The sequence below is a fragment of the Callorhinus ursinus genome, unplaced genomic scaffold (assembly GCF_003265705.2).
Source record: "Callorhinus ursinus isolate GAN/ISIS: 27379988/994484 unplaced genomic scaffold, GSC_fseal_2.0 scaffold32, whole genome shotgun sequence".
Classification (NCBI taxonomy): domain Eukaryota; kingdom Metazoa; phylum Chordata; class Mammalia; order Carnivora; family Otariidae; genus Callorhinus; species Callorhinus ursinus.
In genome coordinates, this window is record NW_027397094.1 from 6,736,021 (window position 1) to 6,808,109 (window position 72,089).

Sequence of the window (72,089 nt, forward strand, 5' to 3'; positions counted from 1 at the left end):
CGCATCAGGCTCCCTGCTCTGCGGGAAGCCTGCTTCTCCCTTTCCCACTCCCCCTGCTTGTGTTCCCTCTCTCGCTGTCTCTGTCAAATAAATAAATAAAAAATCTTAAAAAAAAAAAAGAAATAAACTTCATGGAATAGATGCTGAGTGAGCTGGGAATTTTTAAGAGTTGGATAGAGGGAGAGGTGCATGGAATAGTAGAAGGTGAGAATCTAGTGGGGCTTAAATCCTGCAAGAATAGAAGTTTAGAACCAGGAACAAAAGTTTTGAGCCAGGACTTCTTGGCCTCTCCATTTTTTGTTTGTTTGTTTCTTCTTAATTCTAAAGGATTTGTATTTTAGAACTTGCCTTGGCTAAATTTTCTTAATCTTATGTTTTAAACTGTCTCATTTAATCAATAACAAGTACTCCACCATCTTTCAAATATCCATTTGAGGCATTTCATTCACTGAATACCAACTCCTTCCCTTCCAGAATATTTAACTGTGCCAACTGCAATATTTCTTTGAGTCATTAGGATCTCTGATTCACTCATCCTATAATGTGTTGACTGTTTATCACCCTATCATTTATCTTTCTTAGAACCAAAAAAACTTTCTCAGAAATTGCTAAGTAGACTGCCCCTCCTATCTCAGTGACTAGAATTTAGTTACATGCTCTTTCCTAAACCAAAACTGGCAAGAAAAATATAGTTACCAGGATTGGTTTAAACTAATCAGGACTTTTTCCTTAAGTGGGGACAGAGTGACCTTCCTGAGAGGTGAATACATACACACTGATTCCAAGAAAAAAGGGAGAATAAATGTTGAGTGGGTTAACTAATATAACTGCTATAGTATTATGTGCAATATTTATCCTTTTAGCCCCATCTACAAATGATACTTTTTGAGGTCACTGTTAATTTGTCAGGAATAGGTAGGTATCAGGAAAAGAAACACAAAGATAGCTCTCTTTCCACTTATATTCTAGAACTGGTTCTACTAAGTACTTGTTAGATGAGATGATTTTGGCAAGGCATCTAACCTCTCTTTGTTTTGATTTCCACATCCACAACATGATATAAATAGTGTTCTTCATAGGTCATAGGATAACTGGAAAGGTAAAATAATTATGTTGCATAAATACACAGCAATATTATTTCCACATTTTATCTTCCCACACTGTTTGTTCTATCTCATTTATTCATTCATACATACACCCTTTTAACAAGTAATTGCTGACAGTCTACTTGATGTAAGGGATGGATATTTAAGCATCAAAAAAGTTTTCACCACAGCTCTTGCATCTAAGGTATTAACTAAGAATGAGTTAGCAGCAACTGCTTTATCTCTTGGAATGCAGAATCAGACAAGGTAGTGCAGGATATAAGACAGGAAAGGTGGGGTAATGAAGGGTGTCGTTTATGGAACGATAATGATTGCTTCAATTGGAGTGTGAACTGTCCTGTTTACTAAAGTTGCTACAACCAAGTGTGTGAGTCCACAGATGCCAACACTGCTTTTCTAGCTTAGGTAATGTTGGATTTTAATACTTACTGATATACAATATAGGCAAGTAACTCAACCCAAGAAAGACGGATTTATGTTACAAGAAAATAGTAAACAGGGGCACCTGGGTGGCTCAGTCGGTTAATTGCCTTTGGCCCAGGTCATGATCCCGGGGTCCTGGGAGGAAGCCCCATGTTGGGGCTCTCTGATCAGCAGGGGGCCTGCTTCTCCCTCTCCCTCTGCCTGCTGCTCCCCCTGCTTGTCCTTTCTTTCTCCCTCTCTCTCTCTCTCTCTCTCTCTCTCTCTCTCTGTCAAATAAATAAATAAATAAATAAATACATTTAAAAAATAGTGAACAAAAACTGAAAGACTGTTTCATGCATGGGCTATGGAGACAACATGAAATTGACATTAATGTACTAAGTAAAAAACGTTCTTCCTGATAAAGAGCTAATGAATAACTAACTTTTCTCTGAAAGTTCTCTCTTCTTGGGAATAAGGAAATACTGATGGCTTTAAAGTCAGCTAACCCATTGTCTTAAAGGTCAAATTGCTCAAGGAGATTTTCCAATTTTGGAAAACATTTCAGAAAAAATAATATGTTTAAACAATTGCTATTGTCTATGCTTGTTCTTGAAAAATACAGGGAAGAAGAGAAATTTTTTTCCCAAGATTTAGAACCCATTATTCATCTTTGTGATGGGATAACAAGATCTTTTGGAGGGGACTTCTGCAGGAAACTATGTCCCTGAGCAACAGTACTGGCATGTACAGGAAAATCATTACAGAACAGGAGGAGAAAGTGAAAAGCTACAGTTTCCTCCTATTAAATGGAAGTAGCAAAACACAGAAAGAATACTGGCAATTTAAACATTGTATCTGGTTTCCAAAATAGTTCAATGGATTTAGAACCAACATTTGATGGGAGGGAAGAATTCACATCAAAGTCCTAGGATGTGTCGAGACACTAGAAGAGAATCTTTGTCACTGCAAAATAACTTCCTTAGCAAGGCAAAACAGAGAATGTAAAAAAGCAAGTCACCTCCATCATTATGCACAGTTCGGTGAAGTTCTACTCATCAACTGAAACACAACGTTAAACAATTCAGCTTGGCTTTTATGTGCTGGGGAACAATGTAGTGGTTAGCTACCAGTGATGCTGATATTGTTCCTTTTGAACAAAGGTATCTTCTCTGTGGAGTCTGGTGATCTATGCAACCTCTACATTCAAGCGAGGGTTGAAGGGACTGATGTTGAAGCATGGATCACTCCAGCCCTGTCCATACACATGGACCCTTCTTCTGGTGGCTGTTTCTACTACAATAAAAAACAAATAAGCACTAAATCAATAACAAGGAAAGGAAAGATGAAACAGCAGGGCAGTAAGATACTAGAGTTAAAACTTTCTTGGCATAGGCACAAAGTTAGTTGCTTAATGTAGTTGTAAGATAACAAATATCTATGACAAACTGGCCATTGTCGGTTTACTTGGTTAAAGGAAAAGCGATAACAAGAAACATTTTAATTATGTTCAGTAAAAGTTACAAATTGATTTGGGGCCAGGAACTATATAAAGTCTTTACGTAAACTGCCTCATTTAATCTTATCAACAACTGCACAACATAGGTATTATCCCCAATTTATAGATGAAAACAAATTGAGGCAACAGTTTAACTTGCTCAAGATCTCACAGATATTAAGTGATGAAGCTGGAATTTGAGAACCAGAAAGTCTAACTTCAAAACTATGTTTTTAATCAATATGTTCTATGCTTACATAGACAGCCTACCCTATCCCCTAAAGCATTTAGCCTTTTCTTTCTTTATTGTTTCTTCACCAGAAAGCCTCTTCTTTAGTAACATCTTTTAAAAAATATTATATATGTCTGTAACTTAAAAATACTGTATTTGACACCATGCAATCTTAAGAATGGAACAACTATTTTAGAAGTCCTATGAATAAATAATCAGCAAAAATACTGTATTCTTTAATATAGTGGATTAGAAAAGTTCTACTTAAGACAAATTAGAATAATGTAGAATAGAACTCAACTTTTTTCTTTTCCACTCTAAAGGACACAACAGATAATGTTCACTTCTGGATAAAATCACACAACCACTAGCAATTCAAGTCTTTCATTCTCTATTGGATCCTCAGAGCTGGCCAACCAACTTTTTACTTGTTCCCCATTCCTCTCAGTTGCAAATCCTTTCCTATTTCTCTCAGTTCTAAATCCAATCCATTTCTACATTCCAAAGACCTAAATCCTATTCTCCCATCTCTTCAGACAATCTTGTCTATGTCACTGAGGAACCTGAGGCCATCAGGCTGGAAATCCACGAATTCCCTTCTGCTAGACCAACAAATGTATCTACATGTGCATCCATCCTTCCAATCTTCTCTCAGAAAAATAAGGTCTCCTCTTGTTGGCCCAAATCAAATTCTCTGTGCTCTTGGTTCCATGCTCTCATCTCTTCAAGGAATCTGAACCACTAATTTTCCATTCTACCTCTCATGTTGTCTCAGATTTGTCACATACATTTGCTATCATGCTCACAACCTCACATGAGGAAAAGCGATCCATCCATGGTCTTTACCAAGACACAACCATGTTTTATACCATGCAAACTCCTGGGTACTAGCTGACTGGACAAGGTGGGCAACTACCTAAAAGGGCAGCCAACTTACAGACTGGCCAGAGAATTAAGACTGGCCTGACATGAAAAGATGAGCAGGGCCTATTGCCTATTTAAAACTTCTCAAAGCTACTCACTGCTTTAAGAATGAGAAACCCATTTTAAGGAAGATGAGTGGATTTTTATTATTAGGAAAGTTAAGAAATGATCTTTGATGCATGTCTTGCTTGTGGAAGTAATTTTAATGTTCAGTGGAAGTTTATAAAGTGTAGTTGCTAGAGAGCTATGCATCTTAGCACAGGAATAACATATAATATTACTGAAACATTATTGATAAAAGTACCACTCCTAGCAGCCTATTATGTGAATTTTAAATGTCGTCTGTGATTCTCACAATAATTTCACAATGTAGGTTCTAATAGTCCTAGTTTTCAAATAAGGAAACTAAGGCACAGAGAACTTGAGTTACTTCCTAAGGTCACTCAGTTAATGACTGGCCTGGCAATGGCAGAGCTTGGCATCTGGATCCAAGGCTTATATACTCTTTATATCCTCTTTATACTACCTCTGGATTTTTCCTAGTGAAAAACATGAAGGCATTGCTTAACTTTATCATTTGTCATCTTGGCCATAACAACAAAATGACTGGAGCTGGTTTAATAAATATACAAAACAGCATAACATTAACAGATGAGGAATGAGAGGAAGGGAAAAAATCAAGCTAAGGGCAAATTTAGTGTATAGGAATGTGCGTCATTGATTATGTATGTAGGTAGACAGGGTCTCTAAAGGTTACTTCATTAGGAAGGATGGTGCCTTTGGGAAGACTTAGTACCTCCTGAGTATACAAAAGATCAGGCATGAGAGGTGATCATTATTAGGCACATATATTAAGCAAAATATAATGACGTGCAACTGGCACAAATGCTTGCTGAATGCACTTCGAAATATCAGGCATTTCAGCCTGTAAAATGTAAGGGTTAGGAAAGTCCATAAAGAAAAGGTAGATGTTCACCAAATATTAATTTGAGCAAAGTTGTGTGAAAATATCACCGAACCGTGGATATTCTACAAAGTGGCATCTCGAAAAAAGAACATCTGTCAATGGAAAGATGGCTTCCTGCTACAGAATGTCTTAAAATTTGCAGCGTCCAAGTTGGAATCTATTCTTGATTTTACACCATTTTGTTCAGTGGTTAACATTTAGAGGTACACCTCTCTGAACCAGAGACATCTCAACAAGGTGAAAGGTAGTTAAGATAGAGATGGGCTTACCAAGAGCAATTTAGTAGTGTCTCTGAAGGAAAAGCTCCATTACAAAAACAGATGACTTCTTTAATCTTTAGTCTTTTCCCAACTAGTGTACAAATTGGTGGTCAAGTGGAGAAACCAAGGTATTGTTCAGATTTATGATTTTTTTCCTTGGATCAGACAAAGATTCTGAGCGCTAACCTATGACAACACGTAGCTGCTGACGAGTATGTAATTACACCGGAGCAGAGTTTCAGCTTGGAGTGGCGGTAAATAGAGAGCATGTTTGCTCCATATAGTAGATTAGCTCATACTTAATAATGCAGCCAATCACGGGCTATGATTCATCACAAGTGGTCATGGTTGTGCTGAAAGCCTCTGATGCCAACACGCACAATCCTTCTAAAATGCCGTGTCGCTGGGCTCAGTCAGCTCCGCTAGCCCAGGTCCAGACACCACCAAAGGCTCGGGAATTGGATTTCCTGGAGAACAGAGCCTCTCTCCGGTTCTGGTGCGCCTGGCTGCACGCTATTTTCCAAACTCCAACCAGAGAACACGTTTGGACTTCGGGAGGCAAGCTGGGGCAGGGCCCAGGGATCTACTCTCTGAACAGCCTCAGGCGCTCTGGTGGTTCAGAGAGCACGTTTTCAACACCGCAGGTGAACGGGGCGGGGGCGCACGAGTCAGCCACTGTAAGGTGTCCTGTGTGGCCGGTCTCCGAGACGCGGGCTCTTTCCCGCCCCAGAGCATTCGAAAGAGCAGAGCAGTGGTTGAGTCAGCCCCGGAGACGCCTGCCCCAAGGAAGCTCGCCCCAGCTCCAGCCCTGCCACAGGTCTCCGAAGCTCCCCGGCGTTTCGTGCCGGCGCCCCCCGAGCCGGAGGCGGGGGTCTCCAGGAGCTCCCCTCCCGAGGGCCCGTCCGGTGCCGCGCCGCGCCACGCCGCGCCGCGCAGCGAATCCTGGGGGCCCAGAGCCAGGCCGGAAGCGCCGTCCGGGCCCGCCCCCTGCCCGCCGGAGACGGAAGTCGCGACCCCGGCTGGACGACGCCCTCCGCGGGCTGCGCCGCACCATGCTCCGCGGCCCGCGCCGCATCATGCTCGGCGGCCCCGAGCGCCTCGTCAAGGTCTCCGTGGCACCGGTCGCGGCCCTGGCTGTGGCGCTGCTCTCGTCGCTCTCGCGCTGCTCCCTCCTGGAGCCGGAAGACCGCGCGGTCTCGGCGCTCAGCCCCTACTTCGGCACCAAGACCCGCTACGAGGATGCCAACCCCGGGCTGCTGCCGGACCCCGAGGCGCCGCGGAGGGACCCTGAGCTGCTGGAGGACACCTGCACCCCGGTGCAGCTGGTCGCCCTCATCCGCCACGGCACCCGCTACCCTACGGCCAAGCAGATCCGCAAACTGCGGCAGCTGCACGGCCTGCTGCAGGCCCGCCGGCCCGGCGACGGGCGCGCTGGCCCCGCAGGCGGCCGCGACTTGGGCGCCGCGCTGGCCGACTGGCCGCTGGGATACGCGGACTGGATGGACGGGCAGCTGGTGGAGAAGGGGCGGCAGGACATGCGACAGCTGGCGCTGCGCCTGGCCTCCCTCTTCCCGGCTCTCTTCAGCGTCGAGAACTACGGCCGCCTGCAGCTGGTCACCAGCTCCAAACACCGCTGCGTGGACAGCGGCGCCGCCTTCCTGCAGGGGCTGTGGCAGTACTACCACCCGGGCCTGCCGCCGCCCGACGTCGCAGGTGCCGGCCCGGGGCCGCCGTGGGCGGGGTCCCCTGGCTCGGTCCCCTCTCACTCCTCCGTCCCCCGGGTGGCCATCCCGCGGCGCGTGTTCGGGGCTGGGCGGCCTGTCTCCCTTGTCCGCATGCACATTCATCTGTCGGTCCGTCAGGGATGCAGTGGACCCCTTCCAGGGGCTGGACGCGGTAGCGGGCGTTGGGGGACCCGACAGGAGAGGAGACCTACTTTTACTTTTTTTAAATGACGTATGGGTTCTGGGCCCACATCCTGTTTCAGGAAGCGACTCAAACTTTCTTTACTGCTGTGCTTTTTTCTCTGTTGTGATGTTGTGTATACTGTAGACTTACCCTCCCTGTCGCTGTGGGTCCCGGTCACACTCAGTACTTGCCTAATTTATTCCATTACTTTTGCAGAACTGGAGAGATCATCTAGTGGGGCCCTTGTACTCCACAGGTGAAGAAGCTGAGCCCAAGGATGTGCCTTGTTGATTGTCCTTGGTTAGTCTGAGGACCAGAGTCAGGCCTGGAATCCATGTCCCCCCCCTCAGAAAATGTTTAATAGTCACAGATTCTAAGAATAACAGACACCTAACGCCTGCTATATGGTTTTGTGCCAGGCATGCCTGACATTTATTTCACTAAATCCTTACAAAAGCCCTCTGAGGTTGGTAGTATTTTCCCCCTACCTAACAGATGAGGAAATTGAGCGACAGGAACACTAACTAATCTGCCTAATTTCGTATGGCTAGGTATGGACCCAGGAAATCTGATTTAGAGCTTGGTCTCTCAACCCTTAGACTCTACAGTGTCCGTTCACTCTGTAACTTCGGAGTAAGGGTGGAAATAATATAACATGTTTGTGTCCGAGAGATGAGCAAGTGTTAATATTTTCTTGGCCAGTTTTCAGATCAGAGATGAGGTGAGACATTGTTTAGCTTTAAACCCAAGTGAAAAATAAATTAGAAGTAGACTGGTTTGTCATTTTTCCAGTAGCATCCTCTCTTAACACAGTTCAGCCATCTCCAAGAGGTGGTTCTGTTGATTGTGTGTCATGTTACTGCTATGTGGGTGGTTCTCTTGGCTGACTTGTTTACTCACTTGTTGAATTGTGCTTTTTAGTGATTAAGTGAAAATTCCCCACAAATCTGTTAAATTAAGTGAACATGCAAAGCAGAATATACTTCGCTATGGCCCAGTGTTTATAGTGTATACCAAAAAGGGGCTACTGGCCCTCCTGGGATGAGGTCTTAGAGATTGAACTCTTTGCCTAGCTATTTCATTATCTCTCTCTCTTTTTCTATATATATGTATATATAATTGTAAATGCTTGTTGTGTACACCTGGGCTTTCAAGGGACTCCACTGAATCAGATTTTGTATTAGCAGCAAAAGGACAATACCTTTGTTTCTGTTTACAGAGTAGCGGTAATGAGTTAATAGCAAGGACAAAGAATCCGGATCCACTTGGGAAATTGTATTTTGAGGCCACAGTGAGAGGACAAAGGTCACCTATTTTCCGAGTCAAGCTGTTTTACTATAATCCAGTTGGCAGTGACATTGGGCACAATTACACATTTCAGGAGGTCCTGAAACGGACACGCACACATACATATAAATACGTTTTTTCACACCCACATCCAAAGCAAAACACTATGACCGATTTGATTTTCTCATTTTGTATACAGCAGTAGTATTTTTGGTGTGCTTTTTGTGGTAAATTATTGGGGAAATGATTGAAATCGATGTGTTTTGAATGACTGAAAAAACTTAAAAGGCACCCCAGTAGTTGAGGCATGATTGCAGATGCTTTTATAATACATATTTGCTGCCAAATTGGGAAAATAATGGAACTTAGTGATTCTAAATGGAAAGCATCTGGGAGCTTTAGTTATAAAATAAACCAAAAGCAGAAGCACCAAGCACCATGAAATACAGAAGACCTGAAATGTTGATGTTTTGTGCTGTTGTCAGTAGTTTTTGTCCAAAGCAGTCTTTTGTAAAGTAACATAGCGTTGGGAAAGTTAATAGAGAAAATAAAATACACTATGTCGGCTTTGGCTTAGAGGAGAAAAACAGATTTGATCTGCTGAATCAGTCTCTCAACATTGTAGTTAGGAACTTTGCTAGTTTTCAGTTTGCTTTCTCAAGTTTTCTGTGCCCGACAGAAACGGTACTTAACACATTTCTGCACTTCTTAGGATTTTCATGTCTAATTATTTTTGTTTTCTTTCAGAAAACACTTATTTCAGCCACCTTTTTTTTTCACTGTGTAGTAATGCCATAACATCTCATCTCTGATTCTGTGTTTCTTTAGTCTTTTCTAGCATATACTCTCATGAGTTACCGTCATTACAAATGGGGAGTAGTTTTGCCCTGTCTTTCTTGATTAGTTTGTGCTTATTTCAGACATGCCAATAAATAAGCAGGTTTTTAGTGTTCTTTTTCACACTTGAAACAAAATTTTCAGTAATCTGAGATTATCATTCATGTTGGTGGTGTGTATATAAATATGTATAAACAATTTTTTTTTCTGTTTCAGACATGGAGTGTGGACCTCCAAGAATTAATGATAAACTAATGAGGTTCTTTGATCATTGTGAGAAGTTTTTAACTGAAGTGGAAAAGAATGCTACGGCTCTTTACCATGTAGAAGCCTTCAAAACTGGACCAGAAATGCAGAACATTTTAAAAAAGGTTGCAGCTACTTTGCAAGTGCCAGTCAGCAATTTAAATGCGGGTAATGTGCCCATTATCTTTCATTCGAACTCTGAAATAATTTAAATGATTATCAACTCTGAAAATGAGAAGATATGGAAGCATAAAGTAATTCCTTTTAAAGGCCCACAATTGATTTTACATTAAGAAAATAATACGTTCTAGGTCAAGAAAATTGTATATCTCATGCTTACTGTTTTTTTTTTAAAGATCTTTAAAATTTTTTTATTAGAGAGTACAAACGGGGAGCGGCAGGCAGAGGGAGAAGGAGAAGCAGGCTCCCTGCTGAGCATGGAGCCTGATGTGGGGCTCGATCCCAGGACCCCAGGATCCCGACCCGAAGGCAGACGCTTAACCGTCTGAGCCGCCCAGGCGCCCTCATGCTTAATGTTTTGAGATTCATATACTTCTTTGAGCTTTATGTAAATTAATGTACAGGATTCTTGCTATATCCTGGAATCTTTTTTTTTTTTTTGAGAGCAGTGGTATATAAAGCTTCAACTCTAAGCATTATTTATATAAATTATATTTTTTAATTATTTTCTCATAAAATGATAAAAGTAGAAAATTATATAAAATTCCTTAGCTTTTGAAGCCATTCAGAAGTGTGTATGTGTTAATGTTTTGAGGAGGGGTATTAGAAAGTGAAAAAAGCAAAGTAGTTTGGGTATTTTCTTTGAGGCTTTTAAGCCTAGAGATGCTAAAAAGAATGAGCACTTGTGTCTGTCAAAAGGTATTGCGGTGGACAGGCTGCCTGTTGCACTTTGTCATGCAGCCTGGTACACCAGGTGGTGAAAGGGGCACTATTAATAACTGCTGGGAAAGCAGGTGGGAAGGCAGGGCACATGCTCACCTACCAACAGGAAACGTAGAAAAAATAATGGGATTTTTCTCTGATTTCTAAGAATTCATAATTCATACAGCAAATGTTGACATACATACAAAGATTGTGGGTTTCTTATATTGTGAATAAATTTCCAAAAAGCTAGAAGTAGGAGATGTTGGGAAAATAATAGACTAGAATCACAGAGCTTGAATGCTTTATAAGCCATCAAAAAAGTGAAGATGCCTGGACTAGAATTTAAAATTGAATTTTTTCTCTTTCCCCAAAGTGGCTAAACATTGTGGCCATCTACAGGGCTTTAAAAATTATTTATTTTAGGGACGCCTGGCTAGTTCAGTTGATAGAGCAGGTGACTCTTGATCTCAAGGCCGTGAGTCCACATTGGGTGTGGAGATTACTTAAAAATAAAATCTTTAAAAAAAATTATTTTAGGGGAAGTAATTTAAGCCTGTAGATAATAATAAAGGCTGATATAAAGAATGAATGTCCATATACCCACAACTCAGTTTTATCAAATTTTAACATGCTGCAATTAGTTGCTTTAAATGAATTGTCCCTCGGTGCCTCTCCAGGATTTTATTTCTCCTTTTCTTCCCAGCTGTAGTCATTGTCATGAATTGAACATTTAAATCATCCTATGTCAGTTTTTATATTTGTTTCTATACATAAATGGGATATTGTTTTGCAGGTTTTAAAACTTTTATGATCTCAGTCTGAAATTTGATAATACGCACGTGTGCAAGCAGGGGGAAGGGCAGAGGGAGAAGCAGAGCAGGGAGCCTGACGCACGGGACTAGATCCCAGGCTCATGACCGTGAACAGACACTTAGCCCACTGAGCCACCCAGGGGCTCCTCAACTTTTTATTTTTTATTTAATGTGTGTGATTTTAGTCCTACATTTTAAACTTTATGTACCAAATTCCTTTATATAACTATACCAGTATCTAGCTATTACTTGGTTAGTGGGGGGTTAGATTGTTGAAGATTTTTTTTTTTTAAGATTTTATTTATTTATTTGACAGAGAGACACAATGAGAGTGGGAACACAAGCAGGGGGAGTGGGAGAGGGAGAAGCAGGCTTCCCACGGAGCAGGGAGCCGGTTGCGGGGCTTGATCCCAGGACCCCAGGATCATGACCTGAGCCGAAGGCAGACGCTTAACGACTGAGCCACCCAGGTGCCCCTGTTGAAGATTTTTTAAAAAACGATTTTTAGTCTCGGATTATTTGTGTTTTACTGATGGGGTAACTGAGAGCAACTTCTTTTGGGGGGCAATATAAGTATGGTGGTGAAAATCATGGGTTCTGGAATTGGACTGTTTGTATTTGAATCTTGACTCTGTTATACTGTTGATTACCTCTGTGGTCTTTACAAGTTAATTAATAGTTCTAGGCCATAGTCTTTCTCTATAAAATGGGTATAGGAATTGTACCTTTCTTTTAGGATTATTGCAAGGATTATATGAAATTAATTCATGCAGAGCATTAGTACAATGCCTGGCAGAGTAAAAGCTCAAAACTACTGTAGCTATTTAAATCCTTTTGTTTTTAACATAGAGGGATGAAGATGTATGTATTACTGTAACTCATTTTTACTTAGCAGTATATCTGTCTCATGTAAATCTGTCTCATTTTATTGAATTCCATGTGATTTCATAGGATATCTGATTCAGGTTCTAGGTCAGTGATAGTTAAAAACTTACTTAACCCATCAGATTTTACTGGTGGAGGGGACTGGAGCTAATACACTGCAAATTTTTTTTGTAGGAGATCATTTTCCTATTGAGGTTTTTCTTAGTTTTTCACCCTTTCAAATGATGCTGCGGTGAACATTTTTATAATCTGGTTTTTGCCCTTGAGAATTTATAAGGTGAATAACTGTCGGTGGAACTGTTGGGTTAAGGACAATGAATATTTTACACCTTGACATATACTTCCAAATTGTTCTCTGAAAGTGTAGAAATTTATATCAACAATATATGAGAATGCTCATTTTTCCCTGTCTTATCCAGCAGTGGCTATTATTAGTCATTTTGATTTTTTGCCAATTTGATTAATGAAAAATAGTATCCAGCTTTAATTTGCATTTCTTGAATCACTTGTGAAGATGAGCATGTCTTCCTGTGTCTGCTAGCTACTTGCATTCCTTCTGGGGTTTGCCTCTTCCTTATCTTGTCCATTTCTGTCAGATTATTTTTGTTTTTCTTGCTCTTTATGTGTTATAGATATATTAATTACATATCCTTTAACTTTGCTTGACAAAGGATAAATCCTTTGCTTATTGTATATTGCTGACATTTTCTCTTGATTAGTTGCTCACTTTTTAGGTTTAGATGTCTCTGGTACCCATTATGTCTTTCATATAGCCGCGTCTGTATTCATCCTGGCATTTCAGTGTTGTCTTTTGCCTAGGAATCCTCTCTCTCTCCAAGATTATTCTATTTTCTAGTGTCTTCCTTTATCTTGTTTTTTTAATGTTCATTTTTTTTTTTAAGATTTTATTTATTTATTTGACAGAGACAGTGGGAGAGGGAACACAAGCAGGGGGAGTGGGAGCGGGAGAAGCAGGCTTCCCGCGGAGCAGGGAGCCCGATGCGGGGCTCGATCCCAGGACCCCGGGACCATGACCTGAGCCGAAGGCAGACACTTAACGACTGAGCCACCCAGGCGCCCAGTTTTTTAATGTTTAAATCTCTGATCTATCTGAAATATTTTTGAGGTTCCAAAAGACTGGCCAAGAAGTCAGCATGGTTGTAACAGCCGGGTCAGGGCTGTAACGCCTCATGAGAGTTCCACCTGTTTTGCGGGCGGGAAGATTGAGACCCGAGAGGCTGGAGCCCCCTGCTCCGGATGGTTAGTGGCACAGTTGGGTCTCAAAGCCTGTCGTCCTCTGGAGTGTTTCTTGGTGAAACTTATCTGTCAGCTGCCTTCCAGTTAAAGAATAGACCACTAGGATTGACTTTCATTGTTTCAGAACTAGAACTTTGAGTGTGAATGAGCCAGGTTCTTTTCATCAAACATCCATGGTACTTAGAAGTCACTATATTATGTTAGGTATTAGGATTATCAACCCTTTCATTTATCCAAGCAAAGTTTTTATTATTTTATTTTATTTTTTTTTTTTTTAAAAATTTTATTTTTTTCCAGAGAGATACACGGCGAGAGGGAACACAAGCAGGGGGAGTGGGAGAGGGAGAAGCAGGCTTCCTGTGGAGCAGGGAGCCTGATGCGGGGCTGAGCCCGATGTGGGGCTCGATCCCAGGACCCTGGGATCATGACCTGAGCTGAAGGCAGACGCTTAACCATCTGAGCCACCCAGGTGCCCCTCAGGCAAAGTTTTTAAATGGCTTTTATGTGTGTTCTCAATTAAATATTCTTTTTATACTATATACGGCCTTAGGGAAGTTCTTTAAACTCCAGCCTGGTTCCTTGGGAATGAGGAAAGACACTGAAGGTAAAAAGCCCTGCAGTGGCTTCCTTTTTCTCTGTAGCATTGAGTAGCAGCCACATGCCTGTGACCGAATAGCACAGCCAGCTCTCCTAGCCAGGGACTTGGTGCCCTACCCTTCTCTTCAAAACCCAGGGGTATGTAAAGGTAATACAATCAGCTCATTTGCAATGTAAAAATCCCAGGTAACTTAATCTGAAATCTGCTGCCTGCCTGAGCAACTCAGTCTGAACAAACGGATGCTGTAAGCACGCTCTGTCTCTGCAGTCTGTGATTTTTCCCTCTTTGTTTCTCTCCTTCTTGACCCTTGGTTCCCCTCCCTCCTGACCCCCGGTTTACTCTGCCGCCCTCCACCTTCTGCAGTCTTCGCTCCGTTTTGTACCCTTCTCTCTGTAATCCTGCCCAATAGTTAGAACATGAAGTGTCGTGTCCTTAAGAGAACTGTTCAGTAAATGTACTTTGTTATTCCTCATTTTCAGATGGGGACTAAAAGCTTTTAGAACTTTAGCTTCCCTCCTCCAGCCCTCTAAAATGAACAAAATCAAGTTACATTTAGTGAGTTCTTGGGTTAGACTCTGTTGGATTTGGTAGGCAAACATGCTCTTAACAAGCACATTACTTTTAAAACCAGAAAAAATTGTAACTTTTAGTTACCAGTTAAATGTCTTCATTTCATTGGACTGAAATTTCTACCTCCTCATGGTTTCTTCCTGACAGCTCCAGGCCCACCTGTTTGGATTGTACAGAGTGGGTCTTAATTCTCTGATAGGAAAAAGCCGAATCACCTTTTCTCTGTGCTGAACCCACCCAGATCCTTGGACCATACTGCATGTGGCATTCTGTAGCTGTTTAGCCTTTGGAAGATGATGGAGAACAGTGACTCACGAATTTTACTTTTCTTTTTCCCCCCCAGATTTAATTCAGGTAGCTTTTTTTACCTGTTCATTTGACCTGGCAATTAAAGGTGTTAAATCTCCTTGGTGTGATGTTTTTGACATAGATGACGCAAAGGTAAGTATTACTTTTGCGGTTTCTTTGCCTTTTTTTTTTGCATTATTTTTGTTGTTGTTGTTGTTGTTACTTGAAGCGGCTTTTCAAAAAACAAGCAGGCAGGGAACATGAACTGTCTTTGACTAACTTACAATTTTCCTTGCAGAGGGGATGAATTGTTCAGATGGGGTCTACATATAGTTTGGGTTCAGAAAACTTTAGAAAACATTCTTCCATGGTGATTTGATTAAATTAAATTCCCGTTTTACCCATCATAAGATTTTTGTTGCTGGAAAGGATTGTAGAGCTATTAAAATACAAATTCCTTTTAAAGGAAGCCAGATCTCAGAGAGGAGGAATGGTTTTTCAAATACCTAACTTTTCTTTTTTAATAGTTTTCTTCAGGGTAAATTGAGCTCAGTGTTCTACCCGGTGATGGCAGTAAGTTCTCCACAGTATCTGTCTGCCTGCTTCATATTTCCTCTCTTTCCTCTTCATTCAGATTGCTTCTTTTAGACTCTAGAAAGAAGGCCAGACAGGGCTCAGCTGACTTTAAGGGAGGCAGATTCTGGTCATTTCTGGGATGTTGGGAGCCAGAGAGGTAGGGTGGGAGAGTGTTAGTTGTTTTTGTGAGCATTGAGGATAGCAGCATTGGATAGAATTCTGGTGTTTCTATGGATCATTCAGGAATGTGGACTTTTGAAACTTCAGTCATCTCTTGCACACGTATAAAACGTTCAGTATGCCGTGTGAAAATCAATGATTCAAAACTTAACATCAAATTTTGAAAAGAAGCGTACTGTTTACCAGATACCAGCAGACTTTTAAGCCAAGAGCTAATGTACATTTGAGGATAAACAAGTAACATTTGTTACTCAAAGACCAGAGTGACCACAGTCAGATTAAAGGTAGTTCTATGTGTTTCTGGGCTCATGTGGGAATGGGGCTTAGCCCCTGAGTTGGAAGCAGAGGAGAGGACCCTCAGTGGATGACTGCTCTCAGACGCTGAGCACCAGCGGTAATGGGTGCCGTCTCTTCCCCCTCTGCTCCTGTCCTCTCACTGCCCAAAACTCATCTCTTAGAATCTTCCTGACCATAAAATTAATAATTATGCCAGTATAGGTATAAACTGAAACTTACAGTCACCATTTACATGGGTCAAAATACTTCCCTCCTTGTTCTGCCTGCCCAGATTGCTCCAGGGAAAAAAGTTGATAAACAGAAGTAACTTTGAGTACTGTGTAAATGGTTGTTGGGCGTCGGCTAAGGGAAAGTCACCTCTTAGCAGAAGAACAATTTCATTTGCCCAGGTTACTGCCCTTGGTGGGATGCTTGGCATGTGCTCACCGGGCCCTGCTCTCTGCACTGCTCCTGTCGCGTGCACCTCAGTCCCTGTGGTGTCTTACAAGTACCGGCGGCTTCTGGTTTAAATGCAAGCTGCTTTCCCCGTGCTGAGGATGCGCACCTCACATCCTAGCCAGCCTCCACCTCTTCGTCCTTGGGACACCTGCTGCTTTCCCTCCCTGTTCCTTATTTGAATCCTTCTCCTTTGAAACATTTTACTCTTGCTTTTTGTGCATCTGTCTCTTCTGGGAGGTAGTTTGACATACTCCGAAAACCCTGGAAGTCATGATCTGGGTTCAAGTTGCACTTGGGCTTCCTGTACCTTGATTCCCACATCTGTTAGAAGATGGAACTATTGGGTTACTCAGGTACACCCCCTATAATTCTAAGATTCTATACTACTTGACTTTTTCTCTCCCCTGCCCTTTTTGGGGATTATCCTTTTGTCTCTTTATTATTGCTTATGAAGAGTTTCTCTCCTTTTTTTTTTTTCCTGCAACTTACTTTGAAAAATTTCAAACTGACAGAAATTGAAAGAATGATACAATAAACACATTCTTCACCTATATTCACCAGTTGTTAACGTTTCTTTGCCACATTTGTTTTTCACATTCATTTTCAAGGAGTTTCTCATTGCTGCCATAATGAATTACCACAGATTTGGTGGTCTAAAACAGTAACAATTTATTATCTTACAGTTCTGGAAGTCAGATATTCACAATGAATCTTACCACGCTAAAAGCAAGATGCGAATAGTGTGTTCTTTGTGGAGCTCAAGAGGAAAGTCTGTTCCTTGCCTTTTCCAGTCTCTAGAATCACTTTTTTTTTTTTTTTAAATCACTCTGACCTCTGCTTCTATGGTTATATGCCCTACTCTTGACTGTCCTTCCTAACTACTTACAAGGATTTTTGTGATTACCTTGGCACATGTAGGTAGCCCAGAATAATTTTCTCATTTTAAGATCCTTAATCACACCTGCAAATTCCCTTTTATCACGTAAGAGAGCAGAGTCATAGGTTCTAGGGATTAGGAGGTAGGCATCTTTGGGGGCATTTATTCTGTCTACCACGTATATATAATCTTTTTTCTTTGCAGACATCAAAAGCACTTCACCCTTAAATACTTGGGTATGTATCTAAAAAAAAAGAACATTCTGCTACATAGACAAAATATAATTTTTTGACACATATATGTAATAGTGCAATATTAGCTAGTATATAGCCAATATTGAAGTTTTCACATTTGTCTTAATAAGGTTCTGTATTTAGAGCTTTTTTTTTTTCTTTAAATACAGGGTCTAATGAAGGATCACTCATTGCGTTTACTTGTCATGACTTTTCAGTTTCCTTTAATCTAGAGAAGTACTCCAGCCTTTTGTCTTTCATGCATTGGCATTTTTACAGGCACCTAAGCCTTTTTTTTTTTTTGGCAGAATGCCTTTGTGTCTGATTTTGAACTTTTGATTAGATTAAGGTTTAAGCATTTTTGACAAGAATACTGTGTAAGTGATGTGTCCTCAGTGCATGTCTTTTTGTCACATTATTGATGATGACATGTTTGATCATTTGATTAAAGTGATGCCTGGCAGACTTCTCCATTGCGGAGGTACTTTTTTACCTTTGTAAATAAAGAACTTCTTTATTTAACTGACTGTGATCTGAAAATTTGAAATACATGTTTATTAAATTAATTGATTAAAACCTTCCTTTTTATATATTAAAAAGCAAGTAAGTTTCATTTAAAAATACACAGTTCTCTTTTGATTTATGTTTCCTATGATTATTTTCTTTTTCAGTGATTTGATAGAAAATAATTTATCTCTGCTTAGAACTTTTCACTGTGAAATAGGTTTATATACTGAAGTATTTACAGATGAAATAAAGTGATGTCTGAGATTTGCTTCAGAATAACCCAGTGGTGGGGCGCCTGAGTGGCTCAGCATCTTCCTTAATGCTCAGCCAGCTGAGCCACACATGGGCCCCTCAGATAAATAAATAGAATCTTAAAAAAAAAAAGAAAGAAAGACTAATCCAGTGGTGCTAGTGGGAGATAAATAGAACAGGATTGGGCAAATGTTGATTTTATTGAAGTGGGATGATGGGTACACTGGGGTTCATTATATTACTGTTCACTGTTTTTCACATGTTTGAAATTGTTTGTTAAAATATTTTTAAAAATTAAAAGTGAACAGACATTTATGAAATTCTGAGAATTACAGAGATCATTAGATATCCAGAACCTTGTCAAATGCTGGACCATGTGTGCCTTCATTAAGCAGGTCTTGTTCGGGTGCCTGCTCTGTGCTAGGCACATGGTTGGAATGGAAGATTCTAACATAACAGGCATTGTCCCTCTTTAAGGAGTGAAAGACACAAACCATTGTAAGGCAATGGGATGGCTATAATAGAGGTATACATAAGGCACAGGGGTACATAAAGGAGAAAGTTGCTGTAATGGCAGTCATTCTTTGTAAAAGAAATGACACATGAGCTAGGTACTTTTATGTGGCATGGCTTTTTGCAACTTTGTGTATATCTTATACTGTAATGAGGGTACCTTGATTTTCTGTCTCTTCTGGAGTCGGTTTGGGTATTTTAATATTTTCTCATAAAAATCATTCCGGTTTGGGGCTCCTGGATGGCTCAGTGGGAAGTCTGACACTTGATTTTGGCTCAGGTCATGATCTCAGGGTTGTGAGATCAAGCACTGCCGTGGGACTCTGAACTGGTGTGGAGCCTGCTTAAGATTTTCTCTCCCCTCCCTTCCCCCCCAAGTTGCATGTGCACTTGCTCTCTCTCTCTCTCTCTCTCTCTCAAAAAAAAAATCCTCCAGGTTTTCAGATTTATTTGTAGAGTTTGGCAAATTTATCTCACAGTGTTTTTAAGGTTTATTTATTAATTTTGGAGAAAGCACGTGCACGAGCTGGGGGGAGAGGGAGAGGAGAATCTCAGGGCTCGATCCCAGGACCCTGAGATCGTGACCTGAGCCAAAATCAAGAGTTGGACACTTAACCGACTGAGCCACCCTTGCGCCCTTCTCTTGCAGTTTTTTAAACAAAATATATTTCCCCTCTGTATCTGAGATTATTTCCATACTATTATTACTTGTGTATTTATTTGTTTTTTCATGGTTTTCTTCATTATACTAATTTAGTGTTTACTGTTTTTTTTTTTTTTACAAGTAATGGTTTACCTTAAATCGCCCACCTCTTTCTTTTTGTATCTAGTTTTTATTCAACATTGTTTTTATTCTAAGATTTTATTTACTCATTTGAGAGCAGAGAGAGAGCACAAGCTGTGGGGGAGGGGAAGAGGGAGTAGCAGACTCCCCGCTGAGCAGGGAGCCCAGTGTGGGCTGGATCCCAGGACCCTGAGATCATGACCTGAGCGGAAGGCAGGCCCTTAACCAACTGAGACACCCAGACGCCCCTGTTCAACATTGTTCTTAATATTTACCTATGATGCTGCTATATAGTTCACTTATTTTCATTGCTATATGGTATTCCATTATATGAATTATCACGGGTTTTTTTTTCCCCCCAATCCATTTTCTTGTTGGTAGACATTTGGGCTGTTTTCGGTTTGGGGCTATTAAGAACATTATCATGTAGGTCTGTGGGGTATATACAGACATACGTCTGAAGGTCTAGGTCTGTGGTAGAATTGCTGGATCACAATTCTGGTTCTATAATTATGTAGAAGTTCGAATTTACTAGATAGTAATGTCAAACTATTTGTGATGTTGCCCCAGCTTATGTTTCTGTCTTCTTTTCATAACCTTTTTTTTTTTTTTTTCCTGCTTTTGACTTTTATTTTCTTAAGTCTTTGGAATTCATGGTAGTATGGTTCATTTGTTACTCAGGAGTTTTCATCTGGCTGGCTGTTTTAGGGTTATAGCAGTTCTGTTTTTCTTTTGCGTGTTTGTATAGATGCTGTGCTGGTCCCCTAAATTTTTAGTTATTACTCATCTTTGCAGCAAGTTCAGCTTTTGTTCCTCCCTAGCTGGCCAGTGGGGATGAGTGGCTATTCAGAAATGAGCAGTGTTCCTTCCGGTTTAGAGTTGCTCTCCTCTGGATCCTTTGTAGATGCTTCCTGCCATCATTGAATACCAGTCTCTCTCCTGGTAGTGGTATTAGGGACTGTTCCGGGAGGCTCCCCGCAGGCTTCATTCTGTTGGCCTCAAGGTTTCAAGCTAAGAGTTGTTGCTTGTGCTCCATCAAGTGTTCCCTGTGCTTTGAGGTTTTGTGAGATGTTTTGTTTGATTCCCACTGCGCTTGGCAGCCCTCCCTTGTTTATGGTTATGGTCAGGGGGATAAAGGTCTCCTAATCTCTTTGACGAAGGCATTTACATTTCTCTTTTTCATTCATTTTTTTTAGGGTGATTTTGAGAGGACAGAGATGATCTAGCCTGATTCCATTATATTAAAACCTGAAGTTTTGTTTTTATTTTCTAATGAAGAACACTTGTAATGCTTTGTCATAAAAGGTGATGTTTGGCGTAGTCTCAGCTGTAGGTATTGATGTAGTTTTTGAATGTCGGTGTGTTGGTTGGTGTGTTGGTGTGTGAGGTCTGGAACCGATGGCCAAGAAAATTCTTGGGACATCTTTGGTGCAAAAAGGTGGTTCTATTAAAGCTTGCGGACAGGACCCAGGGCAGAAAGAGCTGCTGCCCCAGGATTGTGAGGAGCAACTGATTCTGTACTTTGGGGTTGGGAAGTAAAGATCAGGGAAGTTTCAGAAGGATTTTCATATGTTAAGACTCACAGGATACTGGAGGCCCTGCTCTTGTCAAACCGAGTTTTTTGTTCCCTCTAGCAAGGCATTAACATGAATACCGTTGGGAGCTTCCCGGAGGAATGTTATACCCTGCCTGCCTCAAGTATTTGTCAATGGGCTGCAGGTTATAAGGACATTTTATTTTAACTATTTCCTTCTGCCTTTCTTTCCCACATCAGTTATCATTACCAATTAAGGAAATTTATTTCTTGCTTACTGAAACCTTCTATTTGTTTACTGTTTTAAAAATCAGGAATGTGTGCTGAATTTTTGTCATCCAGGAAGATGATTGTGGTTTTTATCTTCTTTAATCTTCTAACATAGTAAATTACATTAGTACATTTTCTAGGATTGAATCCTTCTTGCATTCCTTCTTTCTTAAGATAAATTCCCTTACAGACTGCTTTTTCTCCTAGTTAGAGCTCACATTTCTTTTTTCTTCATGTATTTCTAGCAATTTTTTTTTTGTTAACTACTGGACATTGTAGAGTATTATGTTGTTGAATGCCTAAATTTTGTCGCCTTTACAGAGTTTTAAATTGTTTTATTTTGCAGTTAGGTTACTTGTGGGTCAGCTTGATCCTTTTGAGGTTTATTTCTGAGTTTCATACTCTACATTTGACCTGCTAAACTCAGGAACAAACCTTTATTTGTAAATACGCCTTTACTGTTAAAGTGCGACCCTTCTGCTCTGTATTGGGCGTCTGGGTGTCCCCTGAAATTCTCCTACTTAGGCTGCTTGGAACTTGAGTATCTCCCAGCCTTGTGATAGCTCTGGAATTCAGCTTATAACTCCCACAGCATTGAACAGCAGAATCCAGAGGACCCCCAGATTTCTGGAGTGGTTTTTCTGTGTAGCTTCCTTCTTTCTGATACTCTCCCCTGCTAATTCGGGCCCCTTAACACTCTGCGTTCGGACTGCTCTCCTCAGCAGGACTGCGGGATTTGGCCCGACATCCCTTCCCCCCCTCCCCCCCCCCCCCCCTCCGCTTGCCACAGTTTCAAAATGCCTCCAGGCAGAAACCTGGGCCATTGTAGGGTTTGTTTTGTTTCTCTCCTCTCGGTGATCACGGTTCAGTGCTCATCACTCAATGACTGAAAACATTTATTTTACATATTTTGTCCTGTTTTCTACTTGTGTCCGGAGGGCGTGCCTGGTATCAGTTACTCCATCATGGCAGATGGTACATTCTTTCAGTAGACTGCTGAATTTTTTTTGGTAATGTTTTATTTCACATTCATTACGTCATGTTTATAGGGAGGTTGGTGTATGGCCGTGGCTCTCGTCTGTGAGTGGTACTACTAGCCTGGCCCTATTCCTCTTCCTGGGTGGGGGGTTAGAATGCAAGGGGGGATTTCTGTGTGCACCAGTGAGTAGGAGCCACCGTCGAGAGCACAGGAATTGTAGTGCAGTGGGCTGGAGTTTTCCTCCCTTCTTCGTCTGGGCTTGCTTCCTTCACTTTTGGGGATGGGCTTCCATTATTCTCCTGAAATGAGTTAAGAAGCTTTCTGATGTAGGCAAGAGCGTTAAGGTTCAAAGCCAACGGTCTTTGGTGTGAAAAAGTGGTTGTATTAAAGCCCAGGGACAGGCCCCGGGGTAGAAAGAGCTGCACCGGGGTCCTGAGGAGCGGCCCATTATATACTTTCAAGTTGGGAGGGGGTCAGGGAGAGCGTAAGTCTCTAAGGAATTTTGGAAGCAAGGTTTCCAGGACCTTGAGGGGCTAGCTATTGTTGGGAAAAGGTCATTTTTTACCGTCTAATAAAACCTTAGTCCTGAGACCCTTCAGATGTATATCGGTGGGTCATATGCTTAGGGGGTGATCGCCAACATGTATCTTGGGGGTTTAGAGATAAAGGAAGTTTCCAAAAGAATTTTTATATGTTAGAGTAGACTTACAGGATCCCGGAGGAGGGGGGGGGGGGCTCAGGCTAAGCTTGCCTTTTGCCCTTAGCCAGGTATTAACATCGAGGCGGTTGAGTCCCTAGAGGAAGGTCACTCTGCCTGCTTCAAGGACTTGTTGGTGGGCTATAGATAGTAAGGAAATTTAATAATTTTTCTTCTGCCTTTGTTTCCCACATCACTTTCCATCCTTTCCTGTACCCTGGAATAAATTATTAGGAACTAACTCTTGAAGTTTGGTAGAACTCCTACTTAAAACCAAATATGCTTGGTCTCTTTCAGGTAGACCTTTGTCTCTAGTTATTTTGTATAGTCAGATTTTTCTGTGTCAATTCAGGTAATTTATATTTTCCTAGAAAAACTGCTTATTTCATTTACATTTTCAAATCCTTTAGAGATGAAGTTTCAATAGCGTGCAAATATGATTTTTAAAAAGTCTTCAGGCATGTCTCCTTTTTCATTTCTGTTACTGTTTTTGTTTTATTTCTTGAATGGATTTGGCAGAACTTTAATTCTTTCATTTAAAAAATGTTTACTCCTTTTGCTAACTTCTTGATTTAGTTGCCTTTTTAATGTATGTTTAGTTTTGTTTTTGGTTTATGGCAATGGCTTACCCTTGCTCTTAAACTTATGGCTTGCACTTAGTTTCTCTAGGGGCTTTTTTGGGGAAGAAAACTCATAATTACTGCAGTCTTCTCTTGTACCCATTTTTATTTTTATTTTTATGTAAGCTCTACACCCAGCGTGGGGCTTGAACTCTCACCCCCAAGATCAAGAGTCACATGCTCTACCAACTGAGCCAGCCAGGCACCCCACTTGTACCTCTTTCCATTGCATGTTTCAGCCCCCTAGTTTTGGTGTTTATCTGATCAAGTGATACATGAGTACAAAGTTTAACATTCAAAGAAAGTCTTCCTTAATCACCAATTCCAATTCAAGACTTCTCCACACAGATCAGTCCCTGCTGTCAGTTCAATGTGTACCTTTTAACCGTTAACCCTTTTCTGTGCTGTTTATAGTCTGTATCATTCTTAAAAAACAGTATAATGTGTGTTTGTAGGTATACAATAAATACATAAAGGGTATTATACTGTGTTTATTATTCTTAACCTTCCCTTCTCATTCAGTATGTCTTTGAGAGATCTTTCCACATCAGTACATGTAGATCTACAATATAGAAATTTTAAATAACTGCCCAGTATTCCGTAGTATGTGTATACCATAGTTTAGTCAGCCATCTACCTATTAATGAAATTTCGGTATTTCCAGGAATCTCTTCTTCCTGCTCTGTAAGCAGTGCTGCTGTAAGACATTCTTAGACATTCCGTCTTGTGTGCATCTGTGACTATGACTTCATAAGAAATGGAATTAAATGGGCCATAGAAATGTATGCTTTTATGGATTTTGCCAGTATGCCCTTTAGAACATGTATTCCAATATACATTCCTTTTCTGTATCCTTGGTCTACTTTTATTACTATTTTTGCAAAACTGATACATGAACCAAAGTAACTTGTTTTCTATCTGGTTTCTAGCTTCGTAAAATTCTTAGAAGTTCCTGATCCGTTGTTAGCGTCTTTCTGTGCTATAATGAATATTCTTCTTTTTGTATCTTTTTTTCTGTATATGTTTCTACTATCACTTGAATATAATTTTAGCAGAAAGGGGACGTGAGCACATGTCTTTAGCCCTCTGTCCTGAGCTCTCATGGATGCTCGATTATTGGCTATGAGTACTACTGACTTGCTCTTGCATGCCAGCTCCTGCATTCCCACAATTCAGATTTGTGTTTCATCGTAAATATCTGTGTGTCATGGTCTTTTGGGGCAACTCGTAAAAGCTTGAAATGGCAAGTATAAACTCAGTGAATGCTAAGGTTCTATTATACTTTGTGTAGAATGGTAATTAAACAATGTAACCTTTTCTGAGAATCATTATTAAATCAGGGAATTTGTTAACATTAAAACATGTAATAGTAATGATTTTTGAAATTTTTATTTTTAGGTATTAGAATATTTAAATGATCTGAAACAGTATTGGAAAAGAGGGTATGGATATACTATTAATAGTCGATCCAGCTGCACCCTGTTTCAGGATATCTTCCAGCACTTGGACAAAGCAATTGAACAGAAACAAAGGTAAAACTTAAAAAAATTTTTCTGATGTGTATTCTCTTGAGTGCCCAATTAAGCTTCTGGAAAATGTTCTGTGATGGGTGAATTTTTAAAAATCGGTTTTGCTTGTGTTTTAAAAAAAATATTTTAGTATAATATTTAGGCTTACGAAAAAATTAGATGACATGATGTGAGTTATAAGACGTTTAAAGCCTTCGTTCAGCCCAAGAACTTGAGCATTACTAATGACTGGCATGTGCAGTGGTTCGCTTGTCCCGCTGCCTTCTGCCCTCTCTACTCCTTAACCCCTGTGACTGCTGCTCGCACGTTGGTGGATCTCATTGCTTTGCCTCTTTAAAAATAGTCTTTATTATAAATGTATGTGTGCAAACAATATGTTTAGTTTTGCTCAGAGTCATATGCTCATTGTCTTCTGGGACTTGCTTTTTTTTCCCTTCAGCATTTTACATTTATAATTTTCATCATGATGTTACATATACTATAAAATCAAAAAATAAACATTTTTACTATAGTGTAATATTCGGTAATGTATGATATTCGGTAAAGAAGTGCCACAGTTTATAGCATCTTTTCTTGTCAGTGGACATTTGGGTAGTTTCTGTTTTTGCTTCTATAAATAGTGTAATTGTACATGGCTTCTGGTAGGAATTGCAAAATGTTTTTATTTTGAATGAGAGTTTCTCATGGAAAAGCCTTTGTTAACATTCATACTTTTCGGGGCGCCTGGGTGGCTCAGTCTGTAAGCATCTGCCTTCGGCTCAGGTCATGATCCCAGGGTCCTGGGATCGAGTCCCGCATCGGGCTCCCCGCTCTGCGGGAAGCCAGCTTCTCCCTCTCCCCCTGCTTATGTTCCCTGTCTCGCTGTGTTTCTCTCTCTCAAATAAATAAATAAATAAAATATTTAAAAAAAAAATTCATACTTTTCAAGGTTTAAAAAAAAAACTTTTCATAATTTAAACCTGTGATAGAACCTAACCCCATTTTATTTGACAAATGGCTTCAATGAAAGCTTATACATTCATAATTAGAGGCAAAAATGCTATAAAAATGAAGACGGAAAGACTGAAGATTGTGTATTTGTGTTTGCAGTATTAAGTTTTATACGTACATGTAGAGAGAGAGAGTGTGTGTGTGTATGACTCTAGTTTATGGAATTTTCTTGGGTTTGATGGGAGTTAGGGAAAAAAACTAGATTGAATAGTTTCTGCTACTGGACACTTTTTGTGGGGCAGAATAGTCAAAGCAGGTTCCATCTTTGATAAAGGCATTAACTTCTTTCCTACTTAGTTTTATGAGTGGTTTATAACCTGTCAACTTCATAAGGTAACAGATTTTTGCTGTCTGTTCATTGTTCTCCTGTTGTTAAATGTGAGGAATGGCAAACTTAAAATTGTGTCAGAAAGACTCTTAAATAATTTTTGCAGGATTTGCTACTGCGGTTTGATACTAGATTTAACATTTAAGAAGTTACCATTGGTGTTTCAAAATGAGTATTTTTGTACACTGAAAACTATGAAACATTACGGAGAGAAATTAAAGATGACCCAAATAAATGGAGAGATACGCTATCTTTATGGCTTGGAAGACGGATTGGTCATCTGTAGACTGAATGCAATCCCGATCACGGACTCAGTAGGTCTCTGTAGAAATTGAGAGGCTTATTCTAACATTTACACAGAAATGCAAAGAACCTTGAAGAGCTAAAACAATTTTGAAAAAGAACAGCACCAAAAACATAATTATCTCACTTCAAAACTTACTATAAAACTGTAGCCATAGACAAATAGATCAATGGAATAGAATCAAGTCAGTAATAGCCTCATATATGATCAGTTTTCGACAAAGATGCCAAAGGAATGTATTGGAAAAAAGGATAGTCTCCAGAAGATGGTGCTGGAACAACTGGACAGCCATATGTTAAAAAGTGATACTTAGACCCTTAACGTCATAGTTTACACAAAAATGGGTGATATATTTAAGTGTAAAATTGGAAGTCTTTCAGAAGAAAATGTGGGATCAATGACCTAAATATAAAACTGTGAAACTCGTAGAAGAAAACATGAGAGTAAATCTTCACGATCTTGGATTAAGCCAAGATTTCATAATAAAACACTTCAAAAGCTCGATCCATCAAAAAATTGGTAAAATGGACTTCATCAAAATTAAAAATTTTTGTGCTTCTCAAAACACTCTTTGGAAAATGAGAAGATAAATTGTAGACGTAGAGAAAGTATTTGCAAAATATACATATATGATTCAGGATTTGAATCCAGAACGTATAGAGATGTTACATCTCAGTGAGGAGACAACCCAGTTTTTAAAAAGGGGCGTGAGATTTTAACAGTTAAGTGGATGGCAAATAAGCACATGAAAAGATGCTCATCATCATTAGATATTAAAACCACAGTGAAATACCACCAGTGTATCCCCTAAACTGGCTGTGAAATAATAGAAAAAGTATGTATTCGTCTCTGCCCCAGGTTCTTGCCATAGGGCTCCTGAAGCCATGTAGTTTCCTGGGTGATCAGAGTGTCTTTTCTTGTAATGAGGCAGCTTTGGGTGGGACCCTGGACAGCTCCAGGAGAGCTGTCCTGAAAGACCAAGCCATGAGTAGAGGCATGAAATTTTCACCCCGAGCCCCATTGTCTTGAGAAGGGAGGGGGGCTGGAAATGGAGCTAATGATCAATCATGCCTATGTGATAAAAGTCCAAAAACGTTTGAGATTTATGGAGCTTCTGGGTTGATAGATAAACAGGTAGCAGTGCTGAACAAGTGACTTGCCTGAAGAGGGCGTGGAAGCTCTGTGCCCCATCCAGCATATCTGGCCCTTCCCATCTCTCCCATGTGGACCTTCGTCTGTATCCTTCATCATATCCTTTTATAATTACCTGGCACATGTGTTTCCCTGAGTTTTGAGAGCTGCTCTAGCAAGGAGGGGGTTGTGGGAACCTTTGATTGGTAGCCAAGCTGAAGAGAAGTTGTGGGTAGCCTGCGACCTCCTACTTGCCATTGGTACCTGGAGGGGACAGAGAAGGCAGTCTCATGGGACTGAGCCTTTCGTGGACTCAGATGCTGTCTTTAGGGCCACGTCAGAATGGAGTTAAATTGCCGGATACCTAGCTGGAACACAGAGGACCCTTGGTGTGGGGAAAATGCCCCATGTGTTTGGTGGCCAGAAGTGTCAGAAGTGGTAGGAGTGTGGTGTGAGAGTAAAGCAGAAACAAAGGAGGAAAACACTGGGTGTTTTCTTTATTCACTGGCTAAAATACAAATTTAAAAAAAATTGTCCCAAATGTTGGCAAGATGTCTAGAAACTGGAAACTGTATACTTTGCTGGTGGGAATGTAAAATTAACAGCCACTTTGGAAAAGTTTGGCAACTTCTTAAAAAGTTAAACATATAGGGGCGCCTGGGTGGCTCAGCCGTTACGCGTCTGCCTTCTGCTCAGGTCATGATCCCAGGGTCCTGGGATCGAGCCCCGCATCAGGCTCCTTGCTCAGAGTCTGCTTCTCCCTCTCCCACTCCACCTGCTTGTGTTCCCTCTCTCACTGTGTCTTTCTCTGTCAAATAAATAAATAAAATCTTTAAAAAAAAAAGTTAAACATATATCTACCACATGATGTAGCAAATTTAGTCCTAAGTACCCTATAGAAATGAAGCTACATGTCTTTTATGTGACTGTTTACAGTTTTTAGATATGAATAATACTACAGTCAATAATTTAAATGCCCAGCAACTGATAGATAGAGAAACAAAGTCTGGTGTGTCCATGGGATGGAATACTACTTGGCAATAAAAAAGAATGACTGCTGACAGACGCAACAAATGAATGACTTCAAAAACATTATGCTCACAGAAAGAAACTGGTTGCATAAAACTCTACATTGAATGATTATTTTTATTTGAAATTTCTAGAAAAAGCCAAACTTTACAGATGAAAGTTTGTCAGTGGCTTCCTGGGTCTGGACATGGGAGTGGAGATTGACTGCAGATGGGGTACAGGGAAAGTCTTTAGGGCAACAGAAGTGCCCCAAACTGAATTGTGAAGTTTGCACACACATCTCCTTTATTCACTAAAATTCATCTAACTTGGGGTACTTGGGTGGCTCAGTTGGTTAAATGTCTGCCTTCTTCTCAGGTCATGATCTCCAGGTCCTGGGATCGAGCCCCGAGTCTGGCTCCCTGCTCAGCGGGGAGCATGCTTCTCCCTCTCCCTCTGCCTCCTCTCCCATGCTCATGCTTGCATGCTCGCTTGCTCTTTCTCTTTCAAATAAATAAATCTTTAAAAAAAATTCATCTAACTCAACAGTTAAAACCAGGTGGATTTTATAGTAGTTCCATTATACTTAAAAATTTTTAAACCATATGAGTATTTAGTAAAAGGGAAAAGGGAAAGAATGAAATAATCTTTTGGTAAAAGTGGGAATAATTTTTGAAGAATTTACTAATTCAGAAAAATGGAGTCTTAGAATTTTTTACAAGATGACTGCAGAATGCTTATGACATGTAATTACTAAAAATGTGTTTTAAAATTATTAGTTCACGTCACGGCCTTAATAAAATATACTGTAAAGTAATTGAATATTTTAAAAAATTAGGACTCTTGAAGTTCTGTACAGGTGATCTGGATTACTATAAACAGGACAACCTCATTTTTTTTAAGAATTTATTTTTTAGAGCACTTTTTGGTTCACAGCAAAATTGAGTGCAAGGTAAAGAGATTTCCCATATACTCCCTTCCCCCACAATGTGCACAGCCTTCCCCACTACTACCTCACACCAAGAGTCTTTTTAAAAAAACAGTTCCGAGAAATAATTCATCATATAGTTCACCCTTTTAAATTTTATGATTCTGTGGTTTTTAATATATTCAGAGTGGTGCAACCATCACCACTATTTGTTTATTTTTTTAAAGATTTTATTTATTTAGAGAGAGCACACGTAAGCAGGGGACGGGGGCACAGGGAGAAAGAGAGAATCTCAAGCAGACTCCCTGTTCAGCACAGAGCCTGAAGCAGGACTTAGTCCCACCACCCTGAGCCAAAATCTGCCAGGCGGACCCTTAACTGACTGAGCCACCCAGGCACCCTTCTCTGGGAGGTTTTATTTGTTTTGTTTTTATCTTAAAGTGAAATTCCAACTTTTAGCTTTTTTTTTTTTAAGATTTTATTTGAGAGAGAGAATGAGTGAGCATGAGCTGGGGGCAGGTACAGAAGGGGAAGGAGAAGCAGACTTCTTGTTGAACAGGGAGGACTTGATCCCGGGACCCTGAGATCATGACCTGAGCGGAAGGCAGACACTTAACTGACTGAGCCACCGAGGCGCCCCTTAGCTTATTTTCTTATAATTTGCTTATGTTACTCACAAATGAAATACAGAAGGAAAAATGCAACTAACTGATTGTGAGGTAGTAGCTGACTTTCTATACTTAGAAGCTGATGAAGCTGATTTTCGTGCATGGTTTGTGGAATCAGATGCAGTATTATAGAGGCTAGTGTGATGCTGTAGGCAGATACTTGGATTTAGTTTGAGTCCTGGTTCTGCTTTATTGATGCTGCAGATTCCTCCCTTCTGAAAGGGGGCTCTATCTCCTGACTGGGGTTGTTGTGATAATGAAATGAGATAATGTCTTTAGAGCACTTAGTATAATGGGATGTTTTCATTGGCAAGATGAGGAAAGTCTACTCCTTTTGCATGATTACTCCTTTATTTGTGAATTGAAAAGAAGATTCATTCAACAGTATTTTAAAACACCTGCTGATACATGTCAGGTAGTGTTGTAGGACCTGGAAATAGTGATGAGTATGACAGACTCATTGCACTCATGACTCTTACTATCTAGAGAAAATAGAAATGTATATAAAAGCCCTGGGTAATGGTGTAACTGTTCATGTGAGATTGTGAGACAGTATAAAAAAGGGAAGGAGATTTTGACCTTGTACGAAGGAAGTCATCTTCTTTTCGACCTGAGTAAGGAAAGTCAGCAGTAATTGTGAAGAAACTAGCAGGTGCTTTTCAGGAACCGGTTATCTCTGTACAAAAAGACTGAGTAGGGTTTTAAAAAATACTTACGTAGCTGAATCAAGATTAAATTGTCTTAAGTAGATGAAAGTGTATTTAGAGATTTCTGTCAGATTTCTATCCAAAACCAGATTGATACTGATTTTATAAGCAGTTAGGGTTAGGGTGAGCAGTTGGCTAAGAGTACTAAAGAAAACTGACATACACTCAGCAAAGAGAATAATAGGGTCAAAAAAATTAATAGACTTTGTTTTTCAGGGCAGTTTTAAGTTCACACCAAAATTTGGGGTGGAAATTTCAGAGTTCCCACATACCATCCCCTCCTCCACATACACAGCCTCCCTCAGCATTAATATCACACATGAGTGTGGTAGAATAAGATTATAATAGAGTCTTTTACCTGTGTACTTTTTCTAATCTATTCCATCAAAGCATTAACCTTTTTTTCTTCTGACTCTTAAAATTTTTCTTGTGTTTGGATTTAGAGTCTGTAAATGAGTATGTTTATATATGAGCAAAATTTTTTTTTTAAAGATTTTATTTATTTGTTCATGAGAGACAGAGAGAGAGAGGCAGAGGGAGAAGCAGGCTCCCCGCTGAGCAGGGAGCCCGATGCGGGACTCGATCCCAGGACACTGGGATCACGACCTGAGCCGAAGGCAGATGCTTAACCATCTGAGCCACCCAGGTGCCCTATATGAGCAGTATTTTATCTTTACTGTTGTCTGAGGGAAATATCTTTCACTTAATTCTACAGTCCCCAGACTACCCTTGCTTTCCCCGTTCCCTCCATCCCACACTGAGATGCTACTGTGTACAAACCTTTTTATATCAATGTTAAATCAGAAATAGTCTTAAGTGTTTGTTTCTTCAACATAATTTTATTTTATTTTTTTTTAAAGATTTTATTTATTTTTTGACAGAGAGCAAGAGAGGAAACACAAGCAGGGAGAGTGGGAGAGGGAGAAGCAGGCTTCCCGTTGAACCAGGAGCCCGATGTGGGGCTTGATCCCAGGACCCTGGGATCATGACCTGAGCCGAAGGGAGTCGCTTGACGACTGAGCCACCCAGGTGCCCCTCTTAACCATAATTTTAAGAGCATGGCTTTACTTTCACAGAAAAACCGAAGATTGCAAATAATGGTAAATGACAAGTGCCAGCATTTTGGCTAAGTATAACTGCCTTTTAAGTTCAGGGTCCTTGACTCTTATTAGGACCTTGAATTTTATTTTCCTTCTTGAACCATCACAACAGTGATGGGATTAAAGTTAAAACCAGTGCATCTACTATTTAAGCAAATTTAAGTGGCTTTTGCTGTTTAAGCAGCTGTGATTAGAAAAGCAGATTGGTGGGGGCGCCTGGGTGGCTCAGTCGGTTAAGCATGTGACTTGGGCTCAGGTCATGATCTCGGGGTCCTGGGATCGAGCCCCACATCGGGCTCCCTGTTCAGCGGGGAGTCTGCTTCTCCCTCTCTCTCTTCTCCTCGCCCTGCTCCTGCTTTCTCTCTCTCTCTAAGAAATAAATAAAATCTTAAAAAGAAGCAAATCCGATGTACAGAAGGGATGAGACCTATTGGATTTTATTCTACTCTTCTCTTCCCCTTTACCTCTGTTGATGTATTTTTATCTTTGTAGATTGGGGAATTCGATAAGGAATTCAGTAAGCAGGAAATGTCCCACTTCTTTAAAGTAAGGTTTAGGGGCGCCTGGGTGGCTCATTCGGTTAAGCATCTGCCTTTGGCTCAGGTCATGATTCCAGGGTCCTGGGATGGAGCCCCATTGGACTCCCTGCTCAGCGGGGAGTCTGCTTCTCCCTCTCCCTCTGCCTGCCACTCTCCCTGCTTGTTCTCTCTCTCTTTCTTTCTGTGTCAAATAAATAAAATCTTTTAAAAATAAGGTTTACATTCTGAACTGAAATTGCTAGCCTCACGAGAGCTTTCACTTCATCATGGGTACTCTCCGACACCAAAATTAACTGCTGTAAGTATTCGTTACTGTCATTAAAGTCTCATTAACTTTTGTTTACCTTTTAATTGACTCAAATCTTTGATATTTTCAGAGTTCACTGTTGAATAAAGGTATGGCTTTTTAATGTTGTGTAGTTCCATATTTTAACGTAAGATGGCAGCGTTGAAATACACGTGTAGTGGCAACAAGTGATTTTTTTTTTTTTAATAGCTCTTTTGGTCAATTATGTAGCCCATGGGAATGGGGGGATTTGTCTTTTCACGTACTTAGAAATGTGTGCAGATTCTAAGTCCTCAGTTGCTTGTCGTTTTGCTCCCTTTCTTTTTTTTAATTTTTTAATTTTTATTTTTTTTAAAGATTTTATTTATTTATTTGACAGAGACAGCGAGAGCAGGAACACAAGCAGGGGGAGTGGGAGAGGGAGAAGCAGGCTTCCCGCTGAGCAGGGAGCCCGATGCGGGGCTCAATCCCAGGACCCTGGGATCATGACCTGAGCCGAAGGCAGACGCTTAACGACTGAGCCACCCAGGCGCCCGTTTTGCTCCCTTTCTGAAGTCAGGGTTCCGTGGAGACTAAGTAGGCACAGCAGGAAACTCTGTTAGTGCTGCTTGTCGAAGGAAACTGGCTGACTGAAGGTTAAAAATAGAACTAGGCTGGCTGGGCTCTGAGTTCAGTTTCCAGTTTCCAGCTGGCTTCTGGGGAGACTGTGTGTGTGACTCGGTGGACTGCAGGCCTGTGATGTCTGGAACTCCATTTTAGTGTTCACTCCTCAGTGCCGAGAACAAGCCTGCAGTCCAGATGGGGGTCGGTATGCATTAAAGGAAGCTCTGACATCCTCCCTCTTTCTCCCGTAGGCCCTGTTTTTGTCAGTGCTGCCATCATCCTTCCAAGGTGTCCGAGCCACAAACTGCATTATGCTTGACTGCCTCCCTCACCTTCTACATCTACTCACCTGGTTGTGTTCTTGTTTTGTTTTGTTTTCTTCCAGTTTTATATCTTCTCCTCCCACATTTCTTTACCCTCACTGCTACAACATCAATTCAGGCTAATATCTTTCTCCTAGATTTTAGTCCATGCCCTCTAAGTGCTTCCCTGATTTTGGTGTTACTCAGACTCTACTCCAGTTTCTTATGCAGGCAGTAGAGGGTAAACATTGAAATTACTGTCTCAAGGAACCCATGTTCTGGTTTGGAGGATATTTATGTAATAGCACTAAAACACATTTTTTTTTAAGTGCTAAAGGAGAATTAATTTGATCTGTGGAATTTGGTAAAGGCTTTATGGGAGAAGGAGTCTTTGAGGTTGATCGCCAAAGACTTCTTTCCCCAACTTCAGCATATCCACTCTTAATACTTGGCTTAATTTCCTAAAGACAGTTTTATTGACATATCATTGATGTAAAGTAAATGGCACACATTGAAATTGTACAATTTGACGAGTTTTTGCGTGTGTATGTACGCATGAAGCCGTCACCACATCCAAGATAATGAAATATCCGTCACATGCAAAGACTTCTTTGTGGTTCTTCCCACCCTCCATATGCAGACCTGCTCTGCTTTCTCTCACTATGGGTGATTTTTTCTGGACTTTTATATAATGGAACCATATACTTGTGTACATTTTTTGGTTTGACTTCTTTCAGTCAACATAATGGTTAGGAGATTTATCCATGTTGTTGTGGGTATCAGTGGTTCACTCTTTGGTAAAGCTGAATAGTACTCCACCGTATGGGTACGCCTCGGTTTGTTAATCCGTTCTCCTTCCGATCCATATGTAGGCTGTTTCCAGTTTGAGGCAGCTGTGAATTTTGGTTGTCTTGGTATGGGCATTGCTTCTCTTGGGTAAGACCTAGAGATAGATTAGCTCAGTCATATGTAGGGGACTGTTTATGTTCTGAAGACACTGCCAGGCTCTTCCATCCGTGTTTGAGAGCTCAGCTGTTCTGTGTGCTGGCCGAAGCTTGATCCGGGAGGACTTTTTAATTTTAGCAATTCTAGTGGGTGTGTAGTAGCTCCTCATTGTAGTTTAGTTTGCATTTCCCTAAACACTGTTGATGTTGGTCATCTTTCCGCGTACTCATTTACCATCCCTGTGTTTGCTTTGGTGAAGGGTCTGTTCACATCTTTTGCCATTTTGTAATTAGGTTGTTTATCATCTATTATTGGAAGAGTTCTTTGTATATATCCTAGGTACAAGTCCTTTCTCAGATTTATGCCTTACAGATAGATTATCCTAGTCTGTAGTTTGCCTTTTTGTTTTTGTAATACTGTCTTTTTTTAGGCTGAATTTGCCCCACTATCGAAGCAGTTCCTCCTGAGCATCTGTTTGGTACCCTGTAGATTTTGAGGTTTTCCTAGTCTGGCTCATGGAAACAGACTCTTCCTGGCCCTGTGTTAGCTTTGGGAAGTGTTTTCACCTATTCTTTTCCAGTGTTTTCCCTGGATTTGGAGAGTTTTCTCGCAAGCATGTGCGGATCGGTACCAGCCGAAAGCTCGAGGGGAGTCCCTGCGCATCTCTCTTCTCTGGAACTCTGCCCTGTGAACTCCAGCCGGTGTGGCCTCCCTAAGTTCTCAGTCCTGTCTCACCTGCTCAGGAAGATCGCCGTGCTGCATCTGGGCTCCCCTTCCCTGTGCTGCTCTCTGGGAACTCGGCGGTGAGCTGCGAGAGGCCTTAGGGTTTTACCTTCCCTCACTTGGACTCTGCCTAGTGCTGAGTGTGTCAGAGCTACTACCTCATTTATTATTTCTGGCTTTATAGGAATTGAAGGCAGGAAGGTAAACCCAGTCCCTGTGGCTGGAAGAAGTTATTTCTATTGTCTTTTTGCTGGAGAGGAAACTATTCAAAAGTCATTTTAGTTCTACATTTGTGCTAAGCTGTCAAACTGGTGCTTCTTCAAATGCCTCATTGTAGCTGATGTTTCAATCAGATGTATAAGAAGACTTAAAAAATATGTATTTTTCCCTGGAATTTTCTTCCCAGAGCATCTCCTGTCTCTGGCACTTCATGTTTATTTGTGTGCTTACGTAAGTATGGGAATTGTCTGAGTTGTCTAAAGCTCAATTTGATATTCCTGGATCATGTTTAAAAACACTTTGCGTGATACTAGTTGAGTGTGAAACATGAATTAAGAGCTTAGAAAGATCTAAGCTGAGGACATTTAGAGGAGAAACGTACAATTATTAGTTGTTTTTCTGGTTGAGCTTTTTGAATGATTTTAAGTACCTTCTTGAGGTATTTTACCTAAATCAAACACATACATAGTCCTCGATCCTCATTTAACAACATAATTTTGGACTTCAAATTAAATTTCATTTTTTATTGAAGATTTAATAAAATCTCCTTACTGACTTATGTAAGTAAAAGGGGGCTGTTTGAAGACCTACATTCTTATCATGCTAGTAGCGTTCATAACGCACTTGTCTTTTTCTTATTTTTAAAATGAGAGGGCTTGGCCACATCTCAACCCTCAAACATTAGGATCCCGACTGTGTCTTTGTATATATACATTAGTACAGATTACTCATTTGTTTTCTTATATTTGTATTAATAGATTACATTTTCCAGGTTTTTTTTTTCTTTTTTAAAGCTAAAATGTGCCTATCTTTTACGGTGGTTTTGTCACGTTTTGGAAAATTTGACATTCCAAGTTTAATGCCTTTTTATCAGAAGAAGAGAGCGGAGTTAAAGGTGTCCTGTTTCCTGTCTTTGTATCCCTTGTTCTTTGGGAGACCGTTCTGCTAAGAGTTCTAAAGAAAGAATAGTCATTGCAAGTTGGGGATATAAGTTAATTTGAAAAAATGGGACTAATAGAAATCTGTGTTAGTTGATGGATCAGAATACAGAAAGCACAGAAACAGAAAGATGCAAGAAAAATAGGTAAGTTCAAAGCAAATTATAAAACATCTGAATTATTAATTTGAAATTAAGTATGCAAATATTAAATGTTAATCTGTTGAGACATTTTAAATACAGTACTCACTAGGGAAAAATCATTAGACTTCCCTGGGGTACCTGTGATTGATGCAGGAGATACAAGTGTGGGACAGAAGTTTAGTGGACTGTTCCTCAGGATGTCAGACTGAAACTGTACCAAGCAGAGGGATTCTGGGGATGTTAGAGAGTCTGAAATCCCACAGCTGGATTCATGTTTTTATGGGCTTGTGCATTTCTCTGGGAGGAAGTCCCATTCCTTTTGGCAAATTCTCAGTGGTTTTATGTCCCCAAAGTTTAAAGCTACAGGTACAGTAGGTATTGAACGTGCCTCACTACTGATTGCCTTGGCAGGTCCTCCTCCAAAAAACATTTACAGCTTTTCACCAAAAGATTGCATTCTTTTGTTAAAAACTTGGTCCTTTCTTTCATGGCATTTTGAACCTCCCTGCTTTGTTTACGGAATGGTTTTGACAGAGAAAGCTACACAGTATCATAGAGTCTACACAGTATCATTGAGTGACCGGAGCGATCTTTATGCTTTCAGCAATCTTCTGAAAAAAATTATGTGCAGTGGTCTTAGGAATTGAGTAAACTGAGAAGTGATTTTTTCCCCCACGTTCTTTCCCCCTTTACCCTCTCATACATGATATTCTGTCTTATTCCGGCCCTCCATGCCAACACACACACTCACTCCCTTACTCCCTCATTCAGACACACATGTTCCTACCCATTTTCTGTTGCCAGTATTTTGGGCTTAATCATAGAGCAGCTTTGCTTTGAAGAAGCTTGGGAATGAAACCCAGAAAAGTTCTTATGCACCCTTAGGACTTAGGTATATTCAAGGAGAAGCTAGGGATTTGATTCTTTCAAATAACCCGTGGGGCCTATACTAACGAGTAAATCAATTCCTAGCAGATGGCGTAGAACACTTGCAAGATTTATTATCTGTTATAAGACAGCAAAGAGCAGTGTGTTCTTGAAATGAAACCAACTTCAGAGAAATTACTGATTTACTATATAGAACCTGGCACATACCTTTAAATGGCTTCTGATGAAAGTTGGACCTTAAATAAATACTCTTATGTATTTGCTTTGATGTCTTTAGAGTTACAAAAACAAAAAACCCTTATTGTGTGTGTGTACACACCAGCTCCACAACTTTTAGCCTCCACTAATTGAGGATATCCAAGTCCCCACTTTCAGTGTGCAGATATAATTTAGGATAGAAATATAATATGTTGGGGCACCTGGGTGGCTCAGTGGGTTAAGCGTCTGCCTTTGGCTCAAGTTGTGATCTCAGGGTCCTGGGATCGAGCCCCACATCGGGCTCCGTGCTCAGCGGGGAGTCTGCTTCTCCCTCTCTTGCTGTCTCTCTCTGTCAAATAAATAAATAAAATCTTAAAAAAAAATACCATGTTTTTCCATTTAACATTAATGCTACTTTGTCAAAGAAAATTGAAATGTAAGTAAGTCTTAAAAGGGGGCAAACAGTGTAAGCTTGAGCAGCTGCTTAAGGGGGATTATATTGACTCTTTGGAGGGAGAGTATACTCTTTTTGGTCACATATTTTCCCATGGCAGTAGTTTGTTTCTTTGTTTTTTTAATTAGTGAACTTTAGAGCAGTGTTAGGTTCATAGCAAAACTCAGCAGAAAGTACAGAGTTCCCCTAAATTCCCTCTGCTGCCCCAGTACAACCTCCCTTCCGGTTGACACCCCACACCACAGTAGTACCTTCATTGTAACTGATGACCCTCCACTGGTGATAATCATCACCAGTCTTTGGTTTACATTGGGGCTCACTCTTGGTGTGACACATTCTCTGGGTTTAACAAATGTATACTATCTTCATAGTTTTGCCTTTTCCAGAATGCCATGTTGTTGGAATCATACAATATGTAGCCTTTTCAGATTAGCTGATTAGCGTCTTTTACTTAGTACTATGCATTTACGTTTCCTCCACATCTTTTGATGGCCTGATAGTGCATTTCTTTTTAGCACGGAGTAATATTTCATTGTCTGGATGTACCACAGTTTATTTACCCGTTTACCTACTAAAGGGCATCTTGGTTGCTTCCAGGTTTTGACAATTATGAATAAAGCTAGTATTAACATCCCTGTTCAAGTTTTTGTTTGGATGTAAGTTTTTAAATCATTTGCATAAATACCAAGGAGCACGGTTGCTGGATTGTATGGTAAGAATATGTTTAATTTTTTTTAAATTTTATTTTAATATGTTCATCACCATACATCACATCATTAGTTTTTTTTTTTAATATTTTTTTAAAGATTTTATTTATTTATTTGAGAGAGAGAATGAGAGAGAGAGAAAGGTCAGAGGGAGAAGCAATGTGGGACTCGATCCCGGGACTCCAGGATCATGACCTGAGCTGAAGGCAGTCGCTTAACCAACTGAGCCACCCAGGCGCCCACATCATTAGTTTTTGATGTACCGTTCCATGATTCATTGTTTGCGTATAACACCCAGTGCTCCACGCAGAACGTGCCCTCTTTAATACCCATCACCAGGCTAACCCATCCCCCCACCCCCCTCCCCTCTAGAACCCACAGTTTGTTTCTCAGAGTCCATAGTCTCTCATGGTTCATTTCCCCCTCCGATTCCCCCCCTTTCATTTTTCCCTTCCTGCTATCTTTTTTTTTTTGTTTTCCCACCAGCAATGAATGAGAGTTTCTGTTGTCAGCAGTTGGTATTGTCAGAGTTCTGGATTTTCACTCCTCTAACAGGTGTGTAGTGGTATCTTGTTTTAATTTGCAATACATAATGATTTATGATGGCTTTTCATATGCTTACTTGCCATCTGTGTATCTTTTTTCGTGAGGTGTCTGTTCAGGACTTTTACTCATTTTTTAATTTAGGGTTGGTTGGTTTCTTATTTTTGAGTCTTAACGAGTTTTTGTATATTTTAGATAACAGCCTTTCATTAGATATGTCTTTTCTAAATATTTTCTCACAGTCTGTGACTTGTCTTTTTATTCTCTTGACATTGTCTTTAGTAGAAGTTTTTAATTGTAAATGTCCTTTTTTTTTAAGATTTTATTTATTTGAGAGAGAGAGAGAGAAAGCTAGAGAGCACAAGTGGGGGAGAAGGAGAAGCAGGCTCCCCTCAGATGTGGGGCTTGATCCCAGGACCCTGGGATCATGACCTGAGCCGAAGGCAGAGGCCCAACTGACTGAGCCACCCAGGTGCCCCAGAAGTTTTTAATTTTAACGAACTCCAGCTTATTAATTATATCTTTCATTGGTCATGCCCTTGGTGTTGCATCTAAAAAGTCCTTACCATACCAGGGGTCATCTAGGTTTTATCCTATGTTATCTTTTAGAACTTTTACATTTAGGTCTGTGATCCTTTTGAGTTAATTTTTGTGAAGGCTATAAGGTCTGTGTCTAGGTGCATTTTGTTTTTCATGTGGGCGTCCAGTGCTCCAGCTCCATTTGTTGAAAAGTTGTCTTTGCTCTGTTGTATTGCTTTTGCTTTGTCAAAGATCAGTTGACTATCTATATGGGGTTCTATTTCTGGGCTCTCTGTTCTGTTTTGTTAGTCTGTTTGTCTATACTTTCGCTGGACCACACTATCTTGATTACTGTAACTTTACAGTAAGTCTTGAAAGTTGTAGTGTCAGTCCTACAACTTTGTTCTTCTACTTCAGTATTGTGTTGGCTTATCTGGGTGTCTTGCTTCACCATATAAACTTCAGAATCAGTTTGTTGATATCTACAGAATCACTTGTTGGGATTTTTATTTGGATTATATTGACTCCATAGATGAATTTGGGAAGAACTGACATTTTGACAGTATTGAGTCCTATCCATGAACATGGAATAGCTCTCCATTAATTCAGTTCTTTGATTTCTTTCTTAAGAGTTATGTAGTTTTCTCATATAGATCTTGTACATATTTTATACCTAAGTATTTCATTTTGGGGGTACTAATATAAAAGATAATATGTTTTTAATTTCAAATTTCCACTTGTTTATTATTGGTGTATAGAAAAGCAATTGACTTTTATACATTAATCTTGTATTCTGCAAACTTGCTGTATATACTTACTAGTTCCAGGAGTTTTTTGGTTGATTATTTGGATTTTCTACATAGACAATCATGTCATCTGCAAAGCCAAAGTTTTATTTCCTCCTTCCCAATAGATATACCTTTTGTTTGGGCAGGGGAGGGGAGGTCTCATTGTGTTAGCTAGGACTTCCAGTATGATGTTGAAAACCAATGGTTAGAGGAGACATCCTTGACTTGTACCTGATCTTAGCAGGAAGGCTTTACATTTTCCTCCAGTGGAGGAAGTTCGTCTATTCCTAGTTGGCTGTGAATTTTTATCATGAATGCATGTTGAATTTTGCCAAATGCTTTTTCTGAATCTATTGATAATGTGATTTTTCTTTATTAGCCTCTTGATGTGATTGTTTACATTATTTGGCCTTTGAATGTTGAGCCAGCCTTGACACCTGAGATAAATCCTACTTGGTTTTGGTGTATAATTCTTTATATACATTATTGGATTCAATTTATTAACATTTTGCTTAGGATTTTTGTGTTCATTTATCTTAGTGTATATTGGGTGTGTAAGTATAGTTTTTTTAGTAGTATCTTTGCCTGGCTTTGGTATTAGGGTAATACTGGTCTCATAAAATTAGTTAGGATTATTCCCTTTGTTTCTGTTTTCTGGAAGAGTTTGTAGAAAATTGGTAGGGATTTCTTCCTTAAAGGTTTGATAGAGTTCACTGGTGAGTCCATCGGGGCCAGTACTCTTTTGGAAGGTTATGAATTACTGATCAATTTCTTAATAGATAGAGGCTTACTTAGATCATCTATTCTTGTGTTAGTTTTGGCAGATTGTGTCTTTCAAGGAATTGGTGCATTGCATCTAGGTTATCAAATTTGTGGGCATAGAGTTGTTTATAATATTCCTTTATTCTTTTAATGTTCATAGGATCTGTGGTGATCTCTTTTCTTTTCTGATATGAGTAATTTGTGCCTTCCCTCCTTTTTTTCAACCTGGCTAGAGGCTTATGGATTTTATTGATCTTTTCAAAGAACTAGTTTTTTGATACTGATTTTTCTCTTGCTTTTTTGTTTTAAATTTCATGGATTTCTGCTTTTATTTTTAATTTTATTTTCTTCTGCTTTGGATTTGATTTGCTTTTCTCTTTCTCCATTGCCTTTTTGTGGCAATGAAAAAAAATGGAAGCTTAGATAGTTGATTTTAGATCTTCTTTTCTAATATATATATTAGATGCTATAAAATTCCCTATGAGCACTGCTTTCACTGCATCCCATAAATTTTTGATAAGTTGTGTTTTCATTTTCATTTAGCTCAAAATATTTTTAAATTTCTTTTGAGATTTCTTCTTTGACCTATGTGTTATTTAGAAGTGTGTTGTGTAATCTCCAAGTATTTGAGGATCTTCCAGTTATCTTTCTGTTAGTGATTTCTAGTTTCATTAACTGAGCAGATGTCACATGATTTCTATTCTTTTAAATTTAAGATGAGATTTATGTCACAGAATGTAGTATCTTGGTGAATGTTCCATATGAGCTTGAGAAGAACATGTAATCTGCTATTGTTGGATGAAGTAGTCTGTAGATGTCAGTTGTATCCAGTTGATTGATGATCTTGTTGAGTTTAACTGTTACCGATTTCTGGCCTGCTGGATCTGACCATTTCAGAAAGAATTATTAAAGTCTCCAGCTGCAATAGAGAGTTTATCTGTTTATTCTTGGAATTCTATCAGTTTTTGCCTCATGCATTTTGTGCTCTGTGAGGCATATATGTACACGTTAACGAGTATTATTTATTCTTGGTGTATTGACCCCTTTATCAATATGTAATGCCCCTCTTTATCCCTAATAACTTTCCTTGCTCTGCAGTTGGCTCTGTCTGAAATTTATACAGCTACTCCTGCTTTCTTTTGCTTAGTGTTGATTAGCATGTTCTCTTTCTCCATTACTTTACTTTACTTTTAATCGATATGTGTCTTTACGTTGAAAGTGGGTTTCTTATAGGCAACGTATAATAGGGGCCTTGTTTTTGATCCACTCTGACAATCTCTGTCTTTTAATTTTGCTATATTTTGTCTATTGACTTTGACAGTGATTATGGATATAGTTGTGTTAATATCTACCATGTTTGTTACTATTATCTATTTGTTGCCCTTGTTCTTTCTTCCTGTTTTTGTCTTCCACACTTGATAAACAGTTGCCTTTGTGGTTTCAGTTGAGCATTTTATATCATTCAATTTCCTCTCATTTCTTAGCATATCAGCTGTATTTCTTTTCTTTTTTTTTTTTTTTGTGGTTTCCCTAGAATTTGCAATATGCCTTTACAACTAAGCTAAGTCTATTTTCAAATAACACTGTACCACTTCATGGGTAGTGCATGTACCTTATAATAACAAAATATTTCTCTTCCTTCCTGTCCCTGTATCATTGCTGTCATTCATTTTACTTACACAGAAACATACATAGTGTGTGTGTGCATGCACATGTCCATGCATACATAATCAAGTGCCTTACTGCTATTATTTTGAACAAAATGTTATCTGTTAGGTCAGTTAAGAGTAAAACATGTAAACGTTTTTGTTTTACCTGCACTTACTCATCTCTAGTGTTCTTTCTTTATGTAGCTTTGAGTTTCTGACCTATAACATTTCTTGTGAGGCATGTCCACTGGCAACAAATTCCCTCAATTTCTGTTTGTCACTTCTGAAGGATAATTTTGCAGGGCATAAAATTCTAGGTTGGTGGGCTTTTTCTCTCAACACATAAATATTTTACTTCACCGCCTTGCTTGCATGGCTTCTTTCAAGATTTTTTTCTTTGTCTTTGATTTTATGAATTTTGAATATGGTATGCCTAAATATGGGGGGGTTGTTTGTTTTGTTTTGTTTTGGAATTTATTTGCTTGGTGTTTGAGATTCCTGGATCTGTGTTTTAGGATCCAACATTAATTTGGGGACGTTCTCATTCATTATTGCTTTAAAGATTGCTTCGTTTTCCGTCTCTCCCTTCTTCTGGTATTTCCATTACACATGCTAATCAAACCTTTTTTAATTGTCCCACAGTTCTTAGATATTCTGTCCCACAGTTCTTGGATATTGTCTTCTATTTTTTTCAGTCTTTATTCTCTGTGCTTTTCAGTTTAGGAAGTTTCTGTTGTTACATGCTCAAGCTCAGAGATTCTTGAGCTGTGTCCAGGTTACAAACACATCCTCACTTCTGTACCATGTTTTTAATATCTAGTGCTTTTATTATTCTTTCTTAGAATTTCCACCCCTCTGTTTAACTTAGCCATCTATTTTTGCACGTTATTGAGCTTTTCTTTTAAAGCTCTTACATATTAATCATATAGTTTTACAAAATTCCTGGCCTGATAATTCTACCATATCTGCCATATCTGATTCTGGCTCTGATTCTTTTTCAGTCTCCTTAAGCAGTGATTTTTTTTGCCTTTTAGTATGCCCTGTCAATTTTTGTTTAAAGTGGACATGATGTACTGCATAAAAAGAACTGTGGTAAACAGCTGTTAGTAATGTAGTGGTGGGGTGTGTTTGGGGAGGGCACATTCGGAGTTTTGTGATAGGGCTCAGCCTTGCTGAGCCTGTGCCCCAGGCTGTGAATGGTATCTTTGTTTCCCAGTAGTCTTTCCCCCTCCTCCGGTGGCAAAGGATGGTGGCAAAGGATGGTCGGAGGTGGCTAGACCTGGGTACTTCCCTTCCTTGAGGCAGGTTAGGCTCTGCAAAAACAGTTTCTCCTTGAAGGCAGGCCTTGTTAAGAGAAACAGAAAGTTCTGGCATCTTTCAGATGGTTCCTGGAGGTAAACTCACTGAGTGTGGGTGCTCCCTGTGGTCCCTCGGAGTTTTTAACTCCGACCTGTCCACACTGAGCCTGTAGCAATTTGTCAGTTACAGTTTAGGTTTTCCTGCCCCACCCTGGTTTCCCTGGAAGTTTCTGTTCTTGTACATGGTAATGCTCTGCGCCCACCTGTCTGTCTCTCCTCTCCGGGGAGCAACACTTTGCCTTGTGAGCTTTTCTGATGGATCTAAGACCTGTTGATTTTTCAGTTTGTTCAGTTCTTTGTTACTTTGAAGTGGCAGTTTCTAAGCTCCTTACTGACTCGAAATGGTGAAGTTCTAGTTGGTTTTTATACACACACACACACACACACACACACATATCCAGATATTGATATTTTGGTAGAGTTTCAAATAGTAAAGTAAAAATCACTTTACATATTGCTTAGTCATTGTTTATGAGAAAAGCATTCTGACATTCGTAGCTCTTAGTGGATCCCTGACTTGAACTATAGAGTATAAAAAGGCTGAAAAATTATTGGCTAAGTGCTTTTGAATTTTATACTTCGTAATTATGAGTTAGATTTTTTACTGCTACTTTCTTGGGGGGCCTTGAAGAAGACTGCTTTATTATATTTAGTTTTAACACCAGAACCATTAAGGATTACTAAATTGAGTTTGGCTAGGAAAAGTAAAGTAGTGAAGAAAAACAGTTATGATTTATATTGTGAACTATAATTTAATTAGTGCAAAAAATAGTCAGCATTCTTTTAGATCTCTTAACTTACTTAAGAGTGTGCTAAATTCTTTTTACCCTTAACCCAACCTAGACGTCTAGTGAGCACTGAATTTTCTTTTTGAAATGCAAAAATCAAGAAGAAAGATTTTTTTAAATTGTATGGAACATGAAAGTGCTGAGAGTTTTTTGGCAACTTTAGGGTTTCAACTTTATGTTCATGTTGGTAGCATATTTTATAAAATATAAAGTATTCTTTTCTATTTTATAAGCTTTTTCTTTACGAGATAAAATTTCTCTAAGCCAGATTTTTAATAATCTGCTTTCTGGACATTTCCGGAAAGCCATAAACCAAACCAATCAAGTGTCTTCTTACTGTATGTCCAATAAAGATTTGTGCACACACATTTATGATTGATTTACATATAGTCCACGAAGTGATCCTTTTTTTCAAGTGTGGATGAAGCAAATTAGTGAATCGGTGTTTTTGTAGTGACTTTAATTGGTAGTTCAGAGATAGCTTAGGTAAGTAAGTTTAACCTCAGGGTTTTCATCTGTGAACAGGGGATGGTAACACCCAAGTCCTAGGATAAAGCGGCCGTAACACTTCCCTGGGGCCACAGTGGGCTGCATTTCTGCTGTAAGACTTCCTGGGAATGCATTTGTCACCCTGCTCAGACCCCTCTTCCTCTGCAGAGCATGGCCAGTTCCTCCCAGGACAGGAGGGCTTGCTCTCCTGCCCGCCCTCCCTGGGTTCCCCTAACATTTACACAAGTGCTAATTTGTAAGACCCAGGAATAGCTTTTATTTGTTTTTTGTTTGTTTGTTTGTTTCTTTCACCTTACCACCCTTCCAAAAACAAAACAAAACAAACCAGCATGGTACCTGGCACTTGGCAGGGAATGATTCAACCTTTGGCATCTAAACAAGATCACCAAACGGATCTTTGCTCCTCTTTGTTCTGTTTTGGAGAGTTGGGTGCATCTGTTTTGTGCGAGGCCTTGCTGTGTGAACACGGGCAGCACCAGGCAGCTGCTTCCTCTGAAGTTGTAAGAGCGCCTGCTGTGTGTGCAAGGCACAGAGGGGAAGCATAGACAGAAATGATCACCAGTGAGACTGTGCTCGTTTCTCCTTTGTACTGGGTATTAGCTCATAAATCTAAAATATTTTCATCTGATTACTGCAGAAAATCCAAACTACAAATACTTGTAAGTTCATTATTTTCTATAGGCACTTTTGGATTTCTAAGCAAATTAGTGTTTTTAGTTTTTAAAACTGTTTTGGGGAAGGTAACATTCGTTTTCACTCCATAATCTGTAGTTATCCTTGTCTTAAGTTATTATTATTATATTGGGGAATTTAACCAGACCTTTAAAAATATAATTTTTTGTGTTGCCAGCTTCTGTAATAAAGATTGATCTGGGGGCGCCTGGGTGGCTCAGTTGGTTAAGCGACTGCCTTCGGCTCAGGTCATGATCCTGGAGTCCCGGGATTGAGTCCCGCATCGGGCTCCCTGCTCAGCGGGGAGTCTGCTTCTCCCTCTGACCCTCTTCCCTCTCGTGCTATCTCTCATTCTCTCTCTCTCAAATAAATAAATAAAATCTTTAAATAAAAAAAAAATAAAGATTGATCTGTGTAGGAAGATAGTAGTCCTAGCATTTATTTAGAGATTAGACTTTTTCTTACTATTTGCCTAGAATTCTAAAATTAAAAATTTATTGAAGTGTAATTAACATGCAGTGTTATTACTTTCAGGTGTACAACATATTAATTCAACAATTCTATACATTACTCAGTGCTCATCATGATAAGTGTAATCACCATCTGTCACCAAACATTATTACTATCTTACTGACTATATTCCTAATGCGGTATTTTTTATCTCCATGGCTTATTTATTTTGTAACTGGAAGTTTGTACCTTTTGGTCCACTTTATCTGTCACATCTGTAATCCCCAGCCACCTCCCCTCTGGCAACTAACTACCAGTTTGTCTCTGTATTCAGGAGTCTGTGTTTTTATCTTTTTTTTTTCTGTTTGTTCATTTATTTCTTAAATTTCACGTATGAGTGAAATCATACAGTATCTGTCTTTGTCTGACTTATTTCACTTAGCATAATATACTCTAGGTCCATCCCTGTTGCCACAGATGGCCAGATCTCGTCCTTTTTTATGGCTTAATAATATTGCATTGTATGTATACATCACGTGTACATAACACATCTTTATCCATTCATCTATCGATGGACACTTGGGCTGCTTCCATATCTTGTCTCTTGTAAATAATCCTGTGATAAACGTAAAATAAATTTTTTTTAAATTTAGATACATCAAATGGCAGAAGACATTTATTTTTGCTGATATAGCTCTCTATGTGAATTAATATATAAACTTACTTGATTTCCCATAAAACTATTATTAAGCATTTTTAAAGCATAGTTTTCCTCAACTTTCTTCTCAAAAATAGCTGATTTTAACAATAAAGCAAGTCAAAAGGGAAAATAAAATTTATTGCTTTTTCTATATAAACCTAAAGAACCTTCAGGTTTAAAACTTAAATTTGGGTCACAACCTAATTTAATTTTCTTCAGTAGCTCAGATGTAATTACTAGAGCTTCTCTCATGATTTGTACATAGCCTTGTTGGTTTCTTGCCTTTCCCCCAGTGCACATTTTTTTTATATGTGTGTTTGTTGTTTTGTATCTTTTTTTGTCTTTTCTCTCTATTTGATTGACTGTTGAGTCTAAGTATGTCTGGCTGTCTACACCACTGTCTATCCTGCGCTGTCGACACGGTACCACCAGCCCCACGTGGTTTATTCAGCACTTGGAAAGGGGGCTGGTCTGAATGGAGATGTGCTGTAAGTGTGAAGTACACACTACCTTTTGAAGACTCGATAGAAAAAAAGAATGTAAAGTAGTTCATTAATCATTTTGATGTAACTTGCTGAAACTAGACTATTTCGTATTGTATATTGTCTTACACCCTGTTCCCAGTTTGTTGGAGTTCCTCTGTCAGTTGGGTCTTTCTGTGAGACCACGGGGGGGTTGCTGCTGCCCTTCCTGACTTCTTGCCCACCCTGATGGATCTCGTAGACAGCAGTAATGGAGCATTAGGCCGAGGGTTGTGCCTGGCTTTGGGCTTGCTTCTTCCGGTGGGAGGACTTAAAATGTAAACCAGTACAGTTGACCCTCAAACAACACTTTTTAACTGTGGGTTCATTTACATGTGCTTTTTTTTTTTTTTTTTAATAAATTCACAGTACTGGGGCCCCTGGGTGGCTCAGTTGGTTAAGCGACTGCCTTCGGTTCAGGTCATGATCCTGAAGTCCCGGGATCGAGTCCCGCATCGGGCCCCCTGCTCGGCAGGGAGTCTGCTTCTCCCTCTGACCCTCCCCCCTCTCATGCTCTCTCATTCTCATTCTCTCTCTCAAATAAATAAATAAAATCTTTAAAAAAATTTCACAATACTGTGTATTTCCTCTTATATTTTTAATAACATTTTTTATAACATCTTTTCTCTTTATTGTAAGAATTCAGTATATAATACATAAAACATTCAAAATATGTGTCCATCAACTGTTTATGTTACCAGTAAGGCTTCCAGTCAACAGCAGGCTGTCAGTAGTTAAGTTTTGGGGGAGTCAGAATGTTCTACACAGGGGCGCCTAGCTGGCCTAGTCCATAGACGGTGCAACTCTTGATCTCAGGGTCATGAGTTCGAGCCCCACATTGGGTGTGGAGCCTACTTTTATACACAGATTTTTGCCTGCACAGAGGGTTGGCGTCCCTAACCTCCTCATTGTTCAAGGGTCAACTGTATTTTTACATTACTTACTTTCTTTAATTTGTGTTACTATTAAATTCCAATATATTTACACTATGACAGTGGTGTTGTTAGCTTTGACGTGCACATACTCAAATGCATAAAGGCAAGGCAAGTAATGAGTGAATCCACTCTTGGTTAGACAGTGTGCTGTATGTCCTCTCTGGAGTAACCCTTATTCCTGTTCAGCTGGTTATTGCTTTATGGGAGTATATGTTGTCAGATCTTTCAGGGTCTCAGGAGGAGTGAAAAATCTGGCTTTTTAAGAATCTGAAATCACCCTATCTTTGTATACTGACAAATACTGCAAAATTTAAAAATAGTTACACGGGTCAAACCAAATATAATTGTGTTCTGAATGATACTGCTTTGTAACTTTGGGCCTAAGGGGATGCTTCTAGGAAATAAATACAGGTTTTATTTATTTATTTATTTATTTATTTATTTATTTATTTATTTATCAAAGATTTTATTTATTTATTTGACAGAGAGAGACACAGCGAGAGAGGGAACACAAGCAGGGGGAGTGGGAGAGGGAGAAGCAGGCTTCCCGTGGAGCAGGGAGCCCGATGCGGGGCTCGATCCCAGGACCCTGGGACCATGACCAGAGCCGAGGCAGACACGTAACGACTGACTGCCCAAAATACAGTTTTTAGATACTTTAAATGACCTAATTAGGATATCAGTTAAGAAGAGGGGTTTACAATCACCTGTTATGAATGGCTTTAAAATTTCCCTTTTAGAGAATATTAATCTATAGAATAGTGGATGATTATATAATAGTATGTTATTGCTTCTGTGTATTTTTTGAGTATGTATTTCTAGTACTCTATGCTTTTATTTTTTATAGGGATGTTTTTCTGCTCCCTATTCTTCTGTTTACTTTTCTGTTGCTCATTTTAATGTGAATTTGGTTTCCCTGAACATTTAGAAGAAGCCTCATGTCAGATTGTTTTCTAACCTCATGGAGCTCTTTCTGGTGTTGTGTGTGTGTGCTGTTCAGAAGTCTGCTGGGTTCCTTTCTGACATTTTCTGGCTCTGGTCCCCTCCCCTGACTTTTATGCCAACCTGCTTTCCCCTTGGTCTTTCCTGTCCCTGTCCAGCTCAGTGTTGAGCGCGCTCCCAGCAGTTTCTCGTGTCTGTGGCCTCTGTCCTGGAATGGGGCCTTGGAGTGGCTGTTGCGAGAGTTCACAGGGGCTCGATTTCTGCACCACAGGAGAGGCCTGTGCTCGTCCTCTCTTGCACTCACCAAATGAATATTAGATCTCTCAGCATGCTGTGTGGCTTCCCTCTGCGTTCTTCCACATGGACACCAATACTAATATTCAGGTCTTGAGGCCCTTGGTGATTCACTGAGAAAACTTTTCCGTACAGTTATTTGTAAATGTTTCCCTTGGGTTTTGGACCTGCTCTCTAGTTCTGTCTGTCTTTTTTGGGGACTCTGCTGCCGATTCTGCTGTCCTCTAACTTGGTTAGTCTCATGTGTGGGGTAGCAGCAAGAAGTCAGACAGTTACTTGTATTTGAATAGATTTACAAATTATGTTTAAGAACAAAGTCATATTCTTCCTATTAAGGTTGGGGGAAGACTAAGCAGTTTTTTGCTGCTGCTTATTTTAAAAAAGCCTTTACCAAAAAAAAAAAAGACAGAAAACTTGCAATTAAAGAAAGGTGACTTAGCTTGTAGTATTGAAAGCTGTTGTACTTCTGGCATTATGTAAACTCTGCTCTCAACCACAAACACAGTAAAATCAGCTAGAATAGGTTGCATCCCTCCTGTTTTGTGGCTCTCTTCCAAATTCAGTGCCCAAGTCAGGTCTTTTAAAACATTGAAGGATTATATGAATTACCTTGGTTCTAACTAGGTTCTAACCAGGAAATTTACTGAATATTGCTTGTCCTTATTTCCTAGATTCAGATAAAATAGCATTTGAAGTTCACTCAGAAGACCTCCCTAGAATAATTGATATTGACTAAAGGCCAGTTTGCTCAGTTTCATTCATGGAAAAGCAATACAATTTTGAAATACATATCTGCTTCAAGTTCCTTAACCTCCTAATAAAAACTCTCTTCTCTCTGTGAACTTAAAGAATAGCAAGTGTGCAGTGTTTTAGATGGATTTGCAATACCACAGTGATCCTGAATTTGGAACTTAACTTTGAGTATAAACAGTTCAGTTCTTTGCCACAGAGAATTTTAGCCATGTTGTTGAGTTGTGTATATAAAGATTAAAAAAGATGAGAACATTGTACACTGCTTCTCACTACCATAGCTACTATCTTCCATGACATGAATCTGTATACATATTTTTTCTCCATTTGTTTTTTAAGGTCTCAGCCAATTTCCTCTCCAGTCATCCTTCAGTTTGGTCACGCAGAGACCCTTCTTCCACTGCTCTCTCTCATGGGCTACTTCAAAGATAAGGAGCCCCTAACAGCTTACAATTACAAGGAACAATTGCATCGCAAATTCCGAAGTGGCCACATTGTGCCCTATGCCTCAAACCTAATATTCGTGCTTTACCACTGTAAAAATGCTAAGACTCCCAAGGAGGAATTCCGAGTGCAGATGCTATTGAATGAGAAGGTGTTACCATTGGCTCACTCACAAGAAACTGCCTCCTTGTACGAGGATCTAAAGGACCACTACAAGGACATCCTTCAGAACTGTCATACCAGTGAAGAGTGCCAGTTACCAAAGGTGAACAATACGTCTGACGAGCTATGAGTAACTGGACAACGTTTTTCATTCATCGGGGAGTGATTCATAGGGAGTGATTACATGCTTGGAATAGGTGGGCAATCCACGGTTACAGAAAGCTTTCACAATACTTGAGTATTTCTGTCTTTTCACAGAAAAATGTTGAATTTCTATTTGAATCCGGACATGGATGTGTAAGACACTATTCTTCACTGGGCAGCTCTCTTAGAAAAAATTCTACTTAGAGAAATAGCTGGTACTGCAAACATTTACAGAAATTAAGATCCTGTTTATTTAAGAAGTCTCACACTGAGATAGAATATGATTTCAAAATGATACTTGAAAGTGCTGGACTCACAACGTATGTCATTTGGATGATCATTAACTTGACGGGACTAAGCGTAGGGACTTCCAGTTGTGATGCCTTTCTTCGTCTTTCCCTCAGGTGGCAGTTCTGGTATCTTCGGTCTTCAGAAATAGTGTGGGGCCCGGGACTGTTGCTTTGGAAGAAAGCTGACCTCTCTCTAGTTAAGAATTTGAAATAATATTAAGAAACAGAGTGTGATTTTCAAAGGACACCTTCACTGAATGAAGACAAAAAGTATAATAAAATAGATATTTTTGTTAATAGTATTTATAAAGTATTTGAACACTTTTTCGATAGTTCCTTTTAACCTCCTAGTAAGTCTTGCAAGGCCTTTCCTAAATTATTATCCTACCTGTTTTACATTTATAACAATGCAAGGACAAAGACGACCATTAGCAACAAGGAAGACAGAATCAGAGTTTCTTAAATCCATTGCTTCGTGATTTTTTTCACTCTGTCACTTTGCTTCTATTTTTATATTTTGCTATTATGTGAAATGTATCTTTTGGTTATTGCTTTTCCATTCTTTTTTCTTTTTTTCCCCTAAGTAAAGACTTTATCCTGATAGCTTAGTTTCACAGATCTGAACCCATTTCAAAGAGATACTTCTGAGTTTTGTCAAATGCCGTGAACGTGTTTGCTATGATAATAAACAGAATTCTTGTGGCTTTACTATCAGGTCTTTTCTGCTGTGTTGATATACAATCAGTAATTGATGGTGAAAGGTTGGAACTTCAAGCAGCTTTGGCAAAATCAGGCACTATGAGGCAGTTTTCTCCTATTAGAAATATCCTCAAGTAAATTTCCACTTCTTTAAGAAAAATGGAAGTACATTTTATTAAAAATCCAAATAAGAAATATCACAACTATATACTGAAATTATAAAAGATGCATGTATCATCTGTTGATCATTGATCTTCAAATGAATTGCATCCATAAAATAAGTCATTAGCTGGGACATACTGCTGATGCACCAATACACTGCTGATGGTTCCTGCAAGGGGCTGTTGTTATCTTACTTTTTCTTTTTCTTTTTAATTTGTAAATGGCCGGAGAAGAAGAGAATAATATAACAAGCATTCATATGCATCATTCTGTTTCATCAGAATAACATTGTAACATGTGACTTAGATCCAAGTAAGAACAGTTGAGGTCTTTCTTGTGTTCTGTGCCTAGAGGTAACCACCGACATAAAATTCAGTATTCATTCCATTGCATGCTTGACTCTGGAAACTTACAGTATTGTGGGGATTTTTAAATTTTCTGTAAAATAGCCATTCTTGAATATCTTATTCTTGAATGAATGATTTATTTCAACTGCTGTGTTTTCTTTTCAGGACTTTTCTTGATCCAGATTATTTGTCACAAATTAATATTGTCAGTCAATACTTGTTGAGTACTTTTTATGAACAAACATGAGACTCAGTCTATAGGTGTATAAAATTGGATGAATCTTGTTCTTTCAAGGGGGTTATCTCAGAAGACCTTAAAAAAACAAATTTACTTGGTGTCTGACACATTGACTAGATAATTTTTGATTCACAAACTTCTCCTAGACTATGAAAGTTTTATAGGAAGTATTTAATTCTATTGTTAAAATAGGACCATATAATCATCTTGATAGTATTTCAGGATGGGAGGGCAAGTGTGGTCCATTTTTGCTAATACTACAGAGATTGTGTTATTATTCTGGTGCTATGAGTCCCATTTAGGATATGCCTGAAACTGGAGAATTTCATGATAAAAACTAAAGGTCTTCTCTAGGATAGGATATATAAAAAGTTGAACATCAAAAAATTATCTTTGGCTAACAAGAGTTCATTCAGACTAGGTGACCGAATCACTCAGTTAAGCCAAACTTAAGTGACTGTTGGTTCTGACATTTTTATCACTTAAGAAATAGCCCATCGACATTAGCCATTTTTTGTCTAATGTACAATTTGATGTGTGCAGTGCATTGTACTCACTTTTTTATAGTCGTGTTCTCATTTTGAAGTTTCTGCTCTCCAATACATAATCATTCACTTGATACTAATTTTGTGTATAGTCTTGATCATAATTTTAACACGGAAAGCAAAACTCCACTTGTGAAGAAAAAAGACCTGTTTTTTTTTTTTCCAGGCATAATCAACTTTTATATCTTTATTAGATTGCTTTCCTTTTGTAAACCACAGAACTGATGCATGCCCTTAAATACTTGGGAGTCACGTACAACCAAACCAGAACATATTTCTCTAAGGGTATTTCATGTGGTGTTCATTAGTGATCCTTGGAATTCGGACTGTCCTCTGCCAAATGGAAGCTGAAAATAAATACTTGCACTACCATACAATGTGCCTGTATTTAGCTGTCCTGAACTTACTTCCCAGCATGACTGTGTCTTCTGGTAATTCTTTGTCTCTCACTCCCTTAGCATTTCCTTCCACTCACCTCGAAGCCCAGTCCACTCTTAAGCACCTTCACATTAATCTGTTAAGCTGTTTTTATTGTGTGTGTGTGTAGTTGGTATTTTTGAGAAAATTCCACAGCCGCCCCCCCCGCCCCCCCGCAGATGTCATGTTCTTCTCGTTAAAAGACTTGTAGTTTGAGCTTCCTATCTGGCAACGTGGGAAGAGGTTAACCTTTAGAGCTTTAACAGTTTGGGCCGCCTGGCTGGCTCAGTCCATGGAACATGTGACTCCTGATCTCGGGATCGTGAGTTCTAGTCCCATGTTGGGCATAGAGTTTACGTAAAAAACAAACAAAAAAACAAAAACTCTCATTACTGAAGTAATACATTTTAAGATAGAAGGATTCTTCATTTTTATTCTAAAACTAGTCTCAATTCAGCAACTTCCATGTACTATGCCCAGATTCTAAGCCATTATTTAGACCCAAGCCATTCATGTACACCCTTTTGTTTGATGAACTGGGAGAACAAATATTTGCTCATTAAAATGATGGCCTTCTAAAGTAAATGATACTCCTAGTATAATGAGAACATGCTGTTAGAATATTGTACATGATTTCTGAAATAGCTAATATGGGAAAATGAAGCTGGGATGAAAATCTGTAGAATATCTCTGCTTTTTTCATTAGAGTTCATCCTGCCAAACTTGGTTCTGATTGTCTTTGGACCAAATACGAACAATATGGGTGCTTTGGGAAACTTTTTCAACAAATATTCTGTAAAACAAAACTCCAGTTTCGATATAAATGATACAACTATATACTGGGGAAATATGTCTTTGGATACATCCAGATGAGGCAGTTCTATGTAATTGCTCAGAAGCATTCTTCCGTGGAGAGAGGAAGGACACCAGTTTTTGCTCTTCCCCTGAGAGACCAGCATTAGTCTCTTTTCCTTACAATTTCTGTCCTTGCCCTTGCCTTCCTGAGGAGGTGCGAACCCCGGTCTTGGTGTGGGACAAGAGGACGCTCTTCCTGTCTGCGGCATTGCTCCCTGGAACTGGCTGTCACTCTGTGTTGGGGAGGTGAGGAGGAGAGCCCGGTTTTCTAGCCTGACTGTTTTTGGTAGTTTTGTGGTCTCCTTAACCAGGCCCGAGTCCTGTCCACCGTGGGGAAAAAAGCAATTGGGCTTCACAGATTTTCTCGCTACTTCCCTGCTGATGATTGAGCGTTTGGGGGCAGACGATTGGAGGAATGAATGAGAAACCATCCCCTGCCTTTTCCTTGCTGAGGGAGAACGAGGCCACGAAACTGCCAGGCACGGATAGGGAACCAGAAGCAGCTGGGATCCTGCATGAGCCGGCTTGCAGGTCTTCAGGTCTTTGTCATACAGGAAATGGAGGGAGGCCGCCAGCACCGGGAGCTCTTTCAGACGGGTGGTGCTGATTTTTGCCTCAGTCACCAGCTGGAGGGAGGAGATTAAGTAGTACTTGCTTTTCAAGTCTAGCTGTTCTCAGTCTCACTCTTGAAAAAATAAAAGCCTAGCCAGAAGACTTCCTTCCAACCTGTGGGCGCTATATGAGCTTCAGAGAGCTGTTTTTGTTTGTTTGTTTTTAACAGGACTAAAAACTCTGGTTATGGGGACGCCTGGGTGGCTCAGTCGGTGAAGTGTCTGCCTTCGGCTCAGGTCATGATCCCAGGGTCCTGGGATGGTGTCCCATGTCAGGCTCCCTCTTCTCCCTCTCCCTCTACCCCTTCCCTGTGCTCACACTCTCTCTCAATAAAATATTTTTAAGATAAAAACAAAAGCTCTGGTTATTAAGGATGTTACAAGCACCACCGTAGATAAAGGGCCATGCATTTGTTAGTATTTGCCCAAATATGGATTTGTCATGTCTCATCTTTGGAGAAAAATCATCTCCTGTTACAAAGTCATAATGTAACAAGATACTTGATAATTATCAATGTACCTGCTGTTAACTAGGTTCCCTATAAAATCGTGTGTAAAATAGTCATTGCCATTGGGTGAGGGAAATGTCTACACCTACCGTGTACTACAGAAGGTGTTTCACTGTGGCCCCACCTAATCTCCCTTATGGACTGTGAAGTCGGTAATGTGAAACCCATTTTACAAATGAAGAAATGAGGTTGAGAATGAAAGTGTCTTTTTTTTTTAACACTTCACTATTCAGATGTGTTTGTTCTATCAGTGATAAAGTGGAATTTTGACCTAGTTCATATGGGGCACCCTGGGTGTGCAGTGAGTAATGCACTCTGATGATAAACTACATAAATCTTGACTCTGCTCACCGGTGCAATAAAAATGCTTCCATCCTTTGTCCTCTGTAGCCATGGGCTGTAGCTGCTGAGGTCAAGAAGTTGTACACTCAGCAGGAACAAAAGGGAGACAAAGTGTCATCCAAGTGTTTCGCATGACCTTCCCCCAAGACAAATCGCTTTCTTCTATCTCCCCAGGCTCAGATGCCTGCACCACGCACCTGATGTAAAGGCTTTCCAAGTTAACCAGGAGGGGCAGGTTAATTGCTTGTGGTATTTACAAACCATCCCTTAGAATTGTATTTGTAGTATTTCAAAGCACAGCACAATCCAGACCATGCTGGAGATTCTAGATCCTTTCGGCTCCAAGATAATGGGAATGATAGTTATAATGTGTGCTTATTCTCCCTTCCATTCCTTCATTCAGTAAAGCAGCCACTTCTGTGGGCTCTTAGAGCCTCACTCCCATAACTCACCCCTTGAGTCCATAAAGCCAGGCTCATTGAGCACACCGCAGTGGCATCTGACAGATGCCCCACCAGATATTCATGATGATTTCTGAGGGGGGGTGAAAAAGGCAAGAGTTTACTGCGAGTTGAGTATGCTGTGCCCTATCCATGATCTCTGTCCCACGCCGTCATATAAATGTTCCATTTTGATTCCCATTGCAATGACAGTGTGGGTTATAGCAAACACCGCATGACTACCCATTTTTTTTATGTCCCTAGATCCCCGCTGCATACTAGGCATTGCTAGAAAGTATTTCCCCATCTGAGGCCCTGAACACAAAAACTTGATCTCCCGGGGATGACCACTTGAAGCTTAGCCTGCAGACCAGCAGTGTTTGGCATCATCTGAGAGTTCGTGTACTGATGAGTGGGATTTTCCTATACATCTGCTGCTAATTCATTTTCCTGAATCTTGGCTACGGAAGCGGGGGATGCAGGGGGAGGAGTTGGTCGGACGGGCTGTCCCTTGCCCTTTGTGAGCTGTCCTGATTCAGTTCCAGGCCCCATGTTCGTCTGGACCTTCTGCTTCCTTTACGCTTTACGTTCCTCTTCTCCTTGGTATGGATTTTTATTCCCAGGACGTTCTCCTCTAAGCGGGGCCGTGTTCTAGAAGGGAGTGTCAACAGGGGAGATTTGAGGGTTCACAGGGCCCCTGCTCAGCCCCTTTCAGAGCTGAAGGTAACCCAGCTATAGTCTGGCTGCTGTGGGATTTCGGGCCCCTGTGCTTTCAGTGAGTAATCGTGGGTGATTCCAGGGTTCCCCCCTTCCATCAGCTGCCCCATGGCTTCCCACAGAGGTGACACTCATATGGTATGGGCCTTGGGTGGTTTGTCCCACCGTCTCACTTTGGGGAGCTCTTGGGGATACTTCACCAACTTGTGTTGTAGATGTCTGTGGGGTGTTTGGTTTTATAATTTTTGCTGCTCTGTGTTTATGGGAGGCGATGGGTTGGGGAAAGTTAAGAAATTATGCCATCATTTGGCATCTTCTCAGATTCTTTCCATGTCTTTTAGAGGGTCACCACCATTCCTATCTCTTCTTTTTTGAAGTACTTGTTCATATACTTTGCCCCAAAGTGGGTTGTCTTCCATTTACTGAGATGTGTAAGGAAGGGTTCTTTATGTAATCTGGATACAGATTCCTTATCAGATGAATGTTTTGCAAATATTTTCTTCTGGTCTGTGGCTTCTTTCGATCAACACTATGTTGTGAGGTTTATTGGTGTTTCACGAGTTGTGGTTCGTTCACTCTCACTGTATTATATTGTTCATGAATATACCATAATTTACCCATTCATCTTTTGATGGACATTAGGGTATTTCAAGTTTCTGGCTACTAGCGTGGTGCTGTTATTAGCGTTCTCGTGCCTTTAGTGAACATACATATGCGTTTCTAAATCTGTATACAATTCCATTAGGAGCAGAATTACTAGGTCATAGCGTGTGCATACATTAGGTTTTGGTACTCACTGCTAAACATTTTTCCAAAGAAGTTGTACCAATTCACACTCCTGACGACTGTATGTGGAAGTGCCATTTGGCTGACATTCTACTTGGTTTTACCTGTCTTTTTTGCTTTAACCATTTTTGTAGTGTGTTATTTCATTGTGGTTTTCATTTGAATTTCTTAGATAATTAATGAAATTGAGCACCCTTTCAAATGGCCATTTCACAGCTTCTTTCGCGACATGCGTGTTTGAATCTTCTCCGCCTTTTCCTGTTGGATCGTCTGCCCTTTTCTTTTGTTGATCTGTAGGTTCTGATAGCTTTTAGGGTTTTCTCTCTATCCTTGATATTCTGAAGTGTAAGTGTGGAATTGCCTTTATTCTGTATGAGAGGGTAGACCTCAAAGCTCATGTCTTTTCCCAGCTCTGGAAACGTCTTGATTTTTCTTTCTTTAAATATTATTTCTCTGCCATTTCCTCCATTCCCATCTACTGGAACTCCTGTTAGATGTGTGTGGGATCCTTTCCATCTCTTCACCTTTAAATTGATCCCCGAGCCTCTTCACTACTTTCTATATATTTTTAACCCTTTGTCTCTCTATACCGCTTTTTGATTCATTTATTTTTTAGGGAGGGAAAGAGGGGGAGGGGCACAGGGAGAGGGAGAGAGAGAATCATAAGCAGGCTCCATGCCCAGCAGAGCTGACGTGGGGCTCGATCTCACGACCCTGAGATCATGACCTGAGCCGAAATCAAGAGTCTGATGCTTAACCAACTGAGCCACCCAGGCGCCCCTCTCAGTAACTGCTTTCTGAGTAATGTTCTTACTACTCCAATCTGGTGAGGGGTGACGTGGTTTTTGTTTGTTTGTTTGTTTGTTTTTAAATTCATGACTACTATTTAAAAACTTCAGTGATTACTTAAAAATAATTTCCAATACTTCCAGTTGGTTGTTTTTCATATCCACCTGTTTTATTTCTGTGTTTTATCTTCTTTCGTTCTCTTAAAACTGAAGGTTAATCTTCAGTTTATCTCTCTGGTCATTCTGAACATTTATTTTAAGTCTTTGTCAGCCTGTAGCATAAAATTAATTTTCACTTCATCCTGAATGAATTCATGTTCGCATTGTTGATTTTAGTTATTTGTTTTTCTTTTCCTAGCATTAGGTTCCTTTTTGGAAATGGGTTTGGCATAGAAGTTGTGTGTGTTTCTGCCTGCTTTGTCTCCTTCTCTTCTTTCAGTCTTTCTGACCTCACCTCAAGTTGCTGCAGCAGAGATTCCCAGTCCCAAAGCACATCTTATAACAATATTTGGGGGTGTGCTGTATCACTGAGCCACTCCTGGTGCTCAGCCTTGTCTTCCCGATTCCCGGGGCGCATTGCCCCCTGACCCCCTGTTGGCCGCTTCCTCTTAGGCCATGTCTCCTGAGAGTGGGTGTGCAGCGGTTGATTTCATCCTTTGAAACCCCAGACCCTGGTTTCAAGCAGTAAATCACTAATCGCTCATCCCATTTGGAACATTTTTAGTCCCTGTTAAATCTCGGAGGTTGTGGGCCCCATCACTTGTGCTGCTTCCTGGTCGGGAGCAGCAGCCCCTCTCACTGCTCCATGCGACTCTTCTCTTCCAGTTCATGGGATATGTAGTCTGTGTTTGAGGCCTTCCCGTCTTGTCTTTTTTTAATACCGTATTATTATTTGAGCAGACGAGGTGTGTCAAGGTAAGGACCTACTTACTGACCATCTTGACCAGAAATCCAGTTACTGTGTATGTTTTTAATATTGGTGGCTACTTCCAAACATGGGGAAAATTATCGAATTTCTCTGCACTTTGGTTTATTCAGATGTAAAACAAGGCTTTTGGGGGCGCCTGGGTGGCTCAGTTGGTTGAGCGTCTGCCCTCGGCTCGGGTCATGATCCCAGGGTCCTGGGATCGAGCCCCGCATCGGGCTCCCTGCTCCGCGGGAAGCCTGCTTCTCCCTCTCCCACTCCCCGTGCCTGTGTTCCCTCTCTCGCTGTGTCTCTCTCTCTCTGTCAAATAAATAAATAAAATCTTAAAAAAAAAAAGGCTTTTGGACCAAGTCCCTTAAAGTCCATTCTACTTCTGAATTCTGTAGTTTATGTAACCTATAGCCTATGATTGTGTCCACGTTCACTCGGACCATTTGTAGTAGGGTGGACTTAGAACCCATGGCTTCTGCCTTCTGGCTCAAGAGTTGTTGCTGCCCTAATTCCAAACAGAAAACCGGATAAGGTTCCAAAAGTAGAACCTCTCTGATGCAAAAGTTGATTTTAATACAAAGAGCGAAGGGCGGCCACCGAGAAAGAAGCTTTTTAGTGTGGTTATTACAATCTCAGAAACCTGGGAGCAGTCATCAGGGTGAGCGCCATGTCTGGAGCAGAGGTAGGTGGAAGAGGGGCGATTGGGGAATGGGTGCCTCTTAGGTCGTAAAAACAGTCACAGCTACCCCACCATCAAGGAAGTAGGGCCTGGCCAAAAGTACTGTGCCTGTTCATCTACCGACGAGACAAAGTTTTTAAAAGCCACAAAAACGTGAAACTTTCAGAAAACTGATGACATTTTTTTCAGCCAGTTCAAGAAATCCAGGCTCTGGTTCTGCCATGCTAGCAGCTAGTTGGTAGAGTAGCTGAAGGCCCGGGTCTGTGGACGGTGGGAAGGCTGTGTTGTGTTTGGGGACAAAACCAAGGCACTAGACTGAAGTTCAGCCCCTGGGGTCTCCTGTGATCTCTGCCACTAAGTAGTAGTGTGTCCTGATACCTTCGCATCTCACCTGCTCGTCCTCCTCTGGAAAAGGAAGAGAGAGACTATGTTAGTAATAGACCAAGCAAGGAAACACCTATACCAGGAGATTGGGGCACGGGAGGGGGAGGGGTCCTTCTTCCTCTGTGAATTCTGTCCTTTGTTTGTTAAGCACAAAGGATCCTGGTCAACCAAATTAGTTCAATTTCGAAACCCCGGAAGTAAAAAATATAAGAAGATGTTACTAGAAGTTGATTTAATTTTTAAAGGTGGTGAGGGTAAGTGGATGGGAATTCCAAGGAAGAACTGTAAAGGCTCTGTTGGCGTAACCGGTGATCTGGGGTTGGCCTGGAAAGGAAGCATCTGGTGGGGGCATCTTGTTGTTGTCTCTAGCACTTGGGCCTCCACTCTGCTCACCACGCTTGAGTGGATTATGACTGCCCTCAGCTAATCCTAAACTAAACTCTTCCCGCTTGTGATGTAAAGCAACCACATCATTTCCCAAAGCAAACAAGTATAGGATTTCCCCGGTCCAGACCAAATGCTAATTTTCTCCTTTCGGCCTAACGACAGTCCAGCGACAGGAACGTGGGGTCCGTGATTACTCGGGACTGAGCGGGAGCACTGCGGCTTGAGTTACACAAGGAAAGAGGCTTCGTGAGAGCAGTCCCCACTGGGGTCAGCAGGACCCCTGCTCTCTGAGCTCAGAATGTGAAACCAGAGGAAACGGCCAAGAACGTCTGTCTCTTGATGCCCTCCGTGACTTGCTATAGCTCCGGAAGCTTAAACCTCCCTTCTGCCTGCTCTCGTCCCCTCTCTCACACCCTGTCCCCAGCATAGGTCAGGGTAGAGGGCAAAGCCATGGACAAGGGAAGGAGTTAAGCTCTGAGAGTAGAGGGCAGGCTTGAAGGGAATGGGGTCAAGGGCCTCTTTAACTCTGTAACTAGTTGACTTCTAAACTAGGGGCTGGGGGTGGGGAGGGGGCTTTGGCGTCTGGAACAAGTGCCTACCATATCATAGGGACTCAATAAAATACACGTTGAATGAACTGGGTGAGTTAACCTTCTGAGCCAGGTGTGGTGGTTGCACTGGACTCGTGACTTTTCCTCTGCTGGGGCTAAAGGAGGAAGCCTGGAGCAGCTGAGGGCTAGGTGAGGGGCACGTGCTCTTCTCAATGTGTTGCTTCTTTGCTGACTCACACTCCTTTTTCTGGGCTACTACTGTGGTCGGATCCAGAGAAACCTGGGTTTGGGCTTTGGGAGGGGAAGGGACGCGGGAGGTCCTTTGCTCCAAGGCCACAGGCCTGCCTCTGGCCACATGAAAGGGATCTTCTGCACGGGCCAGCCCGGCTCCCTGCAGTCTACAGGTGGGGTTCCGGCCAAGGTCTTACAACGTGCATCTGCCCGGCCTTGTTTTTTGTGCTTGGGTTTCTGTTTCCCTCAAGAACCTAAGGTGGGAAGGGGGCCAAGGGGAAGGAAGGGGAAAGAGAGAGGCATTTGAAAGCCCGAGTCCCTGTGTAAATGTGACCTACATTGTTCATGAAAATCTGTCTGGAGGGAGCTGTGGTCTGAAGCCGAAACCTCATCCACACGTGCACCAAGTTCCTGTTCCACTGATCTCAGGCATGCCAGTGGGCAAAGAGAAGAGCCAGAGGGACTGACTGGTTGTGTCTGCACGCTGCTAGCCTGGGACGAAGTCACTCACCCACAGTCTCACCCCACGATAGCCCATGAGGGAGATACTATTATTATTGGTATTTTACAGATGAGGAAAGTGAGCCTCAGAGAGAGGTGCCTTGTCCAAGGTCAGGGAGACTGATCCCAGCAGTGGCCCCGGTGCCCTCACCCATGGTATGTGCCCCCCTCCCCTATGCACACAGCTGCCAACAGTGTACCCGCCACGGCCCAGCCTCGCCGATGCACAACAACACACTGTCCACACCGCATGCTTGATGTGTGCGACTCCACCAGGAGACACACTTCCTTGTGACTTACAGTTGTGTCCTGGACATGGAGTGGCACACCGCACTGCACCAGTCATTTCCCAGAACGAGAGAATGAATTCGTTGTTTCTCTGTGTGGGTCGTGCATACATTTGTGCTTCTGCCAAAGCAGAGTTGCTCCTTAGGTCTATTTGTCTTCATAGAAATTATCAAAATCTGAGTTTGTCAGTCATTCCTCAAACACTGACTAGTTTAAATAGCTCCTTTTTGTAGCATTTACGTGTCATTTTGGGAAGGGCCTGGGCCCGTAATTATTCTTATCTGGAATATTTCAGCAAAAGAGCTACAGAAATGTGGTTGGACAACTGAAGCCCAGAGGGGGTAGGGGTATTTCTGTTCTCAGTGAAATAGTGCTTTATTGGCACTAACGTGAAGTCACTTCGGGATGACGAGCAGGTCAGCCAAGGGACAAAAAGACTGTATTTCTTTTCAGTAATCTAATTGGGTGCCCTTGGAAATCACTAGGTCTGTGCACAGAGGAGGAGGGACACAGAGAAGCCCTGTATTCACTAGAATTACCATCCACTTTTAGGTGATTAAAAAAAAAAAAAGTCTCTGGAATATATTCAAGGAACTACTTCAAGGAATAACATCCTTTTCTGCCAAGCACATGTATCTTTAGCATATAAAATGACTTCATTTTTCACATAAAATTGACTTTTTAAAATGACTGGCTTGGGGGCGCCTGGGTGGCTCAGTTGTTAAGCGTCTGCCTTCGGCTCAGGTCATGGTCCCAGGGTCCTGGGATCGAGCCCCACATCGGGCTCCCTGCTCCATGGGAAGCCTGCTTCTCCCTCTCCCACTCCCCCTGCTTGTGTTCCCTCTCTCGTTGTCTCTCTCTCTGTCAAATAAATAAATAATATCTTAAAAAAAAAAAAAATGACTGGCTTGAACTTTGCTGAGCTAGAAAGGTAAGGCTCAAATTCTCTTCTCCCTCCTTCCCGTCCATTATTTATGGATGTTAATTAAGGCTGATTCATTCTTAGATAGTTGTGTAATAACAACTCACACGAGTGTCAAAGGTCACAGTAAAATGGGGCCATGAAAAGAAATGTCATGGGGAGAGTTGTTCCCACGTTCAGTGGGAAGAGATTTTGGCTTCCTTGCCATAGTTTCTAGTGTCATTCTCTGATGACACTTTTTAAAGAGAGCCAGGAGACCCATTGTTTCCCAGTCGGTCATCCCATACACACTAGCAGAGTTCATCTAAATCTGATGCCCAGGGGCGTCTGGCTGGCTCAGGTGGTTGAGCGACCAACTCTTGGTCTCCACTCAGCTCATGATCTCAAGGCTGTGAGTTGGAGCCCCGCGTGGGGCTCCGCGCTCAACGGGGAGTCTGCTTGAGATTCTCTCGCTCTCCCTCTGCTACTCCCCCTGCGCACACACACTCTCTCCCTCTCTGTAAAAGAAATAAATCTTAAAAAAAAAAAAAGTAAATAAATCTGATGCCCAGAAGCTGTGCTTCATCCTCCAGGCACGCCTGAACGTTTCCTGAGGCTCTGCCCCCATGCGGGGCCCTGGAGAAATGACCCAGGCTCCTATCTCAGAACTCCTGGTCTTCTGAGGGAGACAGACCCTGGAGAGGCTCCTTATTGTACAAGTGCTAAACGGGAGGCACAGAGTGCTCAGCTCTCCCTGGGATGGCCGGAGAAGCTTCCTTGAGAAGGTGACCTCTGGGCTGAGCTGTGAGGGCAGCAGCACCCACCTGGTGGGAAGGGGCAGATGCGGCCAAAAGGCTCAGCAGAGTTACGCTGAGGGAACTGCAAGAGCGTGTCTATTAATCTCACGGTTATAAAATGTGAGTGCTCTTTTTTTTTTTCCTAAAGACTTTATTTTAGGAGAGAGAGAGAGCACAAGCAGAGGGCAGGGGCAGAGGGAGAGGGAGAAGCAGGCTTCCTGCTGAGCAGGGAGCCCGACGCGGGACTTGATCCCAGGACCCTGGGATCACGACCTGAGCCAAAGGCAGACACTTAACGACTGAGCCACCCAGGTGCCCCCAAAACGTGAATACTCTTTTTTTCTTTAAATTTGTTATTGTTATGTGAATCACCATACATTACATCATTAGTTTTTGATGTAGTGTTCCATGATTCCTTGTTTGTGCATAACACCCAGTGCCCCACGCAGAATGTGCCCTCCTCAATACCCATCACCAGGCTAACCCATCTCCCTACCCCCCTCCCCTCTAGAACCCTCAGTTTGTTTTTCAGAGTCCATCGTCTCTCATGGTTCGTCTCCGCCTCCGACTTCCCCCCTTCATTCGTCCCCTCCTGCTATCTTCTTCTTCTTTTTTTTTCTTAACATATATTGCAAAACGTGAATACTCTGATGTTGGTCTGAACAAAACAGTCATAGCAATTACTGGTTTTCCTGAGAAGCATGAACACAGGGCCTTTGTGTTTAGGCAGATCTAGCTTCACATCCTGATTCTACCACGTACAGACTATAATTGGAGGCTCTAGCGTACTCTCTCTCTGAGCCTCAGTTTCCTTATTTGTAAGATTAGCATAACACTTCCTTGGTGGGTGGGCTTTAGGGATTACAAGAGATGGCATATGTACAGACCTCCGATGATGACAAGTAGGAATGCTGGATTTGGCAAATAAAAATACAGGATACCAGTTAAATTGGAATTTCATAAAACAACAATTTTTTAGCATAAGTATGTCCCAAATATTGCATGGGGCATACTCCCTCTCAAGAATTATTTGTTGTTTATCTGAAATTCAAACTTAACTGGGCATCCTATATTATTTTATCTAATATGATAAACTCTCATCATAAATGAACTGTAACTCAATAAGTTATTGGCATCATGAGTATTTTTTTTTTTTTTAATTCTGGGAAGTACTGACTTGGAGTAAGCAGGAATTTTGGACTCTACATGATATGTGGGTGTGGGTGTATATACATGGGGGTGGGAAAACTATTAATGTAAGGAATTCAAAAGCTTCTCCAGGACTTATGAACATATGAAGAATCTTTTTTTAAGTTGGTTAACAACAGCAACAACAACAAAATCAAGATGTTTATAAGAACCATTTAAAGTCTAAAGTCCGGTCTAATAACCACACCGACGGATCCGACTTTTGGCACTTTACACCCTTGCACTTCTTAGGAAACTGGAATGCTATAGCTGTTGACCTTTTTTCAAGGCATAAAGATAGTTCCCAGGCCCTTACGGGGTTGGACTCTACATTTATGGCCTCTCTCTCCTAATCGCACTGCCGGGTCATGGCGTCCTTGCCTAATGAGAGGACAGACCCCGGCCCGCCAGCGGAAAGAGCAGAGTCTAGCCCTTCACAGGACGCCTAACTTAAGCCAGCAGCTCTGGGGAGGGGCTCCGAAGGGGATCAGATAAGCCCCCTGCCCTCTAAGAGTTTATAATGATGCTATTGAGTCTGGAAGAGGAAAGAAAGATCATCGTTACATGGAGTCACTTCTGGCAAGGAATGTCTGTTGTGGGCAGGCGAGGTTGGCTTCCACCTCCCCAGAGCCCAGCCGGTCCCTGACACACAGTAGAGGCCTCATAAACATTTCATGGGGAAATGAGTCGGTGTGGGTCGGATTCCCTAAGGACGGTCTCATGGAACAGCTGAGTCTGAAATGGGCCTTAAAGGAAGAAGATCTTGCTGAGCAGAAAATTGTCTTCATCATCACTGTGGCAGCCTCCATGTGCTATGAACCAAGCACTGAGCGAAGTAATGTGCGTAAACTCTGCTCGGACGTTTCCAGTACCCTTTAAAAGGTTAGGTCCACGTGGCCCAAAAGCCCATTTTTCTTGTGCAAATCAGCTTGAATATTTCCTTTTCAGAGAGGCCTTCCCCGACCATCCTATCAAGAAGCATTCCTTCTTGTTCTCGCTCATCCCCCTATTCCTTCAAAGCATTTATGACCACTGAAGATGAGTTTATTCATTATTTTTGGTCTGCCTCTCTACAGTTCATGAGGGCAGGAGACATGCCTGTGTTCTCACTGCTCTGTTCCCGGCACCCACCAGCCAACTCATTTCCTGGCACTTAGCGGACCCTCAGTAAATATTTATTGAACGAGTACATCATCTGCACAGAATCATCTCCTCAGGCAAGCAAACAAACAAACAAACAAAACCACAACACCTAAAAACAAAAAAATAACCATAGCTGACCAGGACTCGCCCCAGAGTTCCCAGATCCAAACATCCAGTAGTGAGCCCAGGCATCTTTTTCTTTTTTTCTTTCTTTTTTTTTTTTTAATTCTGTGTGGGAATCTAATGCAGAGCTGAAGATGAGGGTCTCATGGAGGACATGCCACTGTAGGAAGGTATGTGGACCCATGCTAAAATCTCACGGATGAAATGTCCTCTGTGCAGTCCTTCACAAAAAGCTTTCTAGAACCTTCTCTACTCTAAGAAACACGATGACCAGGGCCTTTCCTCAGTATAAACCTGTTTCTGGGGGGTGTTTCTAATCACCCATCATGTTCTCCCCAACTTTCTTTTAATTCCAGGAGAGTTAACATACAGTGTTTTATTCATTTCAGGTGTACGATGTAGTGACTCAGCAGTTCTGTACATTCCTCAGTGCTCATCATAACAAGTGTGCTCTTCATCCCCATCACCTGTTTCCCCCGTTCCACCCCCACCACCTCCCCGCTGGCGACCATCAGTGTGTTCTCTGCAGGGAAGAGTCTGTTTCTTGGTTTTTCTCTCTTGCTCTCTTTATTTCCTTTGCTCTTGTTCTTTCCAACTTTAAAAGTGAGACAATACCACCATAAGCAACAGATATGTTTGAATTAAAATGTATTTTCCATGATGCTCAACCTCATTCCAAGGAAGAGACATGGAAGTTACAACTTCTGATACTGCTTCTCAAATGTTAGGTGGCGAAAATGCAAAAGTTTGACAATGCATTTTACTGGCAAGGACTACAGAGAAACAAGCCACTCAGATACATTCCTGATGGAAGGCAAACCAAGCTAGCGGAGGGAAATTTGTCAGTATCTGCATATGTGTATGCACGTACCCTTTGTCCCAGCACACTGCTTCTGGGAATCCATCCCAGGGGTACACTGGCAAAATATAATGACACACACCCAGGATTTTCATTGCAGTGTCATTTGTACTAGCAGAAGAGAAGAACTAGCCCAAATGTCTATCAGTAGGGGATTGGTTGTATTCAGCCTGTGGTATGCACCATTAAAAAAAATGGGGAAGCCGTCTTATGTACTGGTATGAAGTAATCTCCAAGGTAGTATTTTAAGCGGAAAAAATCAGTGCAGATCTTTATAGTATGATACTTTTTGTATAAAAAGCGGAGGGAAATATGAATATCTGTAGGCATTTGTTCATGTTTTTTAAAATAATGGAAAGATGGGGCACCTGGGTGGCTCAGTCAGTTAAGGGTCTGACTTTAGCTCAGGTCATGATCCCAGGGTCCTGGGATTGAGCCCCACTTCGAGCTCCCTGCTCAGCGGGAAGCCTGCTTCTCCATCTGCCTCTGCCTCTCCCCCCATTAGTGCTCTCTCTCTATCTCTCTCTGTCTCAAATGAATAAGATCTTAAAAAAATATACTGGAAAGATAAACCTAAAACTAATAAAAATAATTAGCTATGAGGAAGGGAAACCAGGCTTTTCTAAATATACCTCACATTTAAGATTTTTATTTGTGATGAGGTAAATATTATAATTTAAAAACAAAATTAAGTCAAAAAGAAAAATACATGATCTCTAACATTCAAAAACAAATACAGGGCGCCTGGGTGGCTCAGTTGGTTAAGCGACTGCCTTCGGCTCAGGTCATGATCCTGGAGTCCCAGGATCGAGTCCCACATCAGGCTCCCTGCTCAGCAGGGAGTCTGCTTCTCCCTCCGACCCTCTTCCCTCTCGTGCTGTCTATCTCTCATTCTCTCTCTCACAAATAAATAAATAAATAAAATCTTTAAAAAAAAAAAACAAATACAAAAGAAAACCTAATTAGGTATTAAGGTGGTGACATATTTACACTGAGAAGACTTATTTCACACTAATTTAAAACACAGTATTTTGGGGCACCTGGCTGGCTCAGTCGGTAGAGTGTGCTACACTCGATCTCGGGTTGTGAGTTCAAGCCCCATGTTGGGTGTAGAGCTTACGTTAAAAAAAAAAAAAAAAAAAAGAAAAGAACAGAAAAAAACCCATAATATCAGGAAATATTCTAAGGGCAAAAATAATTTTAAAGAAACAATGTATAGCCAGTAGTCTTACTGTTAGTGGTTATATTGGTTTTTCAATGTTTGATATTATTATTTATTTATATGATTTATCCTGTTGTTAGGAATCAAATCTTTTAGCCTAAGAAGGCTGCAAATAGAAAATAAAAGATAGTAAGTAAAATCTTTGCCATCTTAAATTTGAATTGAAATTATTAGCATGAACATGATTTACTTCCGTCAGAAACACACAGTTAATACCTCTGTCCACTGGGGCCTAAGAACAATGTAGTGAAGACCAGTTTGTTTTCTCCAAATGCCATTTCCCACCAGAAGGAACCAGGGCACGTTGGAGGAGTGACTGATTCCTGTTCTGGGGCAGGAACCTACAAGATGAGGCTAGGATATCTTTTGTACCCATGGCAAGTCTCAGGCATCTCAGACTGATAGGGTCCTATCAACAGGACCAGCCAGCACCAACCTGGAGGGGCTCCTAACTGGCCAGGGATGAGACCATTTGAGCATTGAAAATAATAGCTGCCATCAAGTAAAACGTACTGAATATAGAAAACTCTGCATTCATAATGATCCTTAAAATGAGAAATCCAAACGTCTGACACAAACCATTCACCACTGAAGGCAGCTAGCACATTAATATCTTGCTCTGAGGGCGCCTGGGTGGCTCAGTTGGTTAAGCGACTGCCTTCGGCTCAGGTCATGATCCTGGAGTCCCGGGATCGAGTCCCGCATTGGGCTCCCTGCTTGGCGGGGAGTCTGCTTCTCCCTCTGATCCTCCCCCCTCTCATGCTCTCTCTCTCTCTCTCTCTCTCAAATAAATAAATAAAATCTTTAAAAAATATATATATATATATCTTGCTCTGAAAACTGGTCATTAAAAGGAAAGAATTAAAATACACCCGGCCTTGTACAGACTTATTTGCGGAATGGCCACACACACCTTGAACTGCCTGTTTGTGGAATTTTTAAAAGAAGATTGATTTATTTATTTTTAAAGATTTTATTTATTTTTGCAAGAGGGAGAGAGCACGGGCGGGGGGAGGGGCAGAGGGAGGGGCAAACTCCCCGCTGAGCAGGGAGCCCAATGCAGGATTCGATCCCAGGACCCTGAGATCATGACCTGAGCCGAAACCAAGAGTCAGACACCCAACTGACTGCGCCACCCAGGTGCCCCTGGAATTCTTGTACACTCGAGAGAAACCCTCGTGCGTTTAACTCCCTTTGTTGGGGTTTCTGTTATGCGCACCCAAACTTAATTGTAGCTGAGGCCACGTGTATAAACGAAACACTACGTTTTCTTGACTGATGAAGTTGCTTTCCTCCCACGTGGCTGGAACTGCTTTAGTCTTTGCTCACCTTACAGTTCCCTCCGCCAGTACTTCGGTGCGATAATAATTGTAATGAGGGATGCATAATTTCAGCTCTGAAGAGGAGCTGCACAGACTCTTGGTTCACAGCAATGAAACAGGTACAAAGACCGTGGGAGCCCTTCCATGCTGAAGCTGTCCGGAGGAGAAATAAAAAATATTTTAAGGATGATGGGGAGGAGAAGAGAAAGATGGTAGTAGAAATTTTGTGGAAGAGTGACTTTTGTGCCGAAGTAGGTGAAAGCACCTGGGGTTTCGACCTCACGTTCCACTAATATGTGGTCAAGGGTGCTCCGGGCCAAGCCCTGGGCTAGAGACACGCAGTGCGGGTTACCTGATTTAATCACCACTAAGGTAACCTCAGGTCTCCATTTTTACTGTGCAGTTCCCCTTCCTTCATCAGACTGTTATGTCGGCATTTTCCCATTTTATCACCGCTCTTCTCTGGAGGTGCCAGTGAAAAGTTAAGAGGGCCAGCGGCGCAACCACAGAGTCCCGTTCCCCTAGGCAGAACGATGGAACCACGAAGACGGCTGGGTTCTAAT

The 72,089-nt window shown here is 40.9% G+C and overlaps 1 protein-coding gene across 3 annotated transcripts; it reads left to right on the forward strand.

Annotated features, from left to right (window-relative positions):
• The first annotated feature begins 6,395 nt into the window (after window positions 1-6,395).
• On the forward strand, window positions 6,396-53,286 carry MINPP1 (multiple inositol-polyphosphate phosphatase 1). Of its 3 annotated transcripts, XM_025850921.2 has the most exons (6): window positions 6,396-7,102; window positions 9,638-9,835; window positions 15,018-15,115; window positions 25,118-25,251; window positions 51,878-52,247; window positions 52,693-53,286. In XM_025850921.2, exons 1-6 carry the CDS (start codon window positions 6,442-6,444, stop codon window positions 52,762-52,764), a joined length of 1,533 nt encoding a protein of 510 aa, XP_025706706.2. In that variant the 5' UTR covers window positions 6,396-6,441; the 3' UTR covers window positions 52,765-53,286. The 3 variants fall into 3 exon arrangements, with proteins under 3 accessions (XP_025706706.2, XP_073735054.1, XP_025706711.2); XM_073878953.1 differs by lacking the exons at window positions 51,878-52,247; window positions 52,693-53,286 and adding an exon at window positions 32,194-32,285; XM_025850926.2 differs by lacking the exons at window positions 15,018-15,115; window positions 25,118-25,251; window positions 52,693-53,286 and having other exon boundaries at window positions 51,878-52,114.
• Window positions 53,287-72,089: the final 18,803 nt, after the last annotated feature.

Excerpts from the sequence above, each read along its gene's own strand:
- MINPP1 (XM_025850921.2), top strand. The coding sequence starts at position 6,442 with ATGCTCCGCGGCCCGCGCCGCATCATGCTCGGCGGCCCCGAGCGCCTC. Across the intron at positions 7,103-9,637 it reads GCCGCCGCCCGACGTCGCAG|ACATGGAGTGTGGACCTCCA; the intron begins GTGCCGGCCCGG and ends TTTCTGTTTCAG. Across the intron at positions 15,116-25,117 it reads TTGACATAGATGACGCAAAG|GTATTAGAATATTTAAATGA; the intron begins GTAAGTATTACT and ends TTTTATTTTTAG.